Genomic DNA, 71,775 nt, shown 5'->3' with positions numbered 1-71,775 from the left:
ACGTAATGTGCGCCATCCAATGCAGATCATTGGCGCCATCCACACCTAGTGAGAACTAGTGTAATTTGATGAGTCATATAACGCAAACACTCGTTTTTGAGCTATTCTATAGTTATTCTCTCTCTCTCTCTCTCTCTCTCTCTCTCTCTCTCTCTCTCTCTCTCTCTCTCTCTCTCTCTGTCTACAAACTACAAAGAATGTTTTTGCACCAAAGGGTATAGTTTACCTTAGGTATTTGATGGAACTCACATTTATGTTCTATCTCTGTTTGAAATTAAATTCCAATAAAGTTTGAGAGAGAACATGCTCCTTGAGTGACTTTGTCTTTGACTAATGGGTTAATGTTTATGTTGTGTCTTGGGCCACATGTAGAACTAATCAGTGTTTAAATTAAGCTTTTAATTCATATAGTGGCATTTTTTTAAAGGTTACTTTATACTTTAAGTAGTTTTTGGAGCACATACTTTTTCACTTTTACTTGAGTAAAGAGGTCAAGTTGATACTTCAACTTTTATCAGAGTGTTTTTAAACTGCAGTATCTATACTTCTACTTAAGTAACAAATGTGTGTACTTTTGACACCACTGGTAAACAGTTGGTCAAGGCTTTGAAATTATGGATTTCAAGCGGGGGCTTGTGAGTGCTATGGATCAGGCCTATGCAAAATTATCATAACTCTAATAATTACCTGTTGAATATCAACACGCTTTGTGGGTAATTAGAGGCAGAAATGTTTTTATTTTTGTTTTATTTTGTAATGTTTATGAATGAAGAAAAAAGAGCCCCAGCAGAGGGCACTTATCCAGGGCAAAAAAGTACCTGAGAACCAAGAGGGGTCCATCTGAATATGTTGTCATTGCTGTGTGCTGGATTCCTTCCACCCTTCCTCCCTTTTCTTTCTTCTTGTCAATTTCCTTGCTTCAAATTTGTAACTGGCTGCCCACTTTGTCCATAAACAATATAAGGTCCATGGTCCATTCGATTTAATAAAATTACTGCAACAAAGGAGAAAATCTAGCCCGACTCTATCAAGGCCCACAGTAGCCTACTGTTTGTATATATATATATATATATATATATATATATATATATATATATATATATATATATATATATATAAACATTTAAAATATAAGCTAGCATTGCTTATACCATTAAAAACAAAACAGGGTTAGATCAATCTAAAGTAGTTATAGCAAGGAGTAATGTAAAACAATTTTAGAATGACAATAGACGGTTTTCTGATTGAAATTCGCAACCAAGAATCAAGAAAGTTCGTCTTTCCGATTAAACTGTGGACCCTGAACACAACGTGCGGAGCGTTAAGTCCCTCCCCGGATTTGACAAACGCGCACGCATCTTGTGCTTGTAAACAGAAGCTCACACGTGACACGGAGAGGCGAGCAGAGTCGCGCGACCGCATTGTCTGAGCGGACAAAGGAGCGCACTGTGAGCTCGAGCTTCGGCCAGGTGAGCGGCCAGGTGTTATGGCAACCGACGTTATGCGCCGCAACGCGAAGCCGCGAGGCTGTGCTCCTTTAAAGAGCGACGTCCGGGGACGCGTGCGCTCGCTCGGGCTCGATGTCTGAACCGCAAATCCCGGAGCTCGGTGGGATAACGTCGTTGACTGCGTTCTCTCGCTGCTCTCGCGCACGCAGCTGGCTTACCGAACAGGAGAGCCTTTGTTGTTTTAACGCCAAAAGCTGGCCGAAGGGTCATTTCTCTCCGCCGCCGTCGTCAACTAGCAGTAGCCTTTAGCCTCGGCGGCCGAACAAATTAATTTCTGAAACGACAGCGAGCCCGCGTGCGTCGTCCAGCGGCTGGATGAGATGTCTTTCGCCATGGAGGATAGTTTGGAGTCCGGATGGGTGTCAGTGCGACCCAGGGTGTTCGACGAGAAAGAGAGGCACAAATTCGTTTTCATCGTGGCCTGGAACGACGTCGAGGGAAAGTTCGCCATAACCTGCCACAACAGAACCGTCCAGAGACGGAGCACTTTTCTGGACTTGGATTGTAGCCCCGCCGCTGCCGCCGCCGCCGCTCAGAGTCCGGCCAAAGCGAAAAAAGCCGAAGCCTGTCAAGCTGATAAAGTTGGACCGCACTCTGTCCCGACAGGAAAAGCCGCAACAAACACCGGAGATGGGGGCAACGCTGTAAAAAGCGGCCGTTCAAAGGCGCCCGAGTGCGCCAGCAGTCCCACATTAGGGTCCTGGGACATCGTGACGCCCAAGGAGATGGACATGGAGATCCTGGACTCCGCGGACGTCCCCTCGTCCCCGGAGGACGCAGAGCCGGGAGACGGCGAGGCCGGCCTCCGCGAGGACTTCAGCTGGGCCGGCCTGTTCTCCTTCCAGGACCTGCGGGCGGCCCACCAGCTGCTGTGCGCCGTCAACTCGGACCTGGAGCCGTGCCTGCCCTCCTTCCCGGAGGAGCAGTCCGGCGTGTGGACGGTGCTGTTCGGCGCCCCGGACATGTCGCCGAGGGAGACGGACGCGCTGTGCTACCAGCTGCAGGTGTACCTGGGCCATGCCCTGGACACCTGCGGCTGGAGGATCCTCTCCCAGGTGCTGTTCTCCGAGACCGACGACTCGGAGGAGTACTACGAGAGCCTGAGCGAGCTGAGGCAGAAAGGCTACGAGGACGCGCTGGAGGCGGCCAGGAGGCGCATGCAGGAGGTAAGGGGGGGCTCATCCTGAAACCAGATGGGGGGGCTTTAATTGTGTCAAAACAGTTTTTCTTTGTTTTTTATTTATTTTTTTGGTGCTGTTTATTGTGATTTTTTTTTTTTTTTACATTGCATCCCCCCGTGGCCTGCCATCTGTTGCTGCACCCTCACAGAGCAGTAACCCGATCCGGTCTGGCCACACAGCCCACTCCGGTTGGCTCAGTTGTGAGGAGGAAGTTGCTCCGGAGAACAAATGGCAAATGGAGGTGGGGGGACGCGACGAGCCGCTGGCTTTGTTTCCAGCGCTGCTGAACCCATTTATGTGCGTCTGCCGTTTTTAGTTTCCGTGTCAAACGTATCTCCCCCCCCCCCCCCCCCCCCCCCCCCCCCCCCTTCTTGTGTCCAAAGCGCGCTGTTCGTCTGGCGCTCCAAAAACATTTCTGCTATTATCAGCTTTTTATTTTATTTTATTCAGATTTTTCTAACGATATAACTTGGAAAGTTTGGTGGATTTCAAAGCAGAACATAACAGTGAAGTGGACGGAAAGTTGTTTTTGTTTATTTTGTGGGATAAATTAGTTTGGATTCGGCCCCCTTCGCTTTAACGCCCTTCAGAAGTCACCCAATTAGTAAATAGTCTTTTTTTATTTTATTTTTTTACTATGCGCCTTGAACCACCGCAGCATGGTGCTGCCACTACCGTTATTCTTGCTTCTCTTCCATTAGAGCCAGATTCCTGGAGCGTACAGAAGTTAAAGCCTTTGATCCGTTTCCTTTTCCTTTCCCTTTCCCGAGGATGCATGCCTTTTTTTGTCTCGGCTTTCAACAAGCCTGAGCACAGCTTACTAAGTTTGTGGCAATAAAGGGACACGATTTGAACCAGTTCAAAGGGATGGAGGTACTTTTTTACCGGTACCTGGCAAGGCGAAGTAAAAACACAGTCATAAAGAGGCCGTCTGACGGAGCGGCAACTGAACTGCGGGTCTTTCATCGTCTTGGCTTTGTTCGGCGGGTTGATTCGCAAACAGCTGTGTGCGAGGGCTTGGCCGGACCCAAAATAACCCACATGAAGCGCCTCGCTTGTTTATGTCCCGACTCCACTTTTCTGACACGCAGTTTTAGAGCAGACGGTGACGGGCCTGTTTTATCAGGTCGCTTTGTGGAAAAAGTCCAGCCTGCATTAGAAATCTGTCAAAGATCATTCAGAGAGACGCATTTCTACAGATCATAAAAGGCTGTAACTTAGTTGTTTGTTATTTCGGAAAGCTTAAATCACGCCTCATCTGCTCTCAGCGGGGCCGTTGTTGCTTTTCTGAAGCCAGCGGTTCTTCTCCGGCGCGCCTGCCGTGGGGTGAACGTTGGGGAAACAAGTATTTATGCTAGGATTATCCAAGCTATTGAAGCCCAGACAAAAAAAAAGAATACATGTAGCTAAACGGAAAACTGGTTGGTTGAAATATTGTAGCTACCTACACACAATTGGGTAGTAAAACATGCGTCTTTACCGCGGCGGCAGAAGCAGCGAACACAACACACAAAAGCAGCATAGTTAACATCCGAGGAAAAAAAAAACAGTTTGCATTACAGTCGCTTTATGTCTTGAATGTCAGTTTGACAGCACAGCATCGACGTCTGCTTGGTTGGAAGAGTTAGTTAATCCTGTGTTAAGTGCCGTTCAGGTAACCTCTGCACAGCAGTTATATTTTTGATGTGTGACAGGCCTTTACTGTCCTTAACGTCCACACCTCATGTATAATTGTGTATGCTGAGAGGCTTAAGCTCTTAAGGAATGTTGGAGACTTAAGCCAAAAGAAGAAGCAATAAGACTGTTAGTGATGTGGATTAGTTATCAACATCATTATATTTCATAAATAACAATCATTCTACTTCAGAATAATGATTCTGATACATCAGCAGTTCAGTCAAGACCCAGTTAACCCTACACGGGTTGATCTGGTGTGCTAGTCTGCTGGGGCGTACGTGGTCCCTGCACAGCAAGTCGCCTTCCTTCATGAAATTCGGAATCAAGAGGGAATTTACATCAACGTTGCTCAGACACATAAACTTTTGTGCTCAGTGTTCCTGCTGGTCTCCAGCATCAATGATGTCATGCTTTTCATAACTCTAACTCATAACATTATCTGCATCTAGCTGCACAGACACAAAACCTGTTGCCGCTTCTGCTCTTGGTTTTAGCTCTGGATTAAAAAAAAAGAAAAAAAGTGCACCAGAAGAAGGCAAACACTGATCTTTGAGACTTTATATTTTCTTCTGAAAGTAAATCTTCCAGTTTTGACACTAGCTATTAATACAGCACAGCATCTGTAACGAAACCCATGTTGGATCCAATGTTGCATCGCATTTAGCCAGATCTAGTCAGGCTAACGTTCGTTGGCAATACAAGCCCAAAACACGCTGTTTCTCAATATTTAAATTTCACCACTGAAGGCACATGTTCACTAACAGATGCTGTGAAATATTTATTTAATGACACTTAAGCCATCACAAGTGCAAATGAACAGTTTATTACTGCAGTTCAAATATGGTGCATCTTTTTTATGAATTCACTTGTTGATCATTAAAATAACAGCACCACTTTACAATAAGGCTGTCCTTATAGATCTTTAATAGTTTTAAATGTTATAAATGAATCTGTAAACACTTTATAACTGTCATAAGTGTTTATTATGCATTAATTAAGGTTCCCCAAGAGACAGAACTGACCGCTTTGTGCTTACGAACTTTAGATGGAATATATTGTTGAACAGATTAGGCTCACTATTTGCCAACGAAACCATTCAGTTTAGTCTCTAGGTCCCACATAGTTAATGTGCAATAAATGCTTATTAATGAGTGTTTACAGATTAAAAACATATAAAGCATTTATTAGCCATCTATAAGATGATAAATACCGCTCATCAGTTATATACAGCCCTCTTGAATGGTGTATTGACTTTTTCCTGTAAGGTTTCCATATTTCATCCATCCTCAATGGACACAAACTCAGAAACTCATCACAACATAACAAAGTCAAGCTCACCTTTTGTAGGAAAGCCCACAACAACAGAGGTAATATATTCTCTGTTTTACTGGATTGAACACATCCGTCTGTTTTTCGGGTCAATAAGTCCATTCCTGATGACCCCTAACTGCAGGCGGTGTGAGGGCGACCTGACCCGGTCCCGCTGCTTTGACGGTTCTGATCTTGTTGAGACGGGCCGACAAACAGGGCAGACTGTTTTATTATAGCTAAGCTAAACTGTTGGTGGATGTCCATAAATTTAGCAACGCGCCTCTGAAGCAATGTGCAGTTTTCCCGTTTTCTCTGTTAATCGTTATGAGTTGAGCTGCAATAGTAATCAGCGTAGATTCTTGTAAAATATCAGGAAAAAAACGTGAATAATTTCCTGCTACATTTTTATTTCTGGAGCAGCTGCGGACTTAAAACAGACTTTTTTTAAATCCCTGCCCTGTCTGGTCTTATCACTGGCACACTGACAGTGTCAGTGTCCAGACCTTGTTCTCACAGATAACCGGGCCAGACAGGATTGACCAGTGGTTTAAGACTTCCCACGCACACTATGTGTATCTGTTGATCATTGAACAGAGCCACTTTGACCATTTTTACCTTATCTCTGACCTGTTGCTAAAGAAACCCAGACTAACAGCTTATCAGCCGCGAAGCTCACACATTAAGCTAATAGTTATGGATCAATGGCTTACTGGGCTCGTAGTTTTCATTAGATATAGTGCTTAAAAATAAAAACAAATGTGATTAAACATCGAAGGATATTGGAATATGGCAGCTGTAAAACTTAACAGAACAAAACAAGCAACTTTATTGTTTGTCTTTTGGAAAGAAAAGTGACAGAAAATTGCCCAGGAACCTTTTACATGCTCATTAGGACTTGTAAAAGTGCAAACGGGCAGTGATTTGCAACGGTTTATCGTTTCATGTTTGTAGGCGGCACCATAAACATGAAAGCAACTGTTTGGCCTCCATGCAAAATGTTGTGTGTAACAGAATGCTGACACTGAACCTACCATCTCTGTAATGGTGGCAGCATCAGGCTGTGGGGCAGCTTTCCTTCAGCAGATACAGAGCAGCTTGTCAGTGATGGTGGGAAGATGGATGGAGGTAAACACAAGGCAATACAAAATCGAAGCGAGGCTGCAAAATGCTTAAAAATGTGGTGGAGGTTCACTTTCCAGAAGGGCAAAATCTGTATTTAGAGCTGCAATGGAACAGTACGATCAAAGCTTATTCCTGGGAAAGGCCCAATTAAATCCAAAAGGGGATCAGTGTAAAGGCATGAAAACTCAAAAATGTTACCCATTAACTGTGTGTGAGCCTGAACTACTCGGCAAATAAGAATGGTCAAACATTTCCATCTCTAGATGTGCAAAATGGGTAAAGATGTACTACAGAAAATGTGTAGGAATAGGTGGAGCGCAACATGGTTGTTTGAAGTATTGACCCAGGTGGGTGCAATACAAAGGCATGCCAATCTTAAAAACTCGTTTTCCTTCACCTTTACATGTATGTACTACTTTGTAAAGGTCTATAGTTTCATGTTTGTGGTGATAAAATGGGGGTGGGATTAAGGCATGGAAATACTTTTGCAAAGTACTTTATCCAAAGAATATGGGACTTTGTTGTGAAGCTCCAGTGCTACAGAACAAATTCTTCCTAAATCTATACTTAAAATCTTTAAATTAGAATTATGTCATACAAAAAAAACACATGTTCCTGAGTTGGAGATTTAAGTTTTACTGTAATTCCAGTTTTTCTTTATTGATTAATTCACATATATTTGAACTTCAGTCTGGGTGAAGGCTTGGCCTCAGGCGGCAATCACTACTTTGTTCTCTGTTATTTATCACTTCAGTTTGTTTGCAACCAGAATTTTTTTTTATAGTGTAATGATGCAGCTGTGGATCACACAGTCACTTACTCTGACCTTTTGTTCACTCTGACCTTTTGTTCACACTGCAAAGGTCACATTGGGAAATGCGGGTGTATTTTATTTTTGTGAGACATGCACTCAGTTTTATGCACACACAATTCATGCAGATTTTGCCTGCTGGGCATGTTCCCCAGTCACAGACCTAGCCTGATGTTAACACTCATGTTACAGTATCAACCCTTTTAAACATTGTCATTTAAGGATATGACCAGGAAAGTTTTGTAAATTTGACATTTCCAGCTCTAAGCTGCACATCAACGCACCTTTAACTAAAGACTGAGACCGTGGGGTTGTTTCATCATCAACCTCCACCCTCACATGTGGAGTTCCCCAAGGGACCATATTTGACCCACTGTTTTTTTTTTGTTATTTTTTACATTTACATACCCAGTTGGATTAATTAATAAATCAAAATTAAATAATGCCGGACTGAGCCTGACCATCTTAAATGCCTTGCAGTAAACTGGCAGCTCGGCGTGATCGAAGACAAACCGTCAAATAAAACGATCTACAGCAACTTTAAGAGCCTCATATCAGAATATTTACTCTCGTCCACCAACGCTGCGGCCACATCTGGGCCACAGTAGGTTTAGCGTCCGCTTCAGTGAACACCCACGTTCATACTGTATTCCCAGCGACATTCCAGTCTTTTCCCTCTTGGAATCTTTTATTTATTTTTTTTGCGTATTCTTTCTCTAGATCTTGGAACATTCTTCATTGTTTCGCCTGGAGATGCTAATAGCCGTTAGCCACCTCCTTGTTTTATCCCCTCTGCACATGCGCAGTACGTACTTCTGCTAAATTCCTTAATAAACACAAAGGGCTTTAACACAACATAAAACACCAAAATAACACCTAATACATCAGCAGGACGTGATATTTTTTTCATAAAAACTTTGTATGCAACCAGAGTAAGCTACTGATATACAAATAAAAAAAGTTACGTGGCTATGCGCCCTTAAGGCTCTATTATACTCGCGTCAGGTTGTCACGCAGGTATGTATGGACTGTGTGCGAACCCATAGCGGCTCTGTAGCCGTTTATACCTGATGCAGACGTAGGTGCAGTATTATCCAAAAACACAGGGGGGCAGTACTCATCATAACCAGTGGAAATGCAGTATACAAGAGAAGAAATGGCTGACGCCACACATCATAAAACGGTCATGCGCGGTAACATAAACAATCATAACGAAGAGTTGGTGTGTTTATAGCAGCTGAACAGAAATAAACAAAAGGTAGAGACGTAGAAGAAGACGGTATGTTCATGTGTTGCAAACAGAAAGACGTGAAGATGGGGAATCTGTTAAGCCCAGAGGGATCTTCTAATGAAAGGTTAAAAAAAAAAAAACCACGTTGCTTTACTAAATAAACGCTGATTGCTTTACATACTGTGAGAGGTAACTGGAAACCCGTCCTTCAGTTCAGGAAATGGTGTTCTGAGGCTTCAGTTAAAGTCGGGTCTCCAAGCAGCCGCGGGTTAAATGTTTTATATAACTCTTGCTGATATAGAATCTAGTGAAGCTTTCAGGTAATAACTATTTAGCATTTCCAAAGTTCAACCGGTTGTAGCCATTGTACATTAGAAACTTTATGATCATGTTTTTTTTCTGTGTTTAGCTAGCATACATTTTGGCTAGCACCAGAACAATTAGCAAAATCATCCTCGTCAACTCGGGGAGGAGGATTTTCCCAAACCTGAGCTCTGAACTCTGAGACAAATGAAACACATCATTAGTCAGCATTTGGCTAAACCGTTATTTCTGTTCCCATTTTCAAGTAGGCACACAAATCAACCAGCTAGACTTCAGACAGGTGGTTCTTATTTGTTAGTTGAAAAATGACAGACATTACTTTTAGCAGCTTTCAGGAAGCGTTCCTTCCTTAAAGAGACCTACACAAGGACTTATGTGTGTGACGGACAGCGAAGGCCCACTCTTCCTGTGTATCTCAATTAAAAGGCACAAAAAGAAGAAAACTACTGTGGCATAAGACAGAACAGATTTATCTCTGACAGGAATTGGTCCTAATGATAGGGTCTACAGCTCCAGTATATCACCGAGAGGAAGATCTTGTAATTACGTCCTCTGCACTTTGTTGGCCGTAACGCTAAACTTAGCTTATGAAATTGTGCTGCCATAAAACGTACTTCGGGGCGGTTTGGGTCGGCTGCCCCGACCCAAACCTGCCGTTTGTGGCTCTGGTGATGTGAAAGACAATAGGAGGAGATTGGATAGACTTCAAAAGAAGATTTCAGCACAAGGAAACCGTGATGTAAAATTATCCATGATTTCAGGCTAGTATCCTGAATTTGTGACACTTTACAGAAGTGTTGCTAATTAGCCTCGTTAGCTTTGAGATGTTTGTCGTAACCCTTCTCTTTTTGGAAGTCTCACATCCTGGTAATGGTTGACTGAAATATAGAACAATAATTTATTCTTAGGAAATGGGTTTTACCAATATATTTTTTTTCCCCCACTACTTGTAATCAGATGGGATTATAGTGTGATATGATCAGACTTGACCGTGTGATTACCCATTATCCTACATCCTCCCCTGTTTGCCAGCAGGAGTTGGCTCATTTAGCTCGGGGGGGGCTTTCCAGGCTAGCAGCAAACCGAGTGTGGGGTTGGTCAGCGGTTTCCATGGGAACCGAGAGGCAAGGTAAACAGTAGGGTCAGTGTTGGAGCTGAATCGGACAGTGTCTGCCACAGCGCAGAGGCCTCAGGAAATCAGCTCAGAGTCGAAATAACAGTCTTCATTCATATCTGTGGCTCTCCTCAGCGTTTCAGTCGATAATTGGGTGGTGGTGCTTTCACTGTTATGTCAGAGGTAGAAGTGAAGGAGTCACATTTATGCAGTATGAATCAAAGCGGCTGCGTTCTGAGAGCTCACAGATGGGTGGACAAAAGCTCAACTTGGTTGTGTTTTTAAGAACAATGAACAGTGGATTGCTGAACATATGGTACAAATCAGTAGCAGTCGCATTCAGTAGTTTTTTTTTCTTCTTTTAGCTCAACAGTGTGCTTTGTGACATCATTCTTGGCCACACATTATCAAGTGTGTACTGAAAAATCCTCCTAGACTGATTTTTATGTTGCTTGCTAAGACTTTTCCTCCTTGCCTCAAACTTGGAGCTAGCTATTTATTTTGACTGCACTCTGTTCAGTTTAAAGCTCATTTAAAATTTCTAATTTATTATTAAATCTTGTACAGCTATATAGATACAGGGGAAAAAAATAAAGAATGATTGAAATCTGGCCAATGCCTGAAGTTGAAGGTTGGAATGCTGTTCTTTGGTGGCGGGATGGCGAGTTTAAACTCAAATGATCTGATTGATTTAAGCCGAATTGAAGAGTGGAGAGTCAGGGCTTTGCTAGAGTACAGTCAGCATGATGCCAAGTGAGGGGAAAGTGTAGACTCGTTGTTTTAGCCAGCTGATCGGCAGTGCACAGCAACAGATGGTGGATGGGCAGCTTTACATTGCTCTATACTCCAAACAACGACTTTTAAGTCCGGCCCTGAGGTTGGACACTTCGTGAGTAACGTCACAGAATTGCAAAAATTTCCTTTTAGTAAAGATAATGGAAGTAAATAGAAGAACAGTTTTTCTTTTGTGTTCTAGCCATATAGGTTAATATTCCAGTCACTACATCCTCCCAACCAATCACAAACGTAGAGCCAGGAATGCTCCGTCACCAAGCTCCGCCCCCTGCAAAGAGTTCAGAGGTGTTCTTTTTCTCTTTTTTTAAAAACTTGCAGTTTTGGTAAAATGTTGGTTGAATAAAGGGTTGAGTTTCAATTCACTGTTTGTGTGTTCTGTATCTAAAAAAGGTCATTAAGCAACAGCATAAATGGCTGGAGGTGCACTTGAAATAATGTTTTGAAGTTGTCGATAATTATCCATCGATCCACATACCTTTATGTTGGTCATGGATCCAGTGATCCGTGTCCTTCGTCTGCCTGACTTCAGCAACCTGTTAGCAGGCTTCCTTCAGCCATAGCCATACAGTCCAGTTCGATTCACTGTGCGGTGTATAGTCTGAACACTGACAGGCTGACAACCCTCCACCCCTTCAACCTCTGTAGCAATGCTAGCAACACTCATATATTTTTAAAAAGACAACTTCTGGATCTTACTCTGAGCACGTGCCCTCTGCTTCTCTGGTCCACCACGGTGAGACCTGCTCTGAGTTGGACCGGTCCAGTTGAACCACTGTATGGTCTTGGCCACCGTGCTGCAGCTCAGTCTTCTTATAGCCGGGGTTCATCTTTATGTAGAGCTAAACCAACCAATGTGAGAGAGTTTGGGAGCGATGACACCAAAATGTCCCTCAGCTGCTCCCCTTTCACACCTGAGACCCTATAAAACTGAGTCACATGACACAGGGGAGGGAAAATGGTTATTTGGACACCGTTAGGACATTTTCACTTAGGAGTGTACTCAATTTAGCTGGCGGCAGTTTAGACATTAATGCCTGTGTTGTTATTTTGTAGTAAAGGGCAAATCTACTGTTATACAAGCTAAACACTGACTACATTACATTATATCAAATCCTCATATCTTCAGTGTTTTCCCATTAAAATATATGATAAAAGATGTACAAAAAAGTGAGGGGTGTCCCTACTTTTTGAGATACTCCGTTGGTGCTATTAATGTGTATTCCTGCCAGTTTGAAGTCTCATTCGTACAGTAAACATGGCCTTATTTCAGTTAACGCAATTAAGAAATGCTGTTTACATGGCAGCGTATTAATCAGAGTGAAGGCTGAGTAAACATGTTTCTCCTAAAGCCACTAATGCAGCTCAATCAGATGGTCTCTAAGAGGGCGGTGTATTAAAGCCCTATATTTAGTTCAGAAAATGTCTGGATGTGGAATGTGGCCAAATGTAACCTAAGAGAATAAAAGGCCAGACTCTGGGGTTTGAATCATAATTAGCAAGGCTGGTTTATGTGTATAGAAATCCCTTTTTATATTAAGCAGATGAGAGGGAAATGTACCCATTCTTCCTAAAAAAAAAAAAAAAAAAAAAAAAAAAAATATAGGATTTCAGCTCCATTTTCTACATTGCAGAAATATGAAAAATACGATTTTTAAAAAACAAGGATACACGTCGCCATCTTAACCCCTTCAGGCTCAGCATTTACTAGATTAGAGGGAACATCTATACGGGTCTAAATCAATACAAAAAACAATTGTTATTTCATATTATAAATAAAGCTTGTTGCTGATCATTTCATAATGAAAACGAAGAATTAGCTTCTTTGCCATATCAGCAGGTGCCCTCTGTGTGGCGTTTATCGCAGGACCTGTAGATGTCGGTAACTTTTCTTGGCCTTGGGTAGGACTGGATGATTAGGCCAAAACTTATATCGCGTCATATATCCTGATTTCGGTGGATAAAATATAATTAGGATATCGATATGAACAAAATAAAAGCCTCAGACTGCCGAGAATGCCCACAACAGATGCCTGTATAAACTTAGGACAATCATTTTGCTATGTTTATAAAACTCGTCCAATATTACATTTTAGAAATATTTCTCTCTCTTCTTCCATCAGAAACCTTTAGTACACGGATACCTAAACAGTTTGTGTCAGTTTATTTTTGGGGAGGCTAATTATTTCAACTAACTGTTCTAACAAGCTATAAAAATACTCTCACCTTTTTATATTTTCTTAAAACCTTGTGATTTTATTTATTTTTGGTTCTTACCCCCATGTATGAAACATATCAGAGTATTATAACCTCTGATCAAACCAGAATGACTCCAATGTCGTGGTGCTAGATAATTGCTTGGACCTTCTTACAGTAAACTGAGTTTCTTATAGAAAATTATACAAACATTGTTGGTACAAAACATCTGATGTTGAAAAAGTCTAGGTATGGATTGGCTAAACTACAATACGATTAAATTCATTTTTTTTCAATCTCTGTTTGTTTGGGTCCACAGACATTAATCCCAAATGGACACCAATGATGAAGACTCACAAAACAGCAAATGGTCCCATTTAAAAACACCACCACCACAACAACAACATGCATCAAAGGTTAAAATAGTACTTAAATAACATAAAAACATATTTTTACTCCTCAGCCTTAAACCCAGCGGAGACTTGAGTTTACGCAGCGTTTCTTGGAATAGATTTGATCTGTTTGCTGCCGCGTTTTAGTATGTCTTGTTTTTGTTTTATTTACGCTGGTTTATGGTTAGCTTTGTCACTGAGGTTTTTCTCGTCGTATTTATTCCTGATGTTGGTCACTTTGTTTCAGCTGTGGTTGTTAATGATGTTTCATACAGACTAAAGAGAAGCTATGCTTCCCTTTCATAAAAAATAGAAATTCACATCCCTGGTAAAATTAGATTCAAATCCTTTTTGGTCAACCTAGACGTTCATGCATACAGATACGTCCATCTCCCAAAAGCTGACAGGACGGCGATCAACGTCTCTTTGGAACCAAATACTAATAAACAACCTGCAGCGCTTCACATTCACCTTTTTCATGAGTTAAAACCATTTTAATCCCTCAACGTTGAGGTAGATTACGTTCCCCTCTTTGGGTGTCTAACGTCACATGTCTCAGTCCTTTCCTTGTTTTCCTCCCCGGACGCTCTGTCCCAGGTGTTGGACAAGCACAAGGCCATCGACAGCATGGTGGAGCTGCTGCAGGTGTACCCCGAGGAGGACGAGGCGTACGGAGAGCTGCTGGAGGCCACGACGCAGCTGTACCACTACCTGCTGCAGCCCTTCAGGGACATCAGGGAAGTGGCAACTCTGCGGCGGCAGCAAATTAAGGTAATTCACACACACAAATACCATCTGTTTTTACAGCTTGTTTTAAGCAGGTTTAGACCTCCCTGTAGCCGGATTACTCGTTTGCCCTTGAAAGGCAGTTGGTCTTGTGCCGGGCGGACTTTGTAGCTCTGTGGACCCCACAGTGCAAAGGGGGTTTCTGTGGTTTGGTCGGAGCTAGGTTTGGATCTCTGACCCTCCTCCCCCAGAAGCCCACTGCCATCACGCTGCTGGTAAATGCTTAAGCTTGTGGAGATGCGGTGGTGATGATGATGGCAGGGTAGAGGGCAGAGGATCAGCCAGAGAGGCTTTTTTTCCCCCCTTGCCTAGAGCAGATTAACAACCAGCCTGAGTATTATTACAGCAGTCACTAAACCACTCAGTAATTCTGCTGCCTCAGCACTCTCCTGTTTTCCATACTGGTTCTCTACTCTCTTTGTTGCCTTTCTTCATCACTGGCTTGAAGAGAGAAGTGTGTTTCATAGGTGGGCCTAGAGGTAAAATCCAGAAGTAGGCCAACCTCCTCCTACTGGATGGTGTAATTATTAGACACCAGCAGGGCTGAGGTGTACATAACAGTCATTTTTAGTTTCTCACAATTAAGCAACTGAGGAATAAAACCAGACTGGATCCATTTATATGTAGTATCTAGACCCCAAGAATACATTCATGCTTTTGAAGACAAAAAAAGCATCGGTTCGGCATTTTAATGTCAATGTTTGGCTTGCAGTATTCTTTTTTTTTTATCACGGCTGCCAATAACTCTTGGCTCATTTAGCTGGCCGCTATAAGCCCTGTGGTCAGCTCCAGATGTAAGCGGCCCTCTTCTCAAGGCCAGTGGAGAGTTTTCCATGAACAGCTCTCCATGAAAACACAAAGAACCAGTTACAGCATCTCTCGACTCTTGTTTAGGGGCAGCTGTGGTTCAGTAGGTAAAATTGTCATCGTGCGATCAGAAAGTTGTTGGTTCGACTCCAGCTGCATTGCACTCACCCCTGTGCAAGGTCCCCAAGCCTGTTGAGTGTGGCGCGTAGCCAATCAGAAAGCGGGTTGATGGATTCTGCAAGAGAATCACACACCCCTACCCACTGTTAACACCTTTTGTTTTTGTTTAAATCAGTCAACAAACTATCACGACTTTTCTCCCCCATCGTTCACGTTGATTTGATCTAAACTGGCGTTTGATCTTGAGAGGATTCACAAGATTTCCCGTCTGACATCTGAATGACAAGTGTGTTGAGCTTGTCGTCTGACTGGACACCACACAACGTATGAGCAAACCTGTTTTATCTTGGATAAAACGTGTGGTGTCTCTCAGGCTTTGAAAATCGGCCGACTATTTTAAAATCCTGCCGTGTGAACCAGCCTTTAGCTAAGGTTTTTAAATGGGACTTAAGACAATTTAAGCTTTGACAGAATAGGATCATTTAGGACTTGTAGTCATAAATGAAATAAATGCCTCTACACTTCTTGTTTCTAGTTTAACACGTTAATATTTACGGCTCGTTTCAAAATATAAAACAAGGAATTTCATTTTGATTATTTGCTTTTCAGGACAGCAATGTTTTTTTTTTTAAAGACAACTTTATTATTGGCATATACATCATGATCTCTGCCAGCTTTACAGCTGTTTATTTCTCTTATATCTCTTATATTTCCACCACCACCATCCCCCGGGCTACTTCACAGCCAGTTATATTGATATTATAATTCCCCAGGACAATCACACCTAAATTATCTTAACAGATGCAACTCCCAACTAATTTCACACAAATTTCCCTAACAGGGCATATGGGTTAAAGATTAAGTGATAATAATAACGCTATAGAGCGGCAGCGCCTTTATGCTAAGATAACTCCATTAAGATGTGCAGCATACGCCTAAAACGCCGCGCTGGCTTCCATCTATTGAGCTCGGCAGCATTAACTATGTTTGGGCCGTTGTCAGTATGAACACCTCTTCCTAGACCTCCCATGCAGACAGCATCGCACTTAAACTTCGTCAGACTATCACCCCGTATCGGCTGGAAAATACGTCGCCTCGTGTGTCCTTCTTTTCCTTCATTTGAAGGGTGGGTCCGGTGTATCCTTAATGGCTAATCCTTTCCCATGATTCATTGCGAGTTGAAGAGAGTTGTTCAGCCAGAAACAGCAATGGAGAAGAGGGGTGAAAAGCTGTGAATAAAGTTTGACATATTACGCTTACTGTGACATAAAGTAACTTTTTTTTTTTTTTTTAAGTTTTTGGGCAAGAAGTTGCCGATTTTATTCCAAAATATCCGCTTGTTGTGTTGACAAGCGGCTGATTTTATAAATGCTTGGACCTGTCCGCCGCTGCTGGATCTGTGACGGCTCGCCTCACCGGCTTTCTGCTGACCGGGCGGTCGAGGCTCACTCATGCCGAGAGAGTATGCCTCTTCCATTCGACTGATTAATGAATGAGAATAAATTAAAGGCTGATCAACATTTTAAACAAAAGGTTGTGAGCCATCATCAATATGTAAAGGGGAAAATGATAAGTGTACAGTTATTTACAGCGGAGACAGCGGGATTAACTTTCGGGCTTCATTTGTTTGGCTTGACAGCTGCTTCCCGCTGTCTTGGTTGCTAGGCAACGGGAGTAATGCTGAGGAAAGGGCGGGGACAGCCGGTGGAGGCTGGACTGTCCCAACTCACAAGCCGATCTCGTCCGGTCTCATGATCTGTCAAAACCACTGCTAAATAACAGAGCTGACCTGAACTGGTGTTTCAGCCACATTTGGATAATCAGTGTTTGAAGAGAGTAGCTGCATGTTACCGACTGCTTTCCCCAAATAAGTGATTACATTAGCCTACGTCTTCATTTTTCGTTGTTTTTCTGGCACGATCAGCCGGCTGTCGTAATGCATTCACTGCTTTTGATCAGCGCATTTCTCAGGTTGGACATAAACTGGAGGGTCCGTCCAGAGTCCTCTCATCTAATAGTTCCTGGGTCCCATCATCCGCGTACACCTCATGGCCCTATTGGGTTTATTATGACACGCAAAGAACATGTGGAGCTCATGGGTGGAAAGGATGAAGGGAGCTTTCAGCTGCATATGTGGACCTCTATATGTGAATTAAAAAGAAAATCTTCCTGAAACTACACCTTTGGTAGTTTACAGAAGCAGCCTGATGCTGGGCTGGTTTGGTTCACAAACAGCAAGCTGGCAGTGGTTGGAAAGCTGCTTGCTACTGAACTCGTGGACAACAAGGAAACTCTGGCTGGCTACCTCCTATCTGAGCTGATAGGGCAGATAGTCATGGAGCCCCGCTGGTTAGTATGTGTGAAGCCTGCAGCTCGACTCGCAGCTATTCTGCTGCCTCCGTAGTGCCGACCTCATCTGTATGTCCCTTAGCTTGCTCAATTAGTTAAAGAGGGGGTTATTTTGCAGCCATATTTCGTGTCCTGATGACGTAAAAGTGACCCGCCGATAGATCAGCTTGAACACCCCCCTCCCGCTCACTCCACTACAAACAACAGGATCAGTACTTTTCCTTGTCTAAACTGCATTCCTCACTCAGCATGCTTATCCAGCACCATTTCACTTCCCAACACAAACAGCTCTGTGTTTGTGGGTGTGTTTATGGCCCTCTGTTATGATGGTATTTAGGTTCTTGGGTGGATCCTGATCTAAATAAAGAATTTACAGTCAATTACTCAAAACATGTACAGCACTGTACAGAAATCTGTTTATGTTTCACTGGCATTGTGTCAGGAAATCTACTTAAAAGACCAACAATGATTCGGTGCTCGGCATGAGGATTTCTTCTATTTCTCTTGGAGCTCTAGTAACTATTTTAAGCTCTCCAGTGAGTCAGAGTGTTGATCTGTGTGGAGTAGGGGCACTGTTTTTATTATAAGCCCTATAGAGGTGGGTAGGTTCATCCCACTGCTTTACTTGTTATTTCAACCCACAGGTCTGAATGGTTACCTATGAAGATGTCATTTAGACCTTTTAATCAGTTAATGGGCTATACCACACAGCTATCCCATTTTTTAATTATTGTTTTTTTCCGTTTCTCCTTCTTTGTTAAAGTCTAAATCATTTGGTTGGTCAGGGTGACGTTAATGTAAAGCTATTATCTTGAGCTTTAACAGTCAGTGTTATGGTTGCATTTTTAAAACCAGCTCATTAAGTCGGTAAAATTACAGCTTTGCTGTATGAACGAAACAATTGTTCTCTTTTTGTTTAAACATAAAGCCGGATCTAAGCAATGCCTTTTGCCCTACTTTCAGTTTGTCTGAAGAGGATTTCTCTTTCAGCGTGTTGGTTTTTGACATGTTTTCCTAGATCGTAAATCTGCAGGATACCAATCCCCCCCCAGCTCTGCCACCTGCCTCCCTCAGGGCGATCCAACGGCTAAAAACAAAGCTGTATGCAAATGAATTAGTGTCGTTGGCTCAGCAGAAGGTAGTATTTTTATTTGCCCCGTCCTAAACTCGTGACGGGGAAATGAGTTGGGAATTGGCACACACACTTTCATTTACATGCGGTTTGCATTGGAGTTGCTGTTGCTACTAAAAGATGAAGAGCAGACGGGGGTCAGTTTCCTGCCGGAGCTGCAGCCTTGTCTGACCCTATTTGTTGGTGTGAATGTGAAATACTTGAGGCATGTGTGAGACTGCGGCTTCAGACTACAAGCTGCCTGGCACAATGAGCTGCGGCTTAGGCTGAGCATCTCTTCTAAACTGCAGGGGGCCCTGCAAAAGTGTTCATACACCTCGAACCTTTAATTTTTTCAGTTTACAAACAAGAACTTGATTATATCTGATCTGTTTTGTGTGATCGACCAGCATAAGGTTGTGCATAATTGTGAAGTAGAAGGAAAGAATACAATTAAAGATCTGAAAAGTGTCACCTAAAGGTATAGAGAGTCTAATATCGATATAAATGAACACTGAACATAACATCCCTCCATAACACATGGTGGTGGTGGGGGCAGCATCGTGCTGTGGGGAGGCTTTTATTTAGAGGAGATAAAGAAGCTTAGAAGTGCTGAGAAGGTGGATGGAGCTAAATACAGGACAACCCTGCGAGAAACATGCCTACATCCACATGTTCCATGTTGGAAGGAGCAAGAACCTCAGATCTTGGTGGGGGGATCCAGCAGGACGATGACCCCAAACACGTTGCCAGGTCTGCAGCGGAAGGGTTTAGATCAAAGCATCTTCATCTGTTGGCACAGTCAAAGTCCAGAGTTAAATCTTATTCAAAATCTGTGACAAGATGTTCACATGTGCTCACCATCTTATTTGACATCGCCTCAGCCTTTCTCTAAAGAGGAATGGACACAATATTTTGTTTCTGGATGTGTGAGCTGGTATAGATTTCAGCGTGACTGCAGCACAAAGTGGAGTAAAAGAAAAAAATTATTTATTTCAGGGGGGCTACAAAGCAAATGCATAACACATGTCAAACTTTTTCTTTTTTTGTTTGAAAGCCATGTATCCTTTTTCCTTCCACTTCAGAACCGTGCTCTACTTTGTTTTGGTCTATCACGCTAAAAAACAGGAAAGCCTGCATCTGTAACAGGACAAAGTTGAAGTTGTCAGAAAACCTTTGCAAGGCGCCACATGGGAATCTGTGAAGGAAAGAGGAGAACGGACGATCTCCTCATGGACCCGCAGCCTGTTAGACTGTGCCAACTTGCAGGATGAAGCTGTGCGGTGCGGGCGACCCGTTGCCTGGAGGGTCTGAGGCGGACCATGAATTAAAAATGTGGTGAAACTCCCAACATGTCTGAGGTGGACTGTACCGCAGTGAGCTCCAATTACCGCTGCACACGGTGTGTCACATGGCAACGCTTGTGTCATTGGTCCCCGATCCACCGGCTGGTGTCCGCCTTCGTCTGTCAGGCAAATCAGACACAAATTAGAGAAAATGTCAAATAGCATGATATTTAAATGGCTTCATTCTGTGTGCACTGGATGTACGGGTGTAACTACAGTAGCTGTCATTATTAAACTGCTGTTGGCTTTAAACCAGTGAGGATACCTGTCGTAGGATTTCATAAGCTTTACATTCTGCTGAAATCCAGTTTTTTAAGCATGTGAAACCAACATGAGCTAACAACCTTTTTTTTCACTATTTGCTCATCTTTATGGCAGGACAGTTTAATTGTCTCATTGTAAATAAAGTTTTAAAGAACATTTTATTTTTGTTGTATCTCTAAAAGCTTCACATAAACGCTTTTTAATTTAAAGTGAGGTTCTTAAAAGTGTCCAGCCTCCTCGGTAGGAAATGTACTGAACCAGCTGGGCAACCTGTAATATGACTTGTTCCCCTCACCAGTCCCAGGTGCTTGATAAGTCCTTCCCTGTCTCACAGATAGCTACTTTAACCCAATGAGATGGGGACCACCATGACAGCAGCATGCGTGTTGTAATCCCACCACTCCATCGTGGGAAGCAGTGTCACCTCTGCTTTGGACAGTCTGACATCTGTGTTCAGTCTCCAGTAGCTTATCTGACCTGGGATGTTGAGATGCTTCATTCTGCTACTTCTACTCTACCGTTTACTCTGTTTGCTCTACTTATAAGGAGGGAGGTGAACAGATTTCTGGATGCTGATTTAAATAATACTCTTTATTGGATTTATTATGAGGTTTCTGGGCTATCTGTTAACCCTTAGTATTCAAAAACTGTGGTCTATTAGGTTTTATCTGACCGCAGTCTTGCTGCGTATGAGCTGTGATGTGTATGGATGTAAAAGAGAGAGAAATTCAGTCCTGGTTAAGTCTACATAGTGCAGTGCTCGCCGAATAAAGTATTTTTCTACTTGTGGTTTTGCATATAGAATAAAGGTTTATTCAATTTCAAACAGTATTAAAGGTCTTAGCTGCAACTTTTTCACCAAAACAATGTATTTTCTGAAAATAATACATCTAAATGTCTAGATTGGTGCAGAATAAAAATATTAATTTTACTGAAAAATAAATTTATAGTATATAAGTAATTGTTTTATACATTTTGACGTGTCCAAAATATCTAAATATATACTTTTGATGCCAACGTCGACACGAAAGCATTCTACACCAATAAGAAAAGTAGGTTGAAGTCATCGTAGTAGCTCCGTGATAGCGCTGAGGAATGGCTTCTTCTCTGCGTTACATTTCTCCGATTCAAGTGGACCAAAGAGGAATCAAAACGCCTGTTACGGCTCCTCCGCCTTTGTGCACTTTCATCTGTCTGCTCAAACCTTCCTGATACAGTATGTGGCTCCATGTGGACGTAGCCTGAGTCTTCCTCCTGCAGTAACAGCCTCCACACTGAAGAGTGTTGTCAGCCCAACCTACTAAAACTTAGTATGAGGTCTTTGCTGATTGCAAAAGGTCATTTTGTGTGTTTTCTTTTTTTCCCTTTTTTTGAGAGTCCGATCACTCGTCAAGAGCCAGTCAACCAGAAATGTATTTTTTCCAGTTTGTGTTGAAGCCTCCTGCTTTACATAAAACCAGTTTAACGCGATCTGAATCACCAGATGGCTTTAATGTAGAGATGTTTGGCTTCAGTTCGTTTAATGGCTGAGGTCGGCGATTGATCAACAACACAGATAAAGATGTAGCAATATATGTCTTGAAATGTCTGCATCAACTGGTGGGGCCTTGAGATGAAGACCACCAGTGAGTGTCATTTAGTTCTCAGCGGGGATTGATTGCAGGACCACACTTCTAATGTGTAGCTTATTTAGATTCGACTCTGTATGCTTTCCAACTAAGAATACCTAAACAATGAGATAATGCTCTGAGGTTTATTGCAACTTTTTCATGAATACATTACATTTAGTTCCAGAATTGCTTTTCAATTTTTTTTCTTCTTCTTCTGGTTGCTGATGTAATCCCCCGCCCCTCCATGCTCTCTGCTTCACCCCAAACCACTCCCTGTCCTTGTGCGTCTCCCTGCACACACAATTTTCACCAAAGTACAAAGTAACTGTGCTGACTATCATAACCAACAGTCTTTTGGAGTTTTTATTTTTTTATTTTCAATGACTACTGTAGTCGTGTTTTATTTAGGATCTCCCGCACACATCTGTTTTAGGTTGAGATATTACTGTCCAGCTGCACGCTGAGAGGCCGAGGAGGGGAGTCTACTTTTTATCGGTTGTGTACATTTTGTTCCATACGCCGCCATCAGGCAGCGGTGGTTCTGTTTCACACATGCCAGAGTTTTCCACTCGACTCTGTCCTTTCACACAGGGCTAAGGAGGAGTTGGTGAAGTGTTACAGCAGCTGATGGCAGACTTGAAGTTCCATAATGCTTAAAACATGTTATTTAGTGGCTCTTTAGCACGTGGCTAGTGGGATATATGGGTGCTGTCACTATAAACACAGATATTCATAGCCATATTGTTCACTGCACCCTGCTGTAACCTAGTAGTATTGCAGAGCAGTCAGTGTTTTCTTTTTCTTTTACTGTGAAGCTCTTGAAGGATAAACTTTGCTTCACAAAAGTTCTCCCACCCCTTAAACTTTTCAACACTTTAAACTCTCATTGTATATCAAGGACCAAAAGTAATGTTTAGACGTGAAGTGGAAGGATTTTATTTAAAAAAATGTGGGGCGCGTTTTCTCTGATAACCCTTAACTCACCGGACGAACAACATGATGAAGGCCGAGCCACGGAGCAGACGGGCAGAAATCGCAGCGCACTGTGTGCACGGATGAACACTAAAACGGCACATTACTCCAGACTCAACCTCCTCTCAATAACACATGGTGGTTGCAGCATAATGCTTTGGGAATGCTTCTCTCGAGCAAGGACGTAGAACCTGATCAGGGTTTATGAGAAGAGGAATGGAGCTTAATAAAGCCGTATTGTAAGAAAGGGACTCAAAAACATTGAGAGGGGAGCCAAGGTTCACCCTGAACATGTTTAGCTTGAGATATTTAGCGACATGCTCATTCCTGGTACCACTTCACTGAGTCCCAAGGTGCATGGTGGGGGACGAAGATCTCATGGAGTACTAGGAAACGGCTTTATTAGAAGACCAGCGTGTTTCACATTCATAAGGACCACTTTAAAACACTAAACACAATATGGAAAAAAACACAATTCAAATGAGCCAATAACACATTCATGAAGAAACGGGCTAACCAATCAGCATTCAAGGGGAATGGTGCTTGCTGACTGGTTGGAACAGAGCCTATATGAGCTCTGTTTCAGATTTAAAGGGGGAAATCCCCTTCCACATCTAAGTGTAGTTTATTCACTTAGGCTACGTTCACACTGCAGGGAAATCAGACCCAAAACCGATGTTATTGTCCAAATGCGACCCGTATCCGTCTTTTTCACGGCAGTGTGAGCGGCGCAATTCCGATCTTTTCACCCCCCCAAAAAATCCGATTTGTGCCACCTCCATATGTGGTACTAATTCGGATACGTATCGGACTTTTTTTAATGCGTCCGCTGTCTGAACGGTCACGTCGTATTTTATCTGTCCTTCACGTCTCTCTCCTGTCTCTCACTACACATCCACGCTCAGCTGTGCTGCTTTCTTCTTACCTTATTTAGTCTCGCTATGATGTGTTCTTAATATTGTTGGCACCCATTGCTCAACAGCTTTCTAATAATAACGAGGAGAGATGCCGGCCGGTATCGGGGGTTTTTCTTCCTTTTCGAGAGTTTTTTCTTAACAAAACTTTATTGAACACTTCTAGAAAGGATTACATTCACCGTTATTTCCTTTAACGGTGCGCTGCTCTGTGACGTCTCCTGTTATCTGTGTACGTGGGTCGCTTTGCGGTCTTGAACCGTTCAGACAGAAGTATGATGGCGGTCACATTTAATAGTAGAATGGACGGCCACCTCAAAAAAAATCTGATCCCAGCAAAACAATCGGAATTGAGCATCAAGACCCGCAGTGTGAACGTAGCCTTAGATGTGGAAGAGGATTATTAGGATTTAGATAGGGCGACAGTGGCGCAGGAGTTAAGAGAGTTTGTCCCTACAATTGGTAGGTTGCTGGTTCGATCCCCTGCTCAGACCGTCTCATCATTGTGCCCTTGGGCAAGACACTTCACCTGAATTGCCTGTTGGAGGTGGTCAGAGGGCCTTGTGAATGACTGATTGTAGTGAAAAGCGCTTTGTGGGTCGTCCGACTAGTTAAAGCTCTATTCAAGTCCAGGCCATCTGCCATTTACCATTCCTGAAGCTGTGGAGAGCAGTTAGAAATAAACATGGCAGTCACAGGAACTTTAAAACATTTTCATTTCATAATAAAAAGCATGAACTAGATAACGGCCATTAACATCTCTAGTAAGTTTTTTTTATTATTCAAAAATACATATTATAAAATCAAGCTAAAAACATACATACAAAAAAGGGTCAACCACAAACTATTTAATAGTTCTGTATCCAAATAGGACATTTTTAAAATAAAAATACCCAGAATGCCTCCCTTTTTCTCGATAAAATTTCTATTACCACCTTTTTGTCTCGGCTAAATGGCTTTAGTGCCTGTAAAGAATAAATGTGTGCTACAGTGTTGCTACAGGGCTGCTTAAATCTTTCCTCTTAATAGGACTTCTTTGTCTAACTTGTTCTTTCAAAGGACTGTTTCTCTGCTATGTTGCATTGCTGGAGCCTTCCCCTCTCTACCTCGAGCTATTTGCCAAAAAGACGGAGCAGATATTTCACTCTTCAAATGTACAAAGCTGGAAGACACTCTGAAAACACTTGTGGCTGTGATGGCTGTGTGAGGTGGATCTACAAAGGGTTAACTCGGGGTGCACACCTTCACATTTTAGATTTGGATTATTTTGTGGAAAACCTTTCAAATTTATTTATTGCTGTCCTTCAACTTAACAAATACGCAGTATGTTGTGTTGGTCTGTCGTGTAAAATCCCAATAAGATGCCTTCCAGTTTATGATTAAGTGATGAAAGAATATCAATGGGTGTGAATACTTTAGTTGTTTACAGTAAAGAGAGATTGCCTGGATTTTTTTTATTTTTTTTATTTCATCTGAACTGCCTGAACTCTGGGGCACTCACCGCGTGTCGAACCGGCTCTGCCTCTCTTCAGATCTGCCTGGAGACGGAGCGTCTCGGGCCTCGCCGCGTGGACAGCCTGAGGAAAGAGGACGAGGAGTGGCAGAAGAAGGCTCACACCGCCGTGCTCTCTATTCAGGACCTGACCGTGAAGTTCTTTGAAACCACAACCCGAGCTCAGAAAGGTAAACGGAGACGCTAGGCATTTCCTCTCGTTGTGGGAAAGTGTTGAACCCTCTAGTTGCGTTGACGTGATACAAAGTGTTTCTATAACCTGCAAGTTCTTTTTCTCCTGCTCCAAACTCTTGCATATCTTGTGATAACCCCATTAAAAGTGTTTTAAGTCTTAAAGGCTTTGATCTGGAATAGAACCTAAACCTGCCTGGGGTTTCAAAAACATATTTTACATCAGGCAGTCTATTGACCGAACTGAACTTTTGCCTCTTTCCACCAATGCTGCGTATTCTGCTGCACATGTTTGCAGCTCTTTATGAGCGGATGCGCGCCGACCAGAGGAAGTTTGGAAAGTCGGCGTGGGCCGCCGCTGTCGAACGCATGGAGCGGCTGCAGTACGCCGTTTCCAAGGAAACTCTGCAGCTCATGAGGGCCAAAGAAATCTGCCTGGAACAGAAGAAGCACGGCTTGAAGGAAGAGGTAAAGCGTGGCAAAATAATTAACAAAGTTTATCGCTGTTCTCTTTAATAGGTTGCTGCTATTTAAAAAAAAAAATAAGACCTGGCGTTGCAAGGGAGGGGATAAAACAAGATAATAGTGTTGGACTAATGACCTCATGGCTCTGGCATCCTGTGATGGAGGGACCAACATCCTGCTGTACAGCAGTGGAAATGACTCACTGGGAATGACAGCTAGGTCAAATGTTTGTTTTTCAAGTGAAGCTGCGCTCCACATCTCATCTCTGTAGTTGAACACTATGAAACAAGAATTTATTGGAAACTGAAGCTGGTTCAACACGTATTAGAGGCAAAAAGCTCAGTCATGTGTTTGGAAAAGGCAGCCAGTCTGCAGCCTGTGTCCTCTGGCCTGCTGGAGTGTGACGTCACAGCGAGGCTGTGCTCTTTCAGATGCAGAGTCTGCAGGGTGGGGAGGATGCAATGATGCGTCTGGACCAGCTGGAGGCGCTTTACTACGAGCTGCAGCTGCAGCTGTACGACATTCAGGCCGAGGTGCTGCGCTGTGAGGAACTGCTGCTGACTGCGCAGCTGCAGAGTCTGCGCAGGCAGATGATGGGTGAGCATGACTTATAAACGCATAAAGGAAAATAACTGCATATAAATGTGTTTTTAAACTGCGAGTAAAATACAGTTTTTATGGTACCAGACCTCAAGAAACGTAAATTTTATGAATACATTTGACAGACGTGAATATATCAGATCAGGATCAGCAGAAGGCACACAAATGGAAGGGACTCTGTTAGATTTCATTAAATCTCTACTGATTTTCTACCAGAGCGACAGGATGAGGTGGTGTACTACGATGCCTTTGAGAGCCCAGATGCCATGAAGGGTGAAGAGGAACCTGCACCCCCACCATCGCCCCTCAGAGATGAAGAGCTCTGTGTCCTCCAGCAGAGGACGCGGCAGCTCGAGGCCCGGAGGGGCCGCATCACCACCAAGAAAGTCTACCTCAAAAACAAGAAGGTAAGATCTATAAGCTTCTTTAAATGCTCCCCAGTGTAGTTGGTCATTTCAAGCTAAACTGTTTTTTGTACACTTTTGTCATCAGGAAATCTGTATCTTCAACCACAACCAGAAAATCCAACAGCGCCAAGGAAGTAATACTGACTGCAACTCTCTGCAGGTAGTGCAACAGGTTGGATCACATCGTTAGTTTGCGTCCTGTTACCTTATACAGGAACATTTAGTACTGTTTATAGTCTGCTATATCCTGGAACATCAGTTCATACCCTTAGACCTTTTTCACAATATTGTGATGTGACATGTATCAACTTCAATGTATTTGATTGGGATTTTTTGGATATACCAACACAAGGTTTTGCAGAACTATGAAGATGAAGAAAAAGGATCCATGGTTTTCTTCTTCTATTTTTAATCTTTAGTTTTTATAATTTTAATAATGAGTAAAAATCTGGACGCCTTTTGGTGAAGTGTTTGTACTATATTTGAACTTCTACAGACGGAAGATTTTCCTTGTTTGCCTGAACATCAATTTCTGACCACAGAACATCTAACATAGTTTCTCTCAGGCTTGTCTTGTGTTTGTCACCAACCAGCATCTCTGTCTCTGCTGAGGACAAGTCATGTTTCCCTGTGGTAACGATGCGTTCAGGGAAATCTGCAGTGTTAGTTTTCAACCAAATGCAGCAGTTTGCATTCAACCCAAAAGTCTAAAAGATGGAGGGGGAGTGAACTAATTAGTTGTATTTTATTAAAAGATCCTATCTAGGACTGGGTTTGCAAATCAGCCATTGGCTAGACATCCTTTGTACAAACACAATGGTTGCATCGTTTCATCATGTAACTTTGTCTTATGAGCTGTCCTTGGTTAAATAAACAAAACTAAGAGCACCAGATTACAGGAGTGCGGTTATATTTTGCCAAAATCTAAAAAAAAAAGTGAAGTGATGAGAAAACGTGAGCAAAACTCTGCAGAACGACTTCCAATAACCTCCCGTTCATTAGCTTTTTGTCCCAGCTTTTACAGTTTCAGAAAACGTGTATGGTTGTGTCCAAATCCACCTCATGAAACGGTTGCACAGTTGAATCTGAGGCATGATTCGGTTTGTTTTCACAGGGAGGAGCGACTGCAGAAGACGATGAAGCCAAGAGAAACGTGTCGGTGAGTCAGGAAAGGCAGAGGACTCTGGACCGACTGCGCAGCCTGAAACAGGTGAACATTTTACAGCCTGCCGAGGTTCTACTCCACCAGGCCTGGCAACCTACCTTCATACTTTTTGTTTTAACGGTTTTGTTTTAACGGTTGAAGTTAATATTAATGTTTAACATTTTGTGGAGGTTAAGGTGTTTGTTGATTTCTTGTGCATGTAAGGTTCAGTAGTCAGAATGCTGTCCTGCGGGGATGGACTCGCCATGTTGCGGGTCTGACTGGTTGTTTTCTGGTCTCTGCACGCAGCGTTACCCGGGCCAGGTGACTCTAAGGTCCAGCCGCCTGCGCCTGACTCAGACTCACAGTCGAAGGCGAGCGGGGCAGCAGCCCAGCACCCAGGCAGTCAGCGTCCAGACCGACTGCATCTCTGACCTCCCAGAACTCTCTGCTCCGCCTCCACCCGACGTCTACAGCTGCGCCTCCCTACCGTCCGACGACCTCCAGAGTGTTAAAGCTTCGCCCTCTTTCCTCTCGCTGCCTCCTCTCTCGTCATCTCCATCCATGCTCTCGATGGGATCGCCTCCTCCGCCGCCCCCTCCGCCGCCTCCCCCACCTCCCCAGTCACTTCCTCCCACAGTGAACCAAACAAGTAGCCCAACGAAGCAGCAGACGTGCGAGTCTGAGTGCGCCTCACTGCCACTGGCTCCGTTTTCCCCCCGATTCTTTGACAGCAGCCAGCTGCTGACCGCGAGGAAGAAGCTGAGGAAGACTGCGTCTCTGGACTCCTCGCAGTGGAGGAAGGGTGAGGAAGACCATGCTGGTCAACCCACTTCAGTTAAGGGTTAATTAGAAGATCAAGCTCTATCCCTGGATAACAAAAATGTATGCAGATAATAAAACTTATTACCAGTGAAGGTTGAGGTCATATTAGTCGTTAACCAAGGTTGCTTCACAGCGATTATCTTCTGAAGCACAAATCTCTTCCTATAAAGGAGGGCCAGTAAGTCATTTTAGAATGAAATGACTCTTTTGGGACATAACACTGGTTAATGTTCCTCTTATTCTGAAGGTTTGTAGGGGTTTGAAGGTGGTTTTTAGGGTGTCACTGCTAGGTTATTGCTGCTGACAGCAGAGTCGTGATCCTAGTGGAGGATCTCTCTCCACCAGGGCCGGCCCAAGCTTGTATGGGGCCTCAGGCAGAATCTTATATGGGGCCCTCTTTCTGTCATCAACATCCTCACCACTAAGAGTTGAACAAATTCAGCTCAACACACAAAGAAAAGATTAAACTGGGATCATCACTTTTGTAAAGTAAACTTGACAGTGCCTTCAGATTTAGAGTTCCAGTGTTAAAATCATTAAATGCATCTATCCGCAAGCCATCGAATCAAATGTAAGAAAATTCACATTTTCAATAAAGACATGTAAACATTTTAGATCTATTATCTGTGTCAAAATTTGAGCATTTTGTCGTCGTTCCTCCCCCAGAAGGTTAGTGATCAGGAACGGCCCTGGAAGGTTTAGGGTTCAAGGTGATTAGGTTTCAGGGGTTAAAGGGTTCAGGGAGAAACGCCAGCTAGAGAGTTACTCATGGCTACAGATTGAGGTTTTTGCCGTTTCTTTGTATCATTTTGGTCCCTGTAACAATTGAACCTTGTGTCTCCACAGCGAGCTCGCCCATGGACGAAGTCTTGGCCTCCCTCAAGCGGGGCAGCTTCCACCTGAGGAAGGCCGAGCTGCGAGTTCTCGGCCCCGACCCGGACGACGACAGCAACAACATCCTGGCTCAGATCCGGCAGGGTGTCCGTCTGAAGAAGGTCCGCACCCGCCCGGAGCAGCAGCGCCACCCCAAGAGCTTCCTGCACTCGGCCGACGCCCTGACCCGCAGCATCCACGAGGCTCTGAGGAGAATCAAGGAGGCGTCGCCGGAGTCAGAGTCTGAAGACGAAGGCCTTCCTTGCACAGACTGGGAAAACTAAGGTGGTTGAGTGGAAGAGCTTCACATGCAGAACTTGTTAGTTTTATATAATTGTGTGCAGCCAAAACAAGGAGGAAACAATGAGCTGAGTAAAGCAGACAAGCCAGGGTCAGCTGAAGGCAACTTGGTGCAATTAGAACAAAAAAAGTTTGGTTTTTCTAAATCAGCCGATGTTTCTTTTCCTACTCGTGTTTTTGATTTGAATCACTTTTAATGTGTTGCTGTTGCAGTCTTTGCGAGGACACAACCTCTAACCTCCTGTTACATCAGAGTCGTACTGTAGCTCGTTGTGGTGGGTTTGTTTGAAGAAGGAAACATTTGGTCCTTACTGCTGTGAAGACAGATCTTCTGTGTCGGCTTTTTTACTGAACTTTACTTCACAACAACTATTTATACTGCTCAGCAGCTCACAGAAGCATCCCCAGTCACACAAGGAGCAATTGGCTGTTAGAGCATAGCAATAGGAAAAGATGAGTTTCATTCAAATTGAGGCATACCAGCATAAAGAGCAAATTTATAACTTAAAAAATACTGTGGAGTTATTAGTTACTTAAAATAGCACTTTCAAGAAAGTAAAGAAGTGTGCAACTGAGTAGGAGGATTTACAATTGCAATGAAAAATGTCCAGCCCCTCAGCCTAGACAGATTTCAGTGGTGTGCATGAAGATAACTTCTAAAAACACCTCAATGACCAATAGAAATGTTACTTGGACAACAACGGTGGATCTAACCTTGAAGTTCAAATCAAAACTCTTTTAACACGTAAGTGTGCAGTAGTATTCAACCCCCAACTTTAGTACTTGGAGGAGCACTCTTTAGCTTTTCTAAATGCCACCAAACTGGATAAGTACTGACGAGTTTCCTTAATGTGTTGAGAGAAGGCATCACGTTCCTCTTCAAAACGGCCTGATATTTCTAGGAATCTGTGACGCCAGGTACAAGATCAAGATTACAGGTTACTGCTGCAGAAAAACAGCCCTACATCGACAATGATCCACCTCAATGCTTGACTGTAGGGCTGGTATTCCTCTGATCATAATTCTGGTCTTTGTCACATCGCTTGTCCTTATGTCCAAACGGTTCCAGTTTGGTTTCATCAGTCCGTAAAACTGTCTCTCAAACCTCTGTAGACCTATCCAGAATCATCCTTGCATATCGTAGGGTAAGGGCGATGTTCTGCCCCCCTGGATGGTGTCACAACTAACAGAATGGCAGACCAGGTGTACCTACTATAAAGAGAAACAAGACCAAACAAAAAGTTAAATATTGAAATGAACACAAATAATGCAAATTAGAGAACAGTAGGAGAACTCAGCAGAGTGAGAGAAATAGATATTGTCCTCCAGCAGCCTAAGTCTATAGCAGCATAACTACAGAGATGGCTTAGGATAACCTAAGCCGTTCTTTGTCAAAAAGGAAAGTTTTAAGATTAGTCTTAAAAGTAGACAGGGTGTCTGCCTCACGGACCAAAACTGGGAGTTGGTTCCACAGGAGAGGAGCCTAAAGGATCTGCCTCCCATTCTACTTTTAGAGACTCTAGGAACCACCAGCAGACCTGCAGTCTGAGAGCGAAGTGCTCTGTTAGGAACATACGGGGTAATCAGAGCTCTGATATATAATGGAGCTTGATTATTAAGGGCTTTATACGTTAGAAGAAGAATTTTAAATTATATTCTTGATTTAACAGGAAGCCAATGAAGGGAAGCTAAAATTGGAGAAATATGATCCCTCTTGTTGATTTTCATCAGAACTCTTGCTGCAGCGTTTTGGATCAGCTGAAGGCTTTGAACTGCATTTTGTGGACTTCCTGATAGTAAAGAATTACAATAGTCCAGCCTTGAAGTAACAAATGCATGGACCAGTTTTTCAGCATCACTCCTGGACAGAATGTTTCCAATTTTGGCGATTAAAAAGGTAACCCTGGAAACCTGTTTAATATGGGATTTTAATGACATGTCTTGGTCAAAAATAACGGCAAGATTTTTTACTTTATTACCAGAGGCCAAATTAATGCCATCCAGATTAAGTGATTAAGAAATTTATTTTTTGAGGACTCAAAAAAGTTGTTATCCAAAGATTACAACTTCTGTCTTGTCAGAATTTAGATGCAGGAAATCTAAAGTCATCCAGCTTTTGATGTCATCAAGACATGACTGCAGTCGAGGTAATTAATTGGATTCATCAGGATTTGTGGATAAATATAGCTGAGTATCATCAGCATAACAGTGGAAATTAATCCCATGCTGTCTGATAATTTTGCCTATCGAAAGCATATATATAGTAAATAGAATTGGTCCAAGGACTGAACCCTGTGGTACTCCACAGGTGACCCTAGAGTTTGAGGAAGATTTATTATTAACATGAACAAACTGGAATCTGTCAGACAGATAAGATTTGAACCAGCCTAATGCTTTTCTGTTGTGATCAGCTGGATCAAATGCAGCACTGAGATCTAACAGGACAAGTACAGACACAAGTCCATTATCTGAGGCCATGAGAAAATCATTAGTGACCTTCACCAGAGCTGTTTCAGTGCTATGATGAGTTTTGAAGCCTGACTTATGCAGTGAACACCACTTGCTTGCCTCTGAAACTCTAGTCTCAGCCTCCATCGTGTCATCCTGTTGATGTCTTGCAGTCACACAAGGCTTTTCTTAGCTGTCCTGACTAAATTGCTAAGAGCTCTTAATGAAACATTGAGCTTTCTTCCACAGACAGGCAGGTTTGCAGCAGTTCCATAAAGTTTTGACTTACCAATAATGTTTCAAATGGTTTGGAAATCTTGCATCCAAAGCCCTTCAGGTGGAATGAAGCAAGCCCCGCTCTGTTTTCTGATCGTAGCCCACCTTAACACCCTCATGGGTGGTGTTTACATCTACACATCACAGCTTTAGCAATAGAAGGGTGGTTAATGACTTCCCAATGACTCGATTATGATTTCACTCAACTTTAGGCCAGAAATCTGTCAAAGTGCTTTAAAAATAACATCATGTAGGGATTAAGTAATTATGACATGGCTGTCTTGGCAAAACATGGTGTTAGAAATTCGACATCCTGCATCTTCAATGTTACTTTTCTAGATTAAACTCATCAGGAACTCATCCTAAGTAGAATCTCCCTCTTTGAAGAAATTTTTTTTCGTCATCATATTTTTGGGGGTAGGAGGGTGAATAATTCTTATTTCAGCTGTCTATTTATGCCTAAAAACACCAACAGACTGTTTACAAGAATAGGAAAAAAAACAAAAACCAACAGGGGTGCAAACGCCTGCAGAGTTTGTTGGCAGCAGTGATTATCAGTTATAGTGTAACTATGTCATAAGGAACCAAGAGTTATTTTTACTGAAGCGAAAACAGTACAATACATATTATGATGTCATAACATTTGTTTATTTATAATTTTGTCTATCATTAGATACATGTATGTAAAGAATATAGAGATCCACCCCCAGCCTCCCACCAACATAAGGAATGCTTATCACACAAACTATTATAGCTTTTGTTATTGGCACATGCGTTTAATAGCTTCCTTTCAACCAGCTGACTTGCAGTGTGCAGCATTTAAACCGTAGGAATGGTATGAAGGAAAATGTATTCGGCTTTAGAATCGTAACTTTGCGAAACCTCGATGCGGTAACCAGCCCACGCCAAGTAAAGATGCTGTTCATGCCAGGTCAGTGTTTAGGAGAAAGCTTATTTATTATCACCTTTATGTTGAGGAGAAGAAGCTCTTTGAATACGGTTTTCAATGTGTTTGTAATTGGCTGATTTTACTGCTGCCGTATGAGATGGAAAGAAAAAAATGCTTGAATCACTGCACTGTTACCTGTCATTGGTTGGTTGGTGGCCTTCACTGGGAGGAATCTGAAAGAGCAGACAAGCAAATCTTATATAATTTATACAGTAAAAATTAGAGTAGATTACCGGATGACATAAACAGGCTGGAGGCTATTAGATGTGGACTAAGTTAAACACATTTCCTTTCTCATTCAGGGGGACTTGAGCGCCCTCTGGTGGAAGGGGCTCGTCTCCTCACGTCACAGCCGGAGGGTTCCAAGCCATGACTTGGCAAAAGCGTTTGCATCATTTTCATTGTTGGTCTTTGTTTGACTGCCTTGTTTTCTTTTTTCTGTTTCTTTTTGTTCTGCTTTTGGACTTTGTGTTTGCGTTTGGTGTGAGTGAATATTTCAGTTTTTTTTTTTTAAATGTATGTCTTTTATACTGAAAATCAACTTCTGACAAATTATGCATCATGTACTGTGGCTTAATTCAGTTGTTTTTTTCCTTTTTTATTATTCATTTAATGTTGTGTTGAATATTTGCAGATGTACGGTTAGATTAGCAACGGAATAAATGGTAAAGCTCCACAGTAAGAGGAGAAACGTAAGGAATCGAGCCACGGCCTGCGTAGTTGGTTACAGTAAAGAACGTGAGAGCCTAGGTGTGTCCCATACTGTGTGCCGAGGCATCAGATTCTCCTAAACAGCGAAGATCAGCCGATCAGCGAGCTTTTACATTACCGAGCATCAGAGTTTTACTTTCACATAAATGAGTGTAAGTTGACCTGGATAGTTACCAGAACAAGCACTGAGAACCGATGAGCAGCAACAAAGCGTCTATCCTCTGCTTTTTTGTTTTGGAGAATTTTGATAGAGATTTGCAACGTTTCCAGCTTTTACGGGTGTAGAGGCCCGGTTTCCTGGCGCTTTTAGAAGTTACTGTAACAGGACAAACCCGGGGCACACCGTTTGTATCCTGTTTGAGATGAATGCTAAGCTAACTGCGGCCTCGCATGCGTGGGGCTCACAGAGCGCTGCTAAGCCATCGTGATTCATTTGCATGCAGCTCCTCTTCCTGCGCACACCTCCTGTAAGGCTGCCGCGTTCGGGTTTGCCTCGTTGCTTTTTTTTTCTCCCCACTTCATGGGTTTATAAGAATCCCGTTTGGGATACAGATTGTTGTTTCTTTCCACTGCCATCTCGTTCTACCAACCTCTGCATGAGACGGGTCTGAGGAGGACAAACCCATCACAACGTATGTGCAATAATGAAGATCGGGGGGGGGGGAGTCATTTTATGATTTATACTGTAAACAAATGTAAATCATGAGAAATGTATCCACATGCCTAAATGTATTGAAATATTTATTGAAGCCTCATATTTTAAAGATTTTTTTTTTTTAAATGTACCTGACAAAGTTCTTATTCCTTTTTGCTCTGTTTTTCCATAACCAACAAATATCTTTATTTTTTTCCTTTCATATTAAAAGCACCAAAATTCTGTGTTTTAAACTTCTTGCATTATGAAGTTTTTGAAGCCTTTTAAAAGCGGAACAGAAACAATTTATGCACTAAGCTGAGGTTGGCATATAAACATGAGAATGTGGCACAAAAAGAAAAAAAACAACACTGTACAGCAGCTCCAGGAAGTTTACACACCCCTGTTACAACGGCGGGCTGTAAACGATACCATGATGAAGCTGTCAGCCTTTAATGTGACGCATATCTGGTTCATTTCAACAGAAAACTGGCAAATGGGAGCTGGTCGTGTGGGTGTGGGCACGTATAGCTACAGTTGTGTGGACCCACTCTTGACAAACAACCAACACTGGACATTTTGCCAAGTCCCTCACTACACAAACTGGACTAATGTGGTTTAGGTCTGTGTGAATTGAGTTTAGGTTAGGTATCATACCCAACCTAAACTCAGGTATCCATTACATAATATGTAATGGATAGTTTTAGGATTAGGCTGTATAAAGTCCTCACAATCATAGCAAGACAAACAAGTGTGTGTCTGGGCAACAATTTGTGTTGATAGGTCAAATGTTTTGAATAATTTCACCGCCAAAACAACCAGTGACTCATATTTGAGGACTTTGAGGCCCCTTGGTAGAGAAACGGGCTCATTGTATTTTTTATTTTTATTTTGCTGCCCCTTGTGGTGGCAAGATAAATATGGATAACATGTTTGTTACATTTGTTTTAAAGGAATTAAGGGTACCAACATGATGCCACCGGTGATTTTGGTAAAAATGATTTATCAAGATTTTTTTCCCATGGAATGAATAAATAAAAAAATGGTACAACAACCAGTAGTTCCAATATGTTAAGTTTAAACTGTAAACTCATCTAGTTGAAGACTAGCTGTGCTAATAGGGTGTGAGTTTAAAGATGTTCTCCAAGGGAGTCCTACTTTCATTTAAACTTAAAAGCTGAAAACCTAATGTTTGAGTAGAGGACTGAACCAAAGTGCCATTACTTCCTTGGAAGCATGCTGTATTTAGAGGGAACAGACCTCACATATAATATGTAGGTGATAGACTGCAAAGTCCTCCAGTAACATCTGTTAGGCATTTAACATTAGGTGAAGTTTGTGAATTCCAGTAGAATTAAAAAGTTACATTTATTTGACCTGTTTCTTCCAAGAAGTGAAACTTTTAGAGATCCTGTTCATTATACACACTGGAATAAATTCAGGCTCTTATTTCTACTCATTTTTATGAGTAGAAATGAAGCTTCCAGCTAATCAAAACCCAAAACTCTGTTTCTCAGAGATAAAGAGTAGTAGGCTACACGAGGCTGCTCTGAAACATTGGTCTTGTCCTACACATTCGTTTATACACTCATTTAGCTGCACACAGTCACTGACACACTCTGCTGGGTAAACCATTAAATGGTTAATGTCCAGGTATATTAACAGAAGGTTGAGTGGAGGGGAAAAATGTGGTCGGAACAGGTGCTCAAGTGGAGATGGGCTCAGCATTTTATGATGGAAGATTGGAAAGCAAAACCCAAGATCAGAGGAGAGTCCCAGGATATGGCTGATCAATTTATTCAGCATTCCTAGTAAAAGAACCCAGACCAAGTATTAAGTGTATATGCTGTACGGTACATACTTTTCAGTAGGCTGACATTTCTGTATTAAAACTAAACTTTATTGGACTTTTGCAATAATTGTCAGAGAAACCATAAAGTACATACAGGAGATGGGTTTTGACTTTTTTTGGGGGTACGGCAACACCACAGTCAGCTACAGCGATGTATATAGTTCAAAACCGCCATAATCAGGACCCCGAGCTGACTACTGGGATTGGATCCAGACATCCCTAAAAGTTAGGTGGGTTTTGATTTTTGAGGTGGGTGGCAGATTGTTTCTCTTAAAACTCTTTAACACTTAAAGTATTTCTTACTAAAATCCAGTTTTTTTTTTATGCTGGGATTGGGACACGTTTATTTCTGAGCCACACCAGCACTACTGGGCTCAGAAACTTTTATTAAATCTAGTCACCCAACAGCTAGCCTAAACAGTCCCCATTATTAGTTTCTAAAACCAAAGAAAGGGCGAACACTGCTAGTCTCTGAGTGACTTTTCTGAATAATCAGAACAAAAGGAGACCAAAGCACCATCTTCATCAGATTTGGTTTTAATATAAACTCAAAATTACAATTTGTGTCTTTATCAGCATGTGTTTTCATCCACGTCTAAATTTCTTATTCAGCTCCCTTTTCAGCAACAATGTACATCATCGCCTTTTAAAGTTGCCGCTAAGATCCTCCTGAAGTTTGACCCGAACCAGGAACAAGCCCTTAAATAGTGTTCTGCAGGTGTACGTACTGTAGCATATTCTTTCATTTTTGGCAACAGGTAATCCCACAAGGAAAAAAAAAAAAATAAAAATCCCTCACCCAAAAAAAAACCCCAAACGTACCGTCAGTTAGCTACCATGATGCATCTTGGTGCCCAAGGCAACATCAGCAAGAGTTCAGATCTGTACAGGAAAAACAGTATTTGGCAAAAGAAAAACAAACAAAAAAAAAAGAGTTCGTTCCTTTTCCGCTCAGAAACAAAACCGCACAGCCACGTACCAAACGATTAAATTAAACCACCTTTTGCATTCCTACAAGGTTTATTCTTCTAAATATTTTTTAGTAATAAATAAAAACAGGATTCAACCATTGCACTTCAAAACGCATCAAACAGAAAGGAAAGAAACAATCTGATTCACCCACACGCACAAAATAAAGAGAAGGGGAGAAACAAAAAAAAACAAGAGTGAATAAAATCCTGCATCGCTTGTGGTGCAAACCAGTCGGCAGGAGCAGGAAAATTACCTGAAAGTGAGAGTGGAGAAGAGTTCACAGACCCTCCTTTAGTGTATTGCTCATAGATTATAGAAGAACAGAAGACAAACACACGTCCTCCTGTGGCAGTCCTTATGATTATCTCTTAATCCCGCGAGTAAAGAAAGACATCCGTCTCGGGTCGGAGGAGCTCGTTTGGCTGATTTCAGTGAACGCTGTGGAAACTACTGAAGTGTAATCGTGGAGTCGAGGCGGCTCCAGTGTGGCGCCAAAGCTACATCGTCTAGCATATCGTGGTGGTGAAAAATCTAAATTAGAACGAGAAGGTTTTCCAGAGTGGAGCAAAGAAAAAGGCTTCACTTGGCTGTTTGTAAACCATCTGAGTGCGCTGAAGTGGCAACGTTTGTGTACCCTTAATGCATGGAGTCATGTAAACTCTTAACATGTACAAAAGAAAAAAAGTCGAGATTTCAAGTCGTGTCGGCGGCGGCGGCGACGTTGTCGGCTCCCCTAGCTGCCCTCCAGCAGCTTGGCCAGCGTGTCGCGCAGCTCCGTCAGCTCGAAGATCTTGCTGTCCAGCAGCTCCAGCAGAGAGCGCAGGCTCTTCCTGTAGGCCTCCCGCTCCAGCTGGCTGCTCTCCAGACGCTGCTCCAGGTCGCTCAGCTGCGCCTCCAGCGTCAGGTTCCTCGACTCAGACTCCTGGCGAAAAACAAAAGATGGTTCTGATGGGCAGAGCAGTCCAAAAGTATTTAAATGTAACCCTTTCAAAACTGATAGATGTCAATGTCTTGTTTTCTCATCAGCTCAGTTTTCTTTGATATTTCAGCCTACTTTGTGTTCACTGCAAAAACTGAACTAAAAACAAGTAAAATGTTCTTGAAATGAGTGTATCTGTCCTTGATTTGAGCCGGCAAATAAGATGATCTGCATATGGAATAAGATTTTAGATTTTACTTAAAATAGGAACAACTTGGCTCCATCATCTTATTTCAAGTGCAGTACATCTAATTATTTTATTTTAGGGGTCAAATACTCATTCCATTGGTAGATAATCTTATTTACATGCTCAAATCAAGGACAAATTCATGCATTTCAAGAAAATCTTACTTGTTTCAGTTCCATTTTTGCTGTGCTGTCAGACCTGTACTATTAAAGTCTGGAAGATATCAGGCCTGGATGTCAGACTGGTTAATCACAGTTGATTTGTGACTTAAAGGGTGCAGAGACATTTCCACATAGCTGGAATAGCTTTTTTTCCCCTCAAAATATGTATTTGCGGTGAGAAGTTTTGGCAACGTTTCCTCCTGCTGGCCAAGGTTGCTGACATTTTATTCATCGTTTAGACTTAAAATTCCTCTTAAATCTTGAACTTTTCCATCAAACTAGAAAACTGCGGCTCTGTAGCTCTTCCATATCGCTGCTATCTCGGATGTTTCTCGGCTCTCACACAGTCCGGTCCGTGTGTCGCTCACCTTTAGTTTCTGTGTGAGGGAGTCTTTTTGAAACTTAAACTCGTTGGCACTCTCCACCTCTGCTTTAAGTCTCTCCAGCTCCTAAAAGTCAAACGGGGAAAGAAATGTTAGCGACGTTATCCCCCCTCACTGAGTTGGAGTTAAACTACATCCTCATATCGCTAACCCCCCCTTTAGCTGCTCCTTACCTCCTCTTTGGCCTTTAAAGCCAACTCCAGCTCCTCTATCGTTCTGTTAAGCTCCGTTTTCTGAGATTTGATCACCGTCGTCTGGCCGCTCACGCACTCCAGCTCTGTCACCTGCCAGACAAGAAACATCCAAGTAAATCGACGGCTAACCGGTTGGCGAGTCGGCGGCTTGTCGCCACAGCGGCGTACCCGTTTGTGTAGCCGCTCTGCCTCCTCCTGATAGGCCCCCAGCTGCTGCTTCCACTGCTTGACGTTGGCCGTGGACTCGAGCAGAGCCGCCGTCAGTTTGGCGTTGTTCCCCTTCAGCGCCGCCAGCTCCGCCTCCCAGTGCTTGTTGATGCTCGAGGAGCTGGAGGCAGAAAGAAAGGCGGCTGTTAGCAGCTGGTCTGAACGCGGTGAGCGCTCGCCCTGCAGTAAATATCGGCAAAACCGTCAGCTGTGTGAATCCAGAACCCGCAAAGACAAAAACACAGACCAACGTTGAATCCGTCAATCTAAATCTCCTCGTGATACGGTTTCAAAAAGGGACGGACGGAAGGAAGAACACAAGGAGTGATGGATGGAAACGAGAATGACACAAGAAAGGAAGGAAGGAAGGCAAGACACAAAAGAAGGAATGAAGGTAGGAAGAAATGACTAAAAACAAGTTAAAAAAAAAAGGCAGGACAAGGAATAACAGACGGAGACAAGGAAGAACGGAAGGAAGGTCAAAAGAAAGAAGGACGGCAGAAAGTAATGAGTAAAATAAGTGAAAAGGGAAGGACACAGACACCATTGCGGTAGGAAACAAGGAAGGATAGGGAAAAGAATAAGATGTACAGAAGGGTGGAAGGACATAAGGCAAACCCAAGTAGGAAGCAATGAAGGACTAAACAAAAGGAAAGAAAGATACGGATTAAAAGACGAAAGGAGAGACCAAAAGAACAAATGAAGGAGGGAAGGACATCAGAAGGGAAATGAGAAAGGAAGGCCATAAAGACAGAAAATGGAAGTAAGAACAAGGACACTAACAAGTGAGGATGAGAGCATACTGAGAAGGAAAGAAAGGAAGGACACTGACAAAGAAGCAAGTACCCAAGGAAGGAAGGATGGGAGAGGGATACAACCTTTAGATGGTGTGATGGGGTATAGTGTCTGAAACCCCCCCCCCCCCCCCATTCTCCAGTTTGTTATTCAGAATCTGAAAAAACTGAAATAAATTCCCAGACTGCTCCAGCCTGTGCAGGAAGCTGCTCGACTCAACCGTCTCTGCAGGAGTTCTCATGGGATTTGTTTCATGAAGACAGGCTAGAATCTGCTTCAAAATGTGTCAACCCCCCCCCCCCCCCCCCCCATCATCATCATCATCACCACAGCCAGAATCAGATTATAAAATATGCTGAAGGTAAAGTTTGCTTCAACTTCCACTCAATTATAATAATGTGAAAAGTGAATGAATAAATTTAAACATTTACCAAGGTTTAATCTATTATTTGATCATTTTTTTGTAGCAAAAAATATCATAAATTAGGGTATCAACATGTATCCAAAGCAGCCCTAGTTTAAGCTCCATGGCTCCAGCGTAAACACCAATCTAAGAGAGTATTGATGACAAAAAGGTGGTAAATTGTCCTTTTTAAAACGAGTTTGCATCAAACAGCTACTTCCACGTATAACCAGACTAAATAGGCACTTATTTTCCAGAATTAGAATTTTTTATAGATATTTGAAAAAGGAATAAAAGGTCTGGCAGCTCAAACATCATTCCATTCCCAACTTTACCCAGATTTGAAAAAAATTAAATCTCACATTTTTCCAGATTTTGCAGACACTACGTAAAGAAAATTCTGGATTTACACCTGATTATCAGCATTTATTGGTCTCCTTCTGAGGTCAGGGTGGAGATTAAGAATTCAATAAATCTAAATAATATTTAAAACGGATTACACGACTGAGGACCTTAGCATAAAGAAAATCTGACTTTTCTCTGGTGCCTGTGGAAGCAAACCCGACCACATGATTGACATAAATACAACCATCCAGCCGATACTGGGTGGAAAGCTGAACTCTTCCCTCGCTAACAGACCCCAGGATGTCCGTCTAGAAGTCAGGGATGTGTACTCGGCCCACTGTCGTTAACTCTGACGACGCCTCGCTGTGCTGCCCAGTTCAGCACCAACCACATTGTAAAGTGTTCCAGTTAGCTCAGGCTAACCTGTGAGAGAAGGGTAATGCGTTTTGGGAGGGCTCTGCTCTGGCTTCGGTGTGCTTGGGCGTGTTTGCTATGACTCTGTCCTCGTCTGTGCCGTTGATGCTCTCTGAGGTCAGAGGTGACTGGAGGTCACCTGGCGCCGATTCCTGTTTTGGCAAAAAAAAAAGAAAAAAAGAAAATTATGGTTACATGAAGCATCCAGCAGCTCAAAAGACAACACCAACACCTCTGACTTCTTAAAGTCACAGAGTATATTTATATATAACATGGGAGAGGATAATGTGATATAAAATGCACATAGGAGAAGCAGCAAATGTTCTTTTTTTAAATCATTATGAGTACATCAATTTGTGTTCACAAAAATAGCAAACCAAGATCAATAAACAGATCGATCGCAGTTTATGGCGGAAATTATTTCTCTACATGGCAAATGATTTACTGGTAGATGTGCCGTAGTGGAGTAATAGCAAAGCAACAGACTTGGCAGTCATGGAAATGCTGCTTATTCTGTGTAAGAGCTTCATTAAATGAAAGGCTGGAGTTCAAAATAACAGCAGTGTGGTGTTCAGTCAGAGAGAGCCTTTGCCCCGGTAGAGCGAGCGTAGCTACATCCTGGCTACGACGGATTCCTCCGAGTCAAATGGGTCGTTCCAGACGCTGTTCAGGAGAACAGCGTCTTTTGACAGGAGAGGGAAAGAAAAACACGTACTGAAGCACAGAAAAGTATAGACTGCTCAACTAAACTCGTCTCAAATGCTTTAGAATGGAAGCCAAAAATAATATAGAGGAACATGGAGAGCCACTAGTCCAAAGGATTCAAGAAATCTGGAATCTAAGGAGAAAGAAAAAAAAAAATTTCAAGGACCGACAAAAGCAAGATGGTGCCTTTGGATAGTTTGTCAGACGACTCCCAACAACCAACTCAAAGCAGGGAGGGTGGTTCTAATACTCTTGTGTTGGTTTGTTTTCATGGGCCAAGAATCATGGATAAGTAAGAATATTTCTTCTCCAGTTCATGTTATCTCCGGCTCAAACAGGAAATGCCCGTGAAACAGGTGCTTCAACAAGACAACCACCCCAAACTCGCCAGTAACTGAGCAGTATCTTTGGCTCCGGACCAACAAAAAGAAACATTTCAGGCTAGAGGTCAAGGTATGTACCCAGTGCAGGTCTGAGCATTAAAGTAACACAATACAGATTTATTTCCTTATTTTTAGTTTTATTTGTTTAAGTTCATTTTATTATAATTTTTTAAACGAAAATTATTTTGGCTTTGATCATGGGATGCTATTCATCCTCAATGTAAGCGAGCAGATTTGCAACTATGGAAAAATTGCCCCATCACAAAAAAGCCACAGTGCCACACATAACGTTCACACATAGACATTTTAGATTAGCCTCGTGAGACCATCCTGATCTCGCGAGCTTTCAAGGTTTCACTCGCAGATCAGTCTGGCTACTCTCCGTTAAAGAAAATTTGGAGCCGTTCACCAAACGAACGTCCAATCAGCGTTGGCTTTGAGGCAGGTTGAGGTGTGACGCAACGAGAAGATCGACAGTTCAGTCTAAACAACATGGCGGCTTCAGCCGATGAAACTAGTGTTAGCGTGGCTATCGAGCAAGTTTTATCAGAATTACAGAGTATTTATTTGCTGAGCTAACGAGCCTTTACCTGCAGCAGCAAGAGTAGCTTGGCTTGTGGTTGTGTTTTCGTCGTCGCTCTGTTACGAGCGACGACGAATCTGATTGGTTTATTTGGCCCATCTATCACCAACATAGGCCAATCAGCTAACCAGTATTTTCGCCCCTTCCCAAAATTACTTCAACGGAAGGTTTCCAGATGGATATGCGGAGCAAATCTATCTGGCGGAGTCAGGTAAATTTTAGATTGCCTCACTTCGCAAAGTGTCTCGCTGAACTGAAAATTAGTGCAAGAAATAAAACTCAAAACTAGTAGCAGTATGGAGTCGGACTGATCGGACAGCGACAACCAAATCACACCCAGAGTTGCTCTTGCCTTGCGGTTTTACATTTAGCTCACTCAGGTGAGTTGTCGTGTTGAAAAGAATGGTGAGAACGCTCATGAAAACTGCCTATTGTTGTTGTTCTGGACCAGAAACACTTTTCTTTCCTCTCTACTAACCCAAAGGCGTGTTAAAGCTCGTCCTTTGCTTAACCATCGAGCATTGCAGTGCAGTAACCGCTCATTTCCTTCACCTGCATCCACTTCACTTAGAAAGTGAAAAAGAGGAAATAGCTGCTAAATATGCCAAATGCATTGCTAAATAAATGCCACATCTTGTGTGGGTTTTTAGTGCTGTGGCACCTCAGATGTCCTCGACAAAACTCTGTCTTTGGGACAGAATCTGACCGAGAGGAAGCTGGTCATTGTCAGTAATTGCTGCCTAATCAACTGCTAACGCTAACCACGGCGCCTTAGCATTAGCCCTGCTGTGCCTGCACGTCTCCTGGAAGCAGCTCCGCTCGCCTGGTGGCAGATGTGGATGACTGAGGAATTTACGTAATCTTTTCTTGCTTCTTGCTTTTCTTGCCCATCTAAAAGTGTGTCGCCGAGAGCTACACACACACACCATGTGGCTTTTAGGCGCTTGTTGTGTTTGCCTGAAGTCCGTTGGACTCCCGGCGAACCCTCCTTTGCCCCCCGACACAACAACCACGTCTCCTTTTGTACCGGCCCTTTAAATGATTCACTTTTCATGTCCTCGCCTCAGACCTTTGCGGGTAGCACTCCTCAAAATGCTTATTTTTAGATTGATTAATCTCTCTTCATGTTGCCGCTTTTCACAACGACAACAGCCTCAGAGCGAATCAGGAAGACGGACCTTGAAGAGCTCCATGCAGGTAAAACAAACTCGCTGGTCTCCATCAACCCTCTCACTGTGTGCAGCGGAAATGATCCGCTTGCTTAGTGACTGCTATCGTCCCATCTGTTTGGAAGCTGTCCTGACAGCGCCTGTTCAAAAACCACTTGCGAGACACAAAAATATGTACGCTTGGCAGAAAATCCTTCCTGGTCCGGATGGAGTACTTGAGCGGTCCGGACTTGGACCACAGTCCACCTGTTGCAGACCCTTGTTAAAGGGGGGTGGGGGGGTGCAGGAGGTCGGTCAACTCCGTGCAGCACAGACACCAAGAGACAGTAACTGCACATATATTAGCTCACAAGGAAGCTGACGCTTTAAGTATTTTCCAGTTTTTAAAGTTAACCTTTATAACGGAAAATGTGAAAACAAATCTGACCATTTCCCTCATTGTTTGCTTTGAATTGAGCTATGTTGTATTCCCCAAAATATTTGTGTGTTTTGTGTAAATGTAATAAAACTTTCATATGGATTTTAAGCTTTATTCACTCTAAGCACCATGCTTTTGATTTGAAGACAGGCACGACCTAAGCAATAGATACTGGAAGGGGAGATCATTTAATTTGTAGGCGACAGCACAGAGGTGGGTCTTATTCCTGGGAACAATAAATAAATGTAGAAGACAGAAGTCACCCAGCTCCAAGGCTGGGGCAGAAAATTTGGTGCTCGACATGGACAAAAAGATGGAAAGGAGCTTCTGCGCACACACCTCTCATCATCAGAAAGCATTCAGCAGGAGGGATTAGCGTTACGGTCCTCAGGAGTACAGATCTCTTGGTGACTTCGCCTGGTGAGACTGAGACAAAATCGCTCCCCTCCAGGATCTCAGCTGCAGACAAGAGCGCCGTGCTGAGGAGAGAGACGGGACGCTCCCACCGCAGCAGGAGCAGAGCCTCACAGCCTTCTCCGCCAACCTTTTGGTCCGCCGCCAGTCAGGCTAAGGGAAACGAGCGTCACTTCGAAAGCAGAACCAGCAGGCCGCTACACCGGCTTTCTGCCACAAGCTGTTAAAGTGTACTTAACTTTAATGTGATAAATAATAACAACGATGAAACAGCATCTGTTTAATCAATTACTTCAGGGCCAGCAAACACGCGTCTTGTACCATTAGGCGTACGACCAGCTGACAGAAACCTGATCTAATCATAAGCAGGGAAGCAAGACTCTGTGGTATACTTTATTTTCCACAGCGGTGTCTCCTGCTGTGGCTGTAAACCGAGCTCGCGGCAGCTGATCGTAAAATGCCCGTGTGCCGTCGCGTGCTCATGTGACACCCAGCTGTGTGGCCACCGAGCGTGGCGGGTCAGCTGAATCTGCTGACTGGCGCACCCAAACGCCGAGGTCGGCAAAACTCTGGCGGCGCCGGGCTTCGGTTGGCCCACTTTTTCCCCCCACCATCCAAAGTTAGCAGGAAGCTAGCCTACTACATTAAACTCCAGAATATGAACGACACAACGCCTTCAGTGCCCCCAATATGTCAGAGAGACGGAATAATTATTAAGATTAATAAAAAATAAAAAAACTGACTGCATCTTCAGCAAAAAACGTATCCTACCTGAAGATTTGACTGATGGCGTCTACCAGAGTGTAAGGTCAGTGTAAACAAAAGGATGAGAGAGGAGCCGGAGAGGGGTCTGCGGGGGTTTGTTTCTACCGGATCACTCTCACAACAGACGAGGAAAGACTGCCCCATGTCCTGAAAACAGCTACAGGGACCAGGTTCTAGAAACCGAGGGGAAAGCTGAAGGAAAAGACGAAAAAGGAGGATTGGCCAAGCTGGTTTTACCTTCTTTTTACCGGGTTTGTTGACAGGCAACACATTCCTTTTTACAGCGCCGCCCTGAGAAGAAAGCCGTTGGAGAGAAAACAAAGGAGCTTCAACAGGACGGCCTGGCATCTCAAACAGAACCGCGTAAAAGGACGACACGCAGCTGACCGAGGAGCCGCGCAGAATCATTCAGACCCTTAAAACAGTTTCACGTTTTTCCCCCTCACCACCACCACAAACATCGATGTATGTCATAGGATGGGATGGGGAGCGCCATCTCTGACTAGCTCTGGAGATGAAAAGGATCCCCGCAGCATGATGCTGCCGCCACCGTGTCTCACAACAAGGGTAGAGTATTCTTAGGTTTCAGACAAATATGGCTTTTTGCATTAAGACTGAAAGGTTACATTTGGCTCTTATCGTACCAGAACTCCTCCTTCTACATGTTTCCCATGTCCCCTTCGTGGGCAAACAGCTATCGGGAATTCTTTTCTCTTTCTTTTAACAATGACTTTTTTTTCTTTCTACTGTGTAAAGGCCAAATCTATGGAGAGTACAGGTTTGGGTTGATTCTTTGCCTCTCTGCAGCTACCATGACCCTTCTGACAGCTTTCCTCACTAATGTTTTCCTTGTCCAGCCGGGATGCTTTTAATTTTTTTTTTGTAGTATCAGAGTTATGGGGGCTTTTAGGGAAACATTGGATCCTTTTCCCTTCATTTCCCTTTCTGTGTTGCTCTGTCACATAAAATCTCTATGAAATACATCCAAGTTTGGGCTTGTAACGTGCCAAAATTAAAAAAAATTAATAAAAAAAATTCAGGGGTTTCAGTTGCTTTTGCAAGCCACTGATGTAACGTGGCTTCTACAGCTGAACACACACGGTTACACCGCCAGCTCGCACACAGCGTGCCCGTTACCTGCGAGGGAGTGCTGGTGAGCTCCGTCTTCTCCTGCGACTTCTCCTTCGCCAGCCGCGCCGCCTCCTTGAACTCGGCAAACTTTTCTGCGAACTGAAAGGAGACGAGCCGCTTGACTCTGGCGCGCTGTTGGAAACCCAACCAAAGCAGCAACGGTGCGAGTCCCCCACCTTGCTCAAGTGGCTCTCCGACGAGAAGCCGAGGCCGTAGACGGTGTTGGCCCGGCTGTCGGCCCACTGCCCGAACTTCTGCGACGTCTTGGTGAAGGTCATGTTGGGGGTGACGGTGCTGTTGATGATGGCCTGCGGAGGGCGACAACGGACATTACTGGGGGGCCGGCTTATCAGAGGGAGGCCACCGGCGCTGCTGGGGCCTTTTATGCTGCGGGTTTAGCACACAGGAAGCTGTCAATAAGGAGCTTCTAATTGAGTCCAGCTGGCTGTAATGCCATTGATCAGTGTGGGAGGCCACTCTGGGTCTACTGGTATAGTTAGCTCGATTTATTGGGTGTTGAGGTCCGAGTCGATTGTTCTCCCGCCGCTTTCAACGTGTCTCTCCTTTACTCTTGCATAAAAAAAAAAAAAGGTCCTGAAATCTTCAGTTTCCCCAGCTTCCTTCAGGAAACAGCAGCTAAAAAGACACAAACTTTCCCCTATCCTTCGATTTGAACGAGGTTAGATTTCTTTGTCCTCCCCCCACACACACATAACAGCTTAACAGTGTTTTAAACCTGCCACTAGCAGATAAACATAATACTGTAATAAAACAATTGAAAGTCTAAAATACTAATTAACACATAAAGTGCAAACTGAAGCAGTTCGATGGTTTGGAATCACAACAGCAGCCTGTGCTCCATGTTTCATACCATTTAAGTCAGCTAGAACAGAAATATTTACTCTCTGCATCAGGAGGTCTGTGGAAAGCCGCTGATACCCGTCGGTTTCATCATCACCAGGCCACTGTACCGCATGGCAGGAGGCTGCAGTGCTGCCTGACAGCCTCATGCAGACCCACAGGGTGACCACTATAGGGCTGGTGCTGGTGTCAGTGTCTGCTGACTGATCCGAGTGTCAGGTGCTTCGCTAACAGCCGGGTGACCGCATGACTCGACTCCTGATGCCATGTATTTTACCTTCTGGGGCTGCAGCTGGACCCCCCTCCCCCTTGGGTACCAGCTCACTTACTTTGTTAAACGCACAGGCTGAAATGACAAAGTGTATATAAATAGGCCGGCTTCCTGTAGGCGATTACGTTGGTGCTGGATTAGATTGTGTTAGTCAGTGTTCACTGAGTCACAAAGCAGAGACTACCAATGATTTGCAGACTGACATTTAAGGTTTGGTTCCACACCAAAACCTGCAAAAGCAAAATGTAAAGAAAAAGAATTTACTTTGTTTTTGTTTTTTTTAAATGAGCTTTCTTCTTATTCAAAACTTTATCAGATATGCTTAGTACAGAATTGAAGCTGGACCCACTTCTGATTGTACTTGCAGTTTCAGTTCAGCTTTCTCAATTTAATAAATACCAACGACAACTTTTATCTTATGCCTTTATTATAGGAAAAAAGCTAGTGTTGATGTTCTGGAAAAAAATCAGAGGTCCCGTCGGTTAAAATGTGGCTGGTGGAACTGGTAAGGCTCTCAAATCTGGAAAGAATACAGTTTTCACTAGCAAATAACTTAAAGTGATTTGATAGAACTTGGCAAACTCTTTGGCAATATATTGATAACTTTGTTTGAAGAGAAACTGATTTGATTCCTTGTGTGACAAGATGTAAGTCCTAGGGAAAAAGGTTGGGGGTGGGTCTTAAGTGTTCCTGTTTAGTTATGCCACTTTTGTTTTGTTTTTATTTTGTGTTGTCTTTATGTTTCATATTCACAAAAAAGAGGACATATTTGTATTGTTATTTCAGTTTTTATATCTGATTCCTCAATAAAACTGTTTGAAACATAAAATGAGCTTTCTTATCATATTCTAAGAATATTTCTTCTTCCCGTTTAGTTTTTCCCATTTTTAGATTCAATATCCTCAAGACTTTTGTGATATTTGAAACAGGCCGATTTTCTTTAATAAGCTCCATTAGTAACAAACCTTGATTTTTTTAGGAAGTTTTTAGAACGGTTGCAGGACCTGCAGCAAGAAGTTCCTGTTTCGAACCTCGGGTCCCACCTGGTGTCTGTGCGTGGAGTATGAACGTCCTCCTTGTTCATTTGTGGGTTTACTCTGGGTACTCCAGCTTCCTTCTACAGTCCAGAAACACGACTGCTTAGTTGGTTACTCTAAAGTTGCCCTTAGGTACACATGGTTGTTTGTCCTGTATGTCTTTGTGTTGCCTTGTGACGGACTGGCGACCTATACAGGATGTACCGGCCCCTGACCGCTAGAGATGGGCACCAGCCCCACCACAACCCTTCATGGATAAGTGGCTACAGACGATGGATTGATCTCATTAAAAGAAGCCCAAACTGGTATATATAAAGATATGGTTTACTCCTCACTGGTCTAGGGTCTGTTTTATGGGGCGTGTTATCAAGATTTGCTTGGCCCCCCTGTATTGTTTCCTGACCACCTGCTCCAGATTCACATTTATGCTCAAAAGGACGATAGACTGCAGTGGAGTTTGTAACTTTCTAACGCCACGTTGCTCAGCTCCCAAGATTAAGGACGAATGGTTTGTAAGACATGGATGACAGTGTAAGCTACGGGATACACAGCTTCATACAAACAATCTGTGGAAAAAGTAAAAAAAAAAAAAGAAAAAAAAAAAAAAGAGAATCCTAAACTTTTAATTTCAGGGATGTTTTTTTGGAACTTTAACTTTTACAACCTTGAAACTGGCCTGAATAGGAGCTTATTGAACCGGACTATTTTAAATTCTGATAAATCTGATATTAAGGATCTGTGTGCTGTGCACAAATTAAAAAAGTGCTTTGAACGCATCAATAGTTGACATTAGTTGTATTTTTGCTTAGACTAAAAGTTTTATTGCTCCGTTGTTGTTTTACTTTGTTTGACCACACGAGGGCAGCAAACACAACTTTAACGTCAGTTCAAGTCAGAGAGAAAAATTATCTTTATTTTGTTGTTTAGAGCTACATGCTCAGTTAGATGCTCATTAGATCAGAGAGGGTAGGGCCTCAAAGATCTTCCTGAGGGTCTGGTCTGCCCACTAGTGAACAAACAGACAGAAATCATTTCCTTTCTTCATAAGTTTGCGCTCCCTGTAACTCACGGAGCATCACGAGCAGAAAGCTTCGCCGTGGTGCGACCTCCGCTTCCGGCGACGGGACGTGTTGTCGTCAGGGTAATAACGCCCCTGGGCTCCAGCCCACCAGCTCGCCGGCTATTTCCAGCAGAAGGAAGCTCACTCTCTGGTTCGACGGCGACGCCAGTCACCCGGAGAAGCTCTTACATAACTGTGCAAACTCCAGCGCTGTGCCTCAGTCAGGACTAAAATAATCACAGCCGCATACATATCAGAGGCCTGACTGCCTCAACTAGGCCCCAGCCGAGAGGCGCGGCAAGCAGGCATGCTGCAGGCAAACTCTATTCGCTCTGGTGAGATTCAACTTTTAACGGAGAGCTAAGATAACTTTTCCCGTCAATGAAAAGGCTGTCGGCAAAATAATAGGGTCATCGGGAGGAGAGAGTCCGAGGAGCCCGGCTCCAGGCTCGCTGCCTCCCGTCACACCAGGTACTGCTGCACATACCTTGGAGCCGTCCAGACTGATGATCCGATACACATTCCTGGTGCTGTCGAAGAAGTAGGAGACCGTGACGGCGTGCTTGCTCGTGGGAACCCAGTTCTTCTTGGTGTTCGGGTCGATCTGGAAGACGTGGGCTCGCGTGCTGAAGATGGGCTGCTCACTGCACAAGAGGGGGGGGGAAGAAAGGAAAGCAATCAGCGTCCTGACGAAGGCCTCGCCTTCTGAAGTCAAGACGTGAGACTGCATGACAAGACGAGCTTTCCTCCGCGCTGTCTGGCATTAAATGAGACGAGGCCGGTTCTGTTTCAGTTCGGTGGCATTGGTTCTGTTTGCCAATCGCCAGAATCGTGAGAGATCTTTAGAAACATTTTCCCCTTATTACTTTCTCCAGATCCAGGCTGACATTTGTTTTTTTAGTGTTTATGGCGGAGCTTCCTTTTAAACATTTTTTGGTTTCCCCCCACAAGCTTCTCTGTGGTTTTCTGTGATTTTGGCTCATTCCTCCAGACAGAACCGGTGCAACAGAGTCAGGTTTTTGGGCCGCCTTCTCGGCTCAGCCCATAACCCACTGAGGATCGGGGCTTTGAGGTGGCCCCTCTAAAACAGGGCTGGAAAATAAGTAAACGTGATATTGCAGAAGTTCAATGTCCTGTGGAGCTCTGCTCTAAGAGATGAACTTTGTTGTCCTTAAGCCACATTGGAACTGATTTGGTGATGAGTTTAGAGCCCTTGTCCCAGTATGTCTGCTTTTCTGTCCTCATGACGACATCTATTTTGAGAAGTGCACCTAAATAGCCCCACAGCATGATGCTGCCACTCCCGTACTTCACCTTTGAGGTGGCGACTGACGGTGACGGCACCGTAAGAGCCTTAAAAGAGTCACCTGCTGTGGTGTATTTTGTCCAGCATGGCCGTTACAGGCGAAAAGCAGAACATTTGACTGATTAAAGTAATAAGCAGCTACTCCTATAGACTAAGAAGTTCGGCTGTGTTTTCTGGACTGTGTCCAAGTTGAAGGAACTCTTAAAAGAAAGCCAGACAATGGTAGAAAATAAATAACTCCTCCAAAATCTCCAATCTGGAATAAAAGGGGCTGGTTAATGACAGTAGCTATGGTCACATGCGCAAAATTCCCTAATCGATCCAAATGCGTTCGGATTGAAAGAAAGGAAGCCAATTCTGAATGCACCGTTTATGGGCTCAAAATCAAATGATCCGATCATGACGTGCGTTTACTGGCACCAAGCTTTATTCGGAGTAGAAACTCTGACATTCGCAGGATTGTCAAATTTATACTTCTGCAGATGTGAGGGGCAATAAAACAACAACAGACGGTGCGTTGGTTCTGGATGTTTTGAGCATATAGAATGGACCCGCACCGGGTTCTGGGACCGGTTAAGATGTTATCACGGTTAAACTAAAAATGTCAGCAACTCATGCTGCTGCTGTTCCTAAGTTACAGGATGAGGGAGCGGGAGGAAAACATCATCCCTCAGAGCCCAGCCACCCCATCCTCCACAAGCGTGTGCAGTGAATTCAAGACATAATCGGAACACGTGTTTAGATGGACGCTGATTGGCTCAGGGATACAATTTCATTCTGATTGACTGATGACAATAATTCGCTGATTAAGCTTCAAGTTTTAATTTGCCGACAAAGTCTGAGTGAAGACACTGTATGCGAGAGAGGAGCAGGGCTCTTAACGAACTTTTCAGGAATCAAGATGCATTATTATGTGGTAGTAGTAGGTAGTAGTAGTAACCATAATGACATTTTGGTGACACCAAGAAGCAGACCCAAATAAAAAATTAAAAAAAACAAAACACAAAAAATAAGCATGTTTCGAGGACACCCTCAAAAATGTGAAACCCTCAGAAGAAAAACTAAATATGAAATATCTAACACCCTTTTTGACTCTTCAAAGCCAAATTGGAAACGCTTATAGAAGATATAAACGTCCTTGGAAGAAAAATACATACCAGTAAATGTAGTATGCAGCTGTTCCATAAAATGCAGTTTGTGCTGAAACAGTCTATCAAATAGGCTGGTGGTCTGCTTGATTGTCGGGTGGGAGGGGATCAGCTCTGGTTGCGCAGTTATGGTAAATGGCTCATTCTTGTACAGCGCTTTAACTAGTCCGATGCCCGATTCCCCAAGGTGCACTGGCACAACAGCCAGGCGCATCCCAACCACATTTGACATCGCAGTTTTACAATCTGGTCAACATAAAGTTCTTTATTTGAAGCTAAAAGATTTAATTAATATTATTGTAACACAACACCTAAGAAGCAACCTGTGTTTTCTATGCACTTATTTTCTCTGTCAGTCCAAATGTTCTATTTTAGAGGAAAGAGGTGTAAATTAAACATGTTTTTTTGTTGTCCGATACATCGACTAATCGAAAAATTTACCGGGCCTTTAACCGAACATTAAAATAATTGTTAGTCGCAGCCCTAATAGGTCAATATAAGAAAATCTGCATTGGCCAGTAAGAGTGACGCCTGAAAATAACGTCCGGAACGTGAAACTATGCTGTAGAGACAAAGCGAGGCTTCGTTAGGGGCTCTGGCTGCGTTCAGCAGACGGACAAACAAATAAAAAAGGTGATTAGGCTGAAGTGACCAAAGTCGTGGCGTAAACTGGACGCGGGGCGAGTGCACTGCAGGACTAAAGCCCGTCCAGCTGATTCAGCTCTGAACCGCTCCCACTCAGCCTCCACAAGCATCCCCTGCTCCTCCACATCTGGATGAAGGATTATCTCACATAATCTGCATACGTCTCGGCCCTTTCTCCCCCCCCCCAAACCAATCTATGGTGAAGATGGAAAACCAACAGTACTCTGCAATCTCTATGAAGTGTTGTTCATCTTAATCATCTGTGGCCCAGAACCTCATCTTCAGCTCTCTTTGTACCGAAGAATTCAACTGTCTTCCCTTCCATATATGCCCTGCTGCTTTAGCCAAAGCGCTGGCAGCAGAGGCAAAAAAAATCATGCCTGCTTTTGCACCACTGAAGCATCTCTGACTTTCGCAGAAGACACGTCAGCCATGTTGCTACAGCTGATGACTGCTCAAACAATTCAAAACGAACACAAGCAGCAAATGCAAGGGTTTGAAAAAACAAACACAAATCAAATGTGGGAACGGAGTCACTCCTCCTGACCAGAGAAGCAGCGGAGGTATCGGGGCTTAGAGGACACACACGTAGGCAGGAGAGCTTTCTGCCGTTTATGCACAAACATGTTTAACACCCAAACTCCTTCAAATGTCATGTTGCAAAGTGACACACAGGCTGAGCCAGCCGGACGACGCGGGTTTAGAAATTGTTTCTGCACAGTGCCCTCCAAAAGTATTCACACCAAAGAATGGCAAGCGTTTGTATTCAGCTCCACCGAGTCAGTGCTTGAGAGCAGAAAGATTTCTCTACACTCTTACAGGGTTTGCCTCTGGCAGCTTTGGACGTCTACAGACCGAGGGTTTCTGGCCATTGGTCTTACTGGGCGCTCCCCGTCCGATATAATTGTACATTTTTCAATTATTGTAACAGATTCTCAAATGCATATAGTTCTGGGGCTTTGACTAGACCATTGTAACAGATTAATATGTTTTGATCTAAACCTCTCCATGCTAGTTCTGACAGTGTTGTCCTGCTGCCCTTAACAGCTGGTATCCAGCCCCGTATCCAGCCCCGTCCATCATCCCATCAACTCTGAGCAGCTTCTCTGTCTCTGTTGAAGAAAGTCCCCCCCCCCCCCACCCCATTATGCCACCACCACCACCACCACCACATTCATCATTGGCGACGGTGTGTTGAAAGTGACTTGCAGTGAGACTTTCCCTCCACACACAGCATTTTGCACGCGGGCCAAAAAGTTCCCAATATCGGCCTCGTCTGACCAGAGAAGCTGGCAGCTAGCCTGTGGCAAACTGCAAACAGAACTTCGTCTGCCGTTCTTAAACAACGGTTTTCCTCTTTCCACTCTGGGACTGAAGGCAGATTTGTGGAGTACATGACTAATATTTGTCAGCGACAGATTCTCCGATCTGAGCTGCGGGTCCCTGCAGCTCCTCCAGAGACCGCTTCCCCTTCGTGGCGGTTCAAGTGGACGGCCGTGTCCAGGTAAGTCTGCAGTTGTGCCATCCTCTTTTCCAGATAAAGGAGCTCTGAGAGATGGCCGAAGCTTGGGATCATTTGTTATGACCCAACCCTGCTTTACGCTTCTCTACGACTTCATCTCTCACAGGTCTGCTGTCTTCCTTGGTGTTCATGACGGCATTTGTTCTCCATTAAACCTTTTAAAAAGGCCTTCACACAACAGCTGCAAAAACTGAGCATAAGCTACCCACAGCTGGACTCTATTTAGCCGGGTTTAATACAAATGCATGACACACTTTACACGCATTATGTCACTGTGCAGTGTGTTCATAAAAACGTTAGATAAATAAAGTATTCTCCACTGAGAGCTGCATGACAAAGAAGGGCAGCAACATATGGACCATTCTCAAATTGCACCTAAAAAGCAAAAGATGCATCTAATCGCATCTAAGAAGCAGAAAACGATGATCATGACGGCTATGAATTGTTTGAGGAGTGCAGCAGAGAAAGAAGAAGGGTTAGGATCAAAATCAATGGCAGAACGACTGAAGACGACCAAATCATTTGGGTTCGACCTCCATATTTGTATGACAGCTGAACCTGAACAGAATGAAACTGGATACAAAAAAAATAAAAATAAAAAATGGGCTACAGCTTTCCGTCTCACATGTGTGAGCGAGTTCATGGCGGGCCTGACCGGCAGCCCGTGCGCTCACGTGAAGAGAGAGGCAGCGATGCCTAAGGTGACCTGGAAGCAACCTGTGCTAACATACAGAGATCAGCTGCCACTGGATGACTTCCAAGCAAAGCTATGGATGAACGGCTCACAAGGCCTTGGATTAAAAAGGCAAGGACTCTATAACTGTAACTAGAGAACACATGATGTTCTGCTTTTTGCTTTGCTCTGCTTCAATTTTTGCAAGAATATCAAACTGAGAAATTTCTAAAGTTATGTTTAAAATAAGCCTATTGCTGTTAAGGGATTACAGATTTTAATTTGGATTAATTTACTTACACAAAAAAAAAAACTGAAATCACAGAGCATTTTTTTAAACGATCCATACCAAGAAGTCCTTGCTGAGACTCATTTATCAATAGTTGTTTAACCGTTTAGGATTGTGACCGCTGTACCTCCAGACATGCAGCCAATCTTTAACAATCGCGGCCTATTTCCACGTGCATGGCTTGCCAAACAGTATTGTTGATCTAACAAACCTAGAGGTTTCCAAACAACCTGAAACACGTTAGCAGCCAATTTATCATCAAGTCCCGTCTAAACAAAGTGTAAACATGCTAATGTTAGCCTAGCATGTCAGCAAACTGCTGCTGATTAAAAAAAACACTGCCAGCAGGAAAAGACCCGAGCAATTAATAGAGTTTATAATCCAATTTTACTTTTGGCTTCAAACAAACCCAAAAACAATACAGTAGTCAAAAACAACAGTTTTTGTTTTCACATTCTTATTTTTGCATATTCCACTTTGCAAGTATTCTCTTATTTTGTCTCCTGACTGATATGCACCTCAGCCTCATTTGGAGGCTGAACCAAAGTAGCCAACTTGGCGACACAGTTACACTTAGAGGTTGAATTTGTCACCATCAGTGGTAATAAAAATATTAGCTTCGCTACCATTAAGCCGATGATAAATAAGAAAATTTGAGGACTCTAAAGGCTCCTACATACTCGGGCGTATGAGCGCATATTGTTTGCCTGTCATTGTGTAGCGCACTTATTGACCACATTTCCTACACTGTTTGCCAGTCGGACAAAGCTGAGGAATGGATACCGTATTTTCGGACTGTAAGGCACACTTAAAGATCCTTAAATTTTCATAAAAATGAATGGTCCGCCTTATATATGATTACCATTGTGCTTTCTGACAGTTTATGTGGTACAATGCGCTCAAAAATCTGTTAAAATGTGTAGGTACGACTTTGGTTAGCAACTAAGCCGCTCCACTCAATGGATATTCAAAACATTACAGTACACTGTGTAAGTAATAGTAAGTAATAGTAAGTTAATTCAATATAAAAGTTATGTTATTTTGACCTTATGTTAGAAACAGGGCAGTGTAGTCCAACTACTCTGTCCTCCCAACAGAGACGGATAGTTTTCCCTCTCAGGAGAGAGAGCGGTGTACGTGAAGGAGCAGAGTGGTATTACACACTTGGGAAGAATATTTAGTACCCCTTATAATCCGCTGCGCCTTATATGTGGACAAAGACACACAGACACATTAATTCACTTCGTGCCTTATAATTTGGTGTGCCTTATGGTCCAAAAAAATACGGTAGTAGTATGTACGATGAGCTAGTTGAGCACCTGGAGCCGTTGCTTCTCCAGCAGGCACAGAGAGAAACTGTGAGCTGCGCAAAACTGCCCGTTTGTTTTAAGCTCGGTGTCACATAGAAAAGAGTTCGGTGTGCTTTTGCAACAAATCATGACCTTTTGGGTAACTTTTTGTTGCAACATCAATATTATCCATATTGTTATATTTAATGTCCAAAAGCCCAGCTCCAAGTCCATTCTCCTTCCACTTCATGTGTTGCTGGTAACAAACCCAGAAAGCTGGGTGACACTACCAATTACGGGTCAGGGTCCCACAGCAGCACACTGTTTACAGAAAAAAAAGAAAAAGAAAAACGCGGATACTGGCGTCTCTATTTTAATTTGCTGTTTAATGCTGTTTCAATGCAGCATCTTTACACCAGGTCTTCCCCAAGCTAAAAGAAGGGACCTTTTTGATCAGGGGCTGGTCTTTTTTCCATGGATGGGCTCATGGGGTTCACAAACTGTCTTTATGCAGCCTGTCAATGAGAATGTCCTTGTAAAGGGCTGGAAAACACCTTGATGCTTGGGAAAACCAAATCTTAGACATGCAAAATGTGCAATAACCTGAAATACAGGTTTGTAAGCAGTGCACATTAATATGGCATATGTTTTTTTTAATGGCTTCACAAATTGCATTGATGTGGCTCTGATGTAATTACATTTATTCGGGGACATAGGTCATGACGACCAATAAATGTATAATAAAAATGCTACTTGGATCCCTGCAACCTCAATTCTAACAGAAGATGGAAGTAATTCAAAGAACTGCTTAATACAAGTGCAAAAGAGGCCAAAAAGCTAGTCCAAACAGGTCATTGGAGATTTTTGTCTGACCACAAATCCAGCTGATGTGAATTAATAGGTTTTCTACTCAGATACACACTTTCATGCAACTTTTCAGGTCCTTGTATTTTTTACAACAACAGGTGAGCAATACAAAGTTTGCACGACACAGGGACAAATTCCTCATACTGGAACAGTTGTTATCGGGAACAGTCATCACTTAGTCTAATGACTAAAATTTTGTCAAGACATGCAGTGACAATCTCATGCAAATGCATCTGATAACGTTGGAGTCAGCAGTGGACTGACTCAACAAGTTTGGCGCCGGCTCCACAGAAGACAAAGTAATGCTGGGAGTGACATATTTCCATACTTTGGTTACCATGTTGATAACTGTACTTTACAAAGATATGATCTTGTCAACATGCAAAATACAGACACCACTTAATGCTCTATAGGAGGAGAAATAAGTGAGATCTGCTTTCATTCTCTGGGCAAAAGTCAAAAATAATAAGTTTAAGAAAAATTAGACAAATGCTGCTTGAGTGATGGCCATTAAGCCTGGAGGAGGCTCAGCATTGTAACAGGACCTTTAAATGCAGGTTTTTCAGAAGGATGTCTGTCTGCCAAGCTTCTAGGAAAAGGAATAGTGATGAACGCTTAGCTGCGAGTGTCCCATGACTCCTCTGGGATCTAGTTAATGTTCCCATCGCCGGGAATCTCTCATCTCATCTCATTGTGTTAATTAAGTTAGCAGAGCAGAGCCCTGCCAGACATTACTTAAAGAGAACACAGTTAATCGGAAAAATGTGATAATAGGAGGAGGTGTACACTGAATTTACACTGACATAAACAGGCTGGAGGCACTGTAGTATGCCAACAGAATATGCCTAATATCACTTGTTAGAACTAATTGACACCTAGAAAGTAGGTGGAGGAGAATAGAATGAAAAGGGAGTTGGGTTTGTGTTTTCGTATGAGCTTATCCACCAACCGTTGTGCACTATGCACTATAACTGGCTTCACTTTGATCAAAAGAGTCTATTTCATTTCCCTAAGGGGACCATATATGGTTGTGGTCCACATTCAGTTTCAGAGTACCACTGGTCTGCCATTACAGCCTAGATGAAGACCAGCTCCAGTTCCGTGTGCATTTCTATGAGTGAGTGAGGAGAATGTTAGCCCATAATCCCCTTTTACAATGAAGGGTACTGGGGTATTCAAGTCTCAATGACGAGCGCTTTGACAGGAATCCGACTGCAAAGCTTATCAGCTCAGCAATTCTCCAAATACAGCTGGCAGATAAAGTCACAACTGATGAGGATCCACATAGGAGATGGATTTCCACGTAAGAAAAACAAACATCTACACCATGAGGAAGATGAGAATTAGCTTCCCATCATACAGAGGCAGTGAGCAATCCAGTTCATTCATATAATGCCGGATTGCAACACGTCATCTCAAAGCAATTTACCCCACAAGCACATCCAATTTCTATACAGCAATGCATTAATTCAATTAAACAGACACATTCAAAGTTGATTACACACTCAATATGATCCAAGTTATAGAATAGGGCTGCATGACATCAGGAAAATATCCAAATCTGATATGATTACAGACAATTGTGTTTCAATTGTGTTGGATGCGCCAATATGAAAATTTGGGTCAACAGCAGTTTAGTTGATGGCCCTGAAAGGTCTTAATTAAACAGAAAAAAGTAAGAATTTCAAATTATGCATAACTGGAGAGTAGTAGGAGAAAGTAGCACAGCTTGCACAGGATAACCCAATGCCAGGCTCACACTGAATGCAGTGTATATACGGTCCAGTTTACCGAAGCAGTGCGGTACTGCAGGAGATTCCGCAAGAAAGAAGTTCGGCCGGACACTGTAGCGGCCCCGGATCAAGCTCCTGATTTTCACGAATGAAACAGGAAAAGTCAGGCACTGAACAGGATAAAGTTCCAGTGAATTAGAAAAAATAATAATACTAAATCATCGCACCAACTTACGCTAACCTGGCTAGTGTAAACAAAATGGCAAGACCGAAATAGGAAATCGAGGAGCTATTGCAGGATGAAATGAGATATTTACGAGCACAGATAACAGGTTTTGCCCTAAAAAACAAAAACCATAACTGTTTTTAATCATTTATGAGGGATAGCAACAGAAAGGACCACGTCAACTTCTGTTCTTGCAAGTGACGTTTCCAAAGCTGGAGCCCCAGCTGTTTTCCACAGAGCAATGTGAGTGGGGGTTTGTGGAGAAGCCGCACTGGATCAAGACGGTAACCCGCATTGTAGTCAGTTTGAGCCCTGGGTTAGCCACTCTAGCTTTATCAAAAATTAGGATTTTAAGCCCTATCTTATAGTAGACAAGGTGTCTTCCTCACGGACAAAAAGCTTTTACCACAGAAGAAGAGACATAACAAAAAAATCTGCATCTCATTCTACTTTTAGAGATTCTAGGAACCACAAGACCTGAAGTCTGAGAACCAAGTGCTCTATTAGGAACAGTAAAAATCAGATCATGAATGTATATTGGAGCTTTATTATTAGGGGCTGTATATGTGAAAAGGAGAATTTTAAATTCTGCTCTGGATTTGACAGGGAGCCTATGAAGGGAAGCTAAAATGGGGGAAATATAACCTTTTGCAGCAGCATTTTGGATCAGCTGAAGGATTTTTACCAACATTTTTGACATACTGATAGTAAACAACTGCATCCTTAAAGTTCCAAAAGCATGGAGCAGTTTTTTCTGCAATACTTTGAGACAGGATATTTCCATTTTTGACGATATAACAAAATATCAAAAGCAAATGTCATGCAAACCTGTTCTATAGGATTCAAATTACATGTCCTAGTCAAAGATAACACCAAGGTTCTTTACATTATCACTGGAGGCCAATTTAATGCCATCCAGGGAGGTGGCTGACTAAGCAATTTGGTTCTCAGGTGCTCTGGTCCAAAGACAAAAACCTTCTTCCTCGTCTGAATTTAAAAGCGGAAAATGAAAAAAAAAAAAACGTAATTTTAAAAGGTATGTCATGGTAGGGATGTGGAGCAGTGCCCATTGAAAGAAAAATAAAAGTAGTAAGATTTGTCTACAGTTTTAAAACGTCGGCTTCATGCTCAGTTTTGTAATCCAACTTAAAGTACTTGTCACATTTTGTTTAGAACAAGTTTTGCAAAAATGCAACAAATGCACAGTTTTACTAGAAAACTGAAAAACTAGAAAAACAACAATATGACAACTGCAAGACACAACTTCCCAGAGTAACGGCTGCAGCTTGGGTTTGCTGTCCACAGGAATAATAACCCCGCATTACTAACTTCGCTGATGCCACGTTGTCATGGCAACTGCCCACATGACAGAGGGCTGGTCATGAGCCGCGCACATCCTCCAACTCCATCGCTGCCTCTCCTTGCCACGTGCGCTCTAGCCCAATCCTGTCCCGGTGTCCCAGTCGGTTAACCCACTCGCAGAGGAAGACAGCGGGCGCCTGGCAGGGCCAAGCCTCCCGGTCAAACTCCCATATGGCGCGCCGCAGCAGCAGCAGCTCCTCTCGCAAGCACACAGAGCAAGCACTGTGTCAATAAAAGTCATATTTCAGAATACGGGCAGTTTGAACGCAGCTTGTACTTTGTGTGATTCCCTATTCCAGCAACTCTACACCGACTGCAACTTGTAGGCAGACGAAAGAAAAGCATCACAAAGAAAAACAAAACGACAAATCTTAACACAAGCCTCTGCTCCGTAAGCTGAAATCAAATGGAACGTCAGAAAATTAAAACTGTCATCAAAACCTTGCCGTCTAAATCCTTTTCTCTTTCGCTTTTCAATTTACCGACAAGATGCCAAAGTTTGTATTTTTAGGGACTTTTTTTTTTTTTTTCCCAAGCAACCCTTTTACTGGAGGCTTTATGTGAAATCAGTAAAATAATAAGCAATTGAGCTACTGTAACATTTTTATACAGCATGTACTGCCTCCTGCAAATGCTAGCCCATTCTGTTTGGTAGTAGATGTTTGAAATGAAAGGCCGCCGACTACATAGTCGTCTCTGTAATCAACCACAGCCCTCTGTACAGTAACTGGCACACCTGGTAAACATTTCAGAATACAATAAGGTGTACTATTTAAAAAAAAAAAAAAAAAGTATGTTAGTACACCAAGAAACGTCAAAAGAAATGACATGCAATTTTTGAAACATCAACTCTAGTCGCATCTATAAAGCATGTGCATCGCTTAAGATGCTCTCCGTTGCGGTAGAACCCACGTTGTTACTTTATGAGGATGGATTAAGTTACTTTTCCAATGATGTTAGTATTTTGGAGTCATTGGAGTCACTCCAAGCACTCAGCATATCGAGGTGAATGGATCTTCATCAGTGCATACAAAGTGTCTGCATAGTGTAGCATGATATTTAGTTATGCTTTTATTGGGTCAATGCTGTGCCGTTTACACAACTTTCATGTAAATTCTGTATGTACGGCATAAATGACATCCCCAAACTGCCACGTCAGTGTGTATTTTTAGGCAGCGTCCACACAGAGATGAGATTAGGTGCATGCGCAAAGGTGTTTTCTCTTTCAGGCTGTGCATCCACACGGATCCAGTGATTTGGGAAACCAGGTCCCAGAGTTGAACATTTTCAAACGCTCGTGTTTCCATGTGCACCCATGTGACCCGCGTCTTTTATTAAACAGTGATGTCGTAGCTCCATCTCTCTCTGTAACTCACACGTGCCCTCACTTACACGAATAACAAAGAGGCCGCCGTTCGGTGTGGCATTCATGGTAAGGCAAATATTGCCTTTGTTATGGCTGTTTTGTAGCATCTTTGGATTCTTCCTTTCAAAAAGCCCGCTATACAAAGCATGTCCCCGGCCAGCCCACTTATAGGGCAAGTTAAACATGCGTGAATGTTTGTATCTGATCCCCGCCATGTTGCCGTGTTTACTTCACGAGTTGTCTGTGCATGCCCCGTGTTTCTTATGCGTTTTTGTGCCGGTGTAACACTGTCACCAATGGATCTGGGATACCTGCTACACGCAGTTATGCTGCGTCCTCTTGTGTGGACTTAAATGTTTCTAAATTATTTAGGAAAACATACCATGCTCAGCTTTGTGTGGATGTGGCCAAAGAAACATCCATGTGGCAGCCTAGCTTAGCAGGAGATGACATCACACATGCTGCATTATCAGATGCATAGAAAGGCTTTTGCGGGAGCACTATAAGACAGATACACAACTGTGTAATGGGGTGGAATGACACCGACTTAATTATTTACCTGTAGATAAAATATCAGGTAAAAAAAAAAAAAAAAAAGGCTGTATCGGCTACTTTTGAAGCTTAGTGCAATACGATGCTTCAGCAAAATGTCTAGGAGAATGCTTTACTTTGAGATCCATGAATTTACATTAAAATATCTTCAAGGACAAAAAAATACTATTTCTAATTGGGTGAGTTTGGAAGTGTACAACTCATCTTAAAATGTCCACAGTGCGTGGTGTGATCCAGTGGCAACTAAACACATTAAGATAGACTTGCACCAAATTTCAAAAATATCAAGATTATTTTAAAAGAGATATATATATATATAAACTATATTGTTTGTATTCAGATGGTCAATGTGGCGTTATAATTACAGTTTCATGTTTTCCGGTAGGTCATTTTTCAGCTGTTTCTCATTTTTATCTACAGCTGTTTGTTAAAAAAAAATGTGCCTGTGAGACTTTTGAGGATAAAGTTTTGATTCAGAGACGCTTTTTTATAATTGCGCTATTAAAGGAAAAACATACTGACATATATATATCATATTAGGCATTCAGCCTAAATACGTCGAGATATTATTTTTGTCCTGAGATATTTATTTTCAGCCCTACTTGCACCCAATCTACAGCAAATCAAAAACAATTCTAATGTGAATTATTATTATTTTTGCTGTAACATCACACCCCCACGTTAACCCCTGGGATATTAAGGTAGTGAGAAAGGGGGAGATAAATCTCATGACACCAATTCTGCATGCCCAGTGTACTGGGAACCACTACTACTACAAAAAAAAAAAAAAAAAAAGAGAGACGCGAGATCTTAATTAAGGGTTATGTATACACAAGCTTGACACAGGGCTCTTTTTCTGTGCTTGAGGAATTGATTGTTGGCTGGATTAGAACTGCTGGCCTTGAGAATTAATGAGGATGAAGAGGTTAGCAGTTCACTCTGCTCCTCCTCCAAGCACAATATGACAACAAACCAATCGCACGGCACATCATCTGCTTTCATCTGGAGCGAGAAGTAGGTCGCCCTTGATCAGGAGAATCACCAAACATCTGCAGGTTCTGCTGCTCGTTTGCTGCGATGCGTGCGGCATTTAATTAAAGGCTTGTGTTTGAAACCACACCATCCGAAGCTAAACACGCGCTACGCTGAGACCCGGCGGCTTACTTCATAGCAGACTCTGTAATCCAAAGTGCCAACGAGTGACCTCTGATAGGGGGTGGATCTTATGATCACCTGCTGCTAGCGGCAGGTTTTATAGAAACCCAAAAATCAACTGCAAAGAACTAAAGTGCCATTACTAGGATTTAATGGCACAGAGTTTATGAAGCACCTGATCAGGACTTTGTCTTTGCGGGAGCGCTGCACAGCCAAAGATGTCAATACTTCATGTATCTGTGTGTATCCATAATATTGACAAGTGAGCGGGAATAAACAGGTCAGGAAAACAGAATCCCGTTGCAGCTCATATCAGCACACATATTTGAAGCAATTCCTTCATTTAATTTGTATCCGCCAAGATGGCTGCTTGATCAATCTGCAAATTAAACTATTTGCATCCAAGAAAAATAAAAATAAAAATCACTGAAGAAGTCACAGAGCTCTCTGTTGTCTGGCTGCTGTGTGGCTTTCAAGCAGACATGGGCGAGTGTAACGTTGTCACGGTGCCCTAAAGCTTAAAAAAACAACAAAATTTACCCGCATAGCAGTCCAACGCTTTAAAAGTCCTTTTGATGAGGTATCAGAAAATTGGCCGGTGTTTTTTTTTTATTATTATTTTTTTTGCTTTTGGTCGTGTGGAGCATCGAATAACTCTGGGCTTCCCATGCCACGTCTGTTCCTGCACACTGCCGCCCAGCCGGGAAAAGTCTGTGACGAAGAATCAAGCGTGGAAGCACTTCAAAAGTAAGGATGAGTTAATGACGTGTCCATCAAACAACGCGTCGAGGACACTTTTAATGGTTTTAATATTTAAACCAGCCAAAGAACACCATGTTCAACGTTTTCCAACCTCGCTGCACGCAGAAAGAAACACCGGTAACCCTCTGCCTGTTGATGTTTGGCATCAGAACGGCCCAGTCAAAGTAATCACTATGGCCTGCTTTTTTTTTGCTTGTTTTTTTGCCCGGAGGGGGTTCGGGGAGCATTTATTTTGTCAAAAGTGTCCACACTTCCAATGAACCAGCCAACCTTTTACAGTAAGAGTCCTGTAATGGAACTTCACGGTATCCAACCCACTCATAACATGAATTCAATAAAAACAGTCCGAATGCTGGGCGCTCTGCGCATTGGCGCTGTTGGCCGCAGCTCCACTGTTGACATGCCTCGTTTAATAAGGGCCGGCAGTCTAACACACTTTATTAACGGCAACTTTTAAAAGAATTGAAGAAAAGAAGAACGCATTGCAATGCTTGGCACACCTTGGATGAACCCCGGCAGCCAGAAATTAGACCGTGACGCACGTCTAATTGTATTATTATCTTAAAAATAAAGATAATGTTGGACGCCTTAACACAGTCTAACGAGGAAGATGCCATGCTTTTTTTGCAGAACGTGTGCTCTAGGTGGATTTAACTGGAAATGGGACATTCTAAAACGCTTAACGTGAAAAAGCTTAACGTGGCTTAAGGTAGGAAAACAACGAGGAATCATCACCAAATTTCGCATGGCCATATCTTGTCATGAAGACTTAAGCCTGTCAAAAAAATAAAATAAACCGAAATCCAACTATTATAGAAGATATCTCACATAAACGTTTTCTTCTTCATTGGCGCCTATGGCGAGAAAAAGGCTTAACGTGGTTTAATGTACCTAATCAACGATCAATAATAATTGGACTTTGGGTTCGATTTTTTGATAGTTTCATGCGCTTAGGAGGAGCAATATATGAGAGAAATTTGGTGATCACTGAGCGTTGTTTAGGTACATTGAATTGCGTTAAGCTTTTTCCTTTCAATAGGCTTCAATGAAGCAGAAACCCTTAATGTTAGATAACGTCCATAATAATTGGACTTTGGGTTTGACATTTTGACAGTTTTATGTGCTTATTAGGAACAATATGAAAGAGAAATTTGGTGATCATTGATCGTTGATTAGGTACATTAAACCACGTTAAGCCTTTTCCTCGCCATAGGCGCCAATGAAGAAGAAAACGTTTATGTGAGATATCTTCTATAATCGTTGGATTTCGGTTTATTTTTTTTTTTTGACAGGCTTAAGTCTTCATGACAAGATATGGCCATGCGAAATTTGGTGATGATTCCTCGTTGTTTTCCTACCTTAAGCCACGTTAAGCTTTTTCACGCTAAGCGTTTTAGAATGTCCCCATTTCGGCTTAGAGGTGTACGCTGAATTTCCAAATCTAATTTTGATCTTCAAAGATTCCAATAATAATAATAATAATAATAATAATAATAATAATAATAATAAGGGTAAACTGAGTGGTGCTTGTTTGGAAACTTTTCCAACTCGACACATTTTAATTAAACCGTGAGAATGTTGATGGACATTTAAACAAATCCTGATTGTGCATTTTTAACTCGTCGCGTCCCTAGAAAGCGGGATAACTCGCACGTAGTCTATTTCCCACAGTAGAAAAGCTCGGTCAACATGGCCACATGATGAAACTGAGGCAGATCCCGCAGCCAGCCGGGGAGTGAGGGGCTTCGGGGCTGCGTGGCTTCTGTCTGGATCCCTGTCGCCCGTGTTGTTGTCCGGTGAGCGGAGGCATGACCCTGACAGCGGGTCTGCTGGTTAGCCGGGAGTAGCAGCATGCTAGCGGTGTGCTGGGACGGGCAGCGGAGACTCTCAGCTCAGCTCCACGGAACCACGGAAACTAAAGTCAGCCACCCCCCCTCTCTCTCCCTGTCATGCTGAGTGAAGTGTGCTGCCAGTTACTTACCCCATTTCTGCGCCAAGTTGGGTCGCAAAAGGATCCAGTCGGAGGAGGAGGACGTCTCCTGTAGAGTGGGGGGGGGGGGGGGGGGCAGGCTAGTTGCTGCTGGTGTTGATCCGCTCTCTCCCCTCCGATAATAAAGCCGCTCTGCTCGCGCTGGGTTCTGGACCGGGTCTGCGGTGCCGCCTCAGTCACACATGGCTCGGGCTGTGCTGGTATGCCCTTGGGCACATCCTCTCGGCTGGTCTCGTCGGAGCGAAACGTGTCGGTGCATGCATGATGACCCGACACCACCACAGCAGCAGCAGCAGCAGCAGCAGACGCTAGCTGCTGGCTGCCGCCGCTAGCCAGATAAAAGCGAAGCGCTCGCCTGTGGAGGATTATGGTGCTGAGCCGGAGAAGACTGGCAGCACAGAGAGCCTGCTTTATGGCAGAATGGGTTGTGTGTGTTTTTTTTTTTTTTTTTAAGTTGTGAGTTGAGAATTAAAAACAAAACACTCAAAGGCTCGACAGTAAATGCTGGTGAAGTGCTCTAAAACATTAGCAAGCATTGGCCAATCCAACATTGGCGTGCTTAAATACAAATAGCTGGTGTGAAATCCCCCCCCCCCCCTGGAAACGGCATAAATAAAACAAATAGAATACCATTCAATCTCTTATTTTTAAACAACCCCGTATCAGTTGATGGATCTCAGTTTTGGTGGGTTTTTAAACAAACTCAAAGTCTGGCGTGCCATTAAATAAAAAAAAAAAGGCTCCCGCTGATAAATATTACAGAGTTTCACCGCCTTGTGAGGCATTTACTGCAGCTCGGAGGTGACAGACATCTTCCTCTCAGACGGCGCTCCATCCTCCGTGTAGCTTCTGGAGATGGTACAAAAGACATCTGGTTCCCTCTCCGGGTGTTACCGTCATCTCCTCTGAGATTACACAGCGGCTCAGCTTCACCGATGGCTTATGTTGACGTGAGCTCCGGCATCTGTACGGAGAAACATTGGCGTTTTATTTCTGTCGGTAGTTCTCCAAAGCAGGCATGCAGAGGACGAGGAACTACGACGCTGAGTCTTCGTTGGCTTGATCATCCTCCTCCTTCATCATCATCATCATCATCATCATCATCCACCCTGCCCTCTGTCAGCCTCTCGCTTCACATCTCACAGCTTCACCCGACGCTCCTGTGGGGAGCGTAAAGGCTACGACGTAAACACGTCACGTTCGAATCAGCTTCATTTTTTTTAAACAATATGCGCTATATATTTTTTGTTTGCTTTCGTTCTAATTGTTTGTGCGCGCTCCAAATCATTTTTATTGAGTAAAAAAAAATAATCAATGTGCCTTATTTTAAGACGACACATGTTACAAGGTCCGGTTACAAAACCTTTTAAAAGTAAATAGAAATATATGAGGAGAAAAATAATACAAAAAACACGAGAAAAAAAACTTTGTAAGAAAAGAATTTATTTCAAACCTAAGATATTAATATATTGATGTTTACAGGAGTGCAGTGAGTAACGGAGTTGGTAGTCACAGTTGGCAGATCTCACCCCTAGAGGACGCCATTGCAAATTATTTTTGTGTAAATGTCCAAAATTGATACTCGACATCAAGACGTGAGACTTATTGTGTTTATAATCGTGATGTAACTTTTGATTTTTGTTATGCTTACCTTTTCAATGGTCTTTACACAAAAGATGTAAAGAAAAAGTTGTGCCTCCAGAAATGTTTCATAGGGGTGACCAAATGGGGCCACTTAAACTCTTAAACTCAGTCCGTGGTGCAGAGAGGCTGCAGGAGATTGTAAATTGCGTCACATACGCGCTCATGAAACTGAGCTCTGTACGTACCTGTGCGCGGACTCATGTCCGCCTTATTATGTGTGAGCCTAGAGACAGAAATGGCTCAGGATGCGACCTGGCGCGATTTTGGAAAAGGTAATCATTTTAATGAAATTAACCGTGAATAATTACAGACGTATAATGATTTACATACCTTGGCCTTCTTTGGGGGTGGGGGCGGGGCGCATTACTGAGGAGGCAGCAGCCTCCTCAGTATTTAAAAAAGTGTCTGAATTATCGCTCAGCCTTGCCAATAAGTTCTCATATGATGCTATATTTATTGCATTGTCTATCCATTTTATCAAAATTTGGAGGAGAAGGATCCTTCCATACAGTAAGAATTACCTGTGCTGTTGTAATCACCCCTGTCTTTAAAACAGCATATTCATATTTTATTATCCCTGGTATTATTGAGCGGTCCCCCAATAAACATGATCTTTGTGATCTGGGTATTGTTCTGCCAATCCACACTTCCATTCACTCTAGTATCCTTTCCCAAAAAGGATAAACTACTCCACATTCTCAAATAGAATGTAGAATGGTTCAAGGAGCTAAGTGACACTTCCAACATTTGTCATGATCCCCATCCTTTTGAGTTTGGATATGGGGGGTAGTACGAGTATGGTGAGTAGTATCTGTGTATAAGTTTATACTGGGTAAATTGTCCTCTATAGCCTCCTTTATATATTTAGCAGACTGTGAAAGCTTTTGTCCCAATCTTCCTTATTTATATTACAACCCAAGTTTCTTTGCCAAACAACTCTCAAGTTATCACATATCCATCCATCCATCCATCCATCCATCCATTTTCTAACCCACCTATTACTTGTGGGGTCGCGAAGGGTGCTGGGGCCTTTCTCCAGCTGTTAATGGGCAAGAAGCAGGGTACACCCTGGACAGTTTGTTATCACATATGTCCTTTCTTAAATTATTAAACACTTTATAAAACAGAGCTGCTCTATGTGCTCCGTCAGAAAACTTATAATACTCCACCACTGGGTTTGTTTCATTAATACTCTTATCGATACAGTCTCTTAATTGTAACTATTTCTAGAAGTTTCCATTCTGCTGGAGATGTTTTTAGGTAAGCTGATATTTTAATTATAATGGAGGTCATCACAATTATTTTAGATGAAGACTATTGTTTTCTAAATAATTATTAATTATACTGTATGTACAACACCTGTTGTTATATTTAAAAAAATACAAAGTACCAAAACTGACACAGATAAATCCTCGATGGAATGAAATGTTCTCTCAATCTTGCTCATGTTTTCTTTTTGCTTTATCTTTCAGCCTCTGCTATCTTCTATCCATATCTATTCCTGTGTGATGGAAGTGGAGACGATTGCTGTTGTGCTTCAGTCGACTACACAAGTTCAGGCCTGATGACTTTTTAAATATCACACTGTCTGTATACAGCTTGTTACCTGATGGACAGTTTGATGTTAGATATGATAAAATATTTAAATATGTGAGCAGAGACCCTGTGTATTGCTGGTCTTTTATATTGAGTTTTTTAGACTTATGGTATATTGCTAAAATGCCATGGGTTTGTTGAGGCTAGGCCCAAAACTGAGAAGAAATATATGTTACAGAACAAACCATGATAAGATTATTGGAATCTTAAGTCTAAGACCTCTCAATTCTTTATGTTTTTAAGCATCATCTATTGTATATTTATTTTTAAGTATTTATCATGTCAATGTTAAACCCATGAGGCTTGAAGGTAAAAGTGGCTTCATGACACGTTGAGTTTGTCTCATGTGAATTTGATTTAGAACTGCCTTTGTTCTTTTGTTCTCTGTCGTTTCTGTACAATAAAACTATTGATCTATAGATTAATAAATAGATCTATATAAAACTATTACCCTTGTTTCTGTCCCATGTTTGTGTAACATTAAAGGGAATGCCGGCGCTTATTTCTTTCCCCATCAAAGCACTGATTGAGAGGAATGTGTAATGCAATTTATTTTTTATTTTTTACAGCCCAAATTTCCATGGATGGAAACAGAGAAGGAAGATATTGTGGAAGCAGACCCACCAACAGAGAAATATTAATCTGGATGAAGAGGATCAACCATTTGCATTTGGCCATCCTTCCACTGCTGATGAGAATGTTAACTC

General features: G+C 42.8%; 2 protein-coding genes across 4 annotated transcripts; one reads left to right on the top strand and one right to left on the bottom strand.

Annotated features, from left to right (window-relative positions):
- Positions 1–1,303: 1,303 nt before the first annotated feature.
- Positions 1,304–31,476, top strand: LOC105918758 (junction-mediating and -regulatory protein). 2 transcript variants are annotated; one of them, XM_036140491.1, is made up of 10 exons: positions 1,304–2,674; positions 14,257–14,430; positions 25,471–25,621; positions 25,921–26,090; positions 26,519–26,684; positions 26,904–27,094; positions 27,180–27,266; positions 28,209–28,304; positions 28,548–29,043; positions 29,910–31,476. In XM_036140491.1, the coding sequence occupies exons 1-10, from the start codon at positions 1,829–1,831 to the stop codon at positions 30,218–30,220; spliced, it is 2,688 nt and encodes an 895-aa protein (XP_035996384.1). In that variant the 5' UTR covers positions 1,304–1,828; the 3' UTR covers positions 30,221–31,476. The 2 variants fall into 2 exon arrangements, with proteins under 2 accessions (XP_035996384.1, XP_012709365.2); XM_012853911.3 differs by having other exon boundaries at positions 1,306–2,674; positions 27,180–27,254.
- Positions 31,477–37,625: 6,149 nt separating this feature from the next.
- LOC105918755 (homer scaffold protein 1) lies at positions 37,626–68,918 on the bottom strand. 2 transcript variants are annotated; one of them, XM_012853909.3, is made up of 10 exons: positions 67,820–68,918; positions 51,431–51,587; positions 47,891–48,022; positions 47,721–47,813; positions 46,821–46,874; positions 42,156–42,298; positions 40,151–40,310; positions 39,962–40,072; positions 39,774–39,854; positions 37,626–39,000 (listed from the first exon to the last, which is right to left on the bottom strand). In XM_012853909.3, exons 1-10 carry the CDS (start codon positions 67,822–67,824, stop codon positions 38,812–38,814), a joined length of 1,125 nt encoding a protein of 374 aa, XP_012709363.2. In that variant the 5' UTR covers positions 67,825–68,918; the 3' UTR covers positions 37,626–38,811. The 2 variants fall into 2 exon arrangements, with proteins under 2 accessions (XP_012709363.2, XP_012709364.2); XM_012853910.3 differs by lacking the exon at positions 46,821–46,874.
- Positions 68,919–71,775: the final 2,857 nt, after the last annotated feature.

This window comes from Fundulus heteroclitus, chromosome 8, assembly GCF_011125445.2.
Source record: "Fundulus heteroclitus isolate FHET01 chromosome 8, MU-UCD_Fhet_4.1, whole genome shotgun sequence".
Taxonomy (NCBI): Eukaryota; Metazoa; Chordata; class Actinopteri; order Cyprinodontiformes; family Fundulidae; genus Fundulus; species Fundulus heteroclitus.
This window is presented reverse-complemented; position numbering and strand designations above follow the sequence as displayed.

Coding starts and splice junctions, on each gene's coding strand:
- LOC105918758 (XM_036140491.1), top strand. CDS start 1,829: ATGTCTTTCGCCATGGAGGATAGTTTGGAGTCCGGATGGGTGTCAGTG. Junction 14,431..25,470: donor TGCGGCGGCAGCAAATTAAG/GTAATTCACACA, acceptor GCCTCTCTTCAG/ATCTGCCTGGAGACGGAGCG. Junction 26,091..26,518: donor AGCACGGCTTGAAGGAAGAG/GTAAAGCGTGGC, acceptor GTGCTCTTTCAG/ATGCAGAGTCTGCAGGGTGG.
- LOC105918755 (XM_012853909.3), bottom strand. Junction 40,073..40,150: donor CAGAGCGGCTACACAAACGG/GTACGCCGCTGT, acceptor CTTGTCTGGCAG/GTGACAGAGCTGGAGTGCGT. Junction 39,001..39,773: donor CCCTCACACAGAAACTAAAG/GTGAGCGACACA, acceptor GTTTTTCGCCAG/GAGTCTGAGTCGAGGAACCT.